The sequence below is a fragment of the Apodemus sylvaticus genome, chromosome 18 (genome assembly GCF_947179515.1).
Source record: "Apodemus sylvaticus chromosome 18, mApoSyl1.1, whole genome shotgun sequence".
NCBI lineage: Eukaryota > Metazoa > Chordata > Mammalia > Rodentia > Muridae > Apodemus > Apodemus sylvaticus.
Window position 1 is genome coordinate 66,882,646 of NC_067489.1, and position 72,089 is coordinate 66,954,734.

Genomic DNA, 72,089 nt, shown 5'->3' on the forward strand with positions numbered 1-72,089 from the left:
TTTTTCCTAGTATGTGTGTGTGTGTGTGTGTGTGTGTGTGTGTGTTGGCTATATAGCACAGGCTTTTCTCAAAATCGCAGTAATTTTTCTGCCTCTGTGTCCTACTTGCTGGGATTAAAGGAATGCAAAACCAAACTTCAAAAATAAGCATTATGGTGTCAGGTGTTTCTTCCCTCCTCCTCTTACTCCTCCTCTTACTCCTCCTTTCCCTCCTCCTCTTTCTCCCCTTCCTTCTCTTCCTCCTCCTCTTCTTCCTCCTCTTCCTTCTCCTCCTCCTCTTCTTCCTTCTCCTCCTCCTCTTCTTCTTTCTCCTCCTCTCCCTTCCCCCCTTTTCTTCATCTTAAGAGATAGTATTCCACTTGTATATTATGTATATGGGTGATTTGTGCCTGTTTATGTGACTGCTTCATTCTTGCCTGGTGAATTTATACCTGCCTTGGGAGGCAAACTGAAACTGGAGTTAGAGATAGATGTGTGTGTACTGGGAATGAAACCTGGGTACTCTTAAAGAATTTCCAGTGTTTTTAACTGCTCATGTATTTTCCATCCCAAGGTTTCTATTCTTTATAATATTTCCTTTCCAAGTCAGCCTAGGTCATTAGAGGGGTCAGACTCCCATTGTGTTTTAAAGAGTTCAATGCATCTGCAAGTCAGAGAACCAGCCTAAGGCAGGACAAAACTCCCTAACTGGCTATTTAATGCAATGTGATCAGTCCTGGATCCATACACACACAACCAACAAAAACAACACAAGAGACTCAGGTGGTTGTAGTCATATATTAAGAGCCTTCTTACTCATACATAACAAGGAAGAATTTGGGAATGAATGAATGAGTGGAGGGAGGACAAGGAAGGGTGTATGAGATGCAATATATTTCAGTGAACAATATAAAAAAGTAATATATATATATATATATATATATGTAATGCAATATATAAAAGTAAACTTTAAACTAAAAAAAAGGGGGGGGAGGGGCTAGAGAGATGGCTCAGCAGATAATAGCTCTGGGTGTTGTCCAGAGTACCCAGATGCCATTTTGATAACATGTAAGGTAGCTAACTGTGTACAGTGACGCCAGTCGTTGGTATCTTCCGCCCTCTTCTGGACTCTGTCAGTACTGCATACAGACACAAGTAGGCGGATACCCATGTCTCTAAAATAAAAATGAAGGGTAGAAAAAGAAGTGTATACTGGGATTAAACCTGGGTCCTCGAGAAGAGAAGCCACTTCTCTAAACCGTTGAGCCGTCTCTCCAGTGCCTTGACGTGCTATTTCTTTTTTTATTAATTTTTTTATTTTTTTGTTTTTTTGAGGCAGGGTTTCTCTGTATAGCCCTGGCTGTCCTGGAACTCACTCTGTAGACCAGGCTGGCCTCGAACTCAGAAATCTGCCTGCCTCTGCCTTCCAAGTGCTGGAATTAAAGGTGTGCACCACCACTGCCCGGAGATGTGCTATTTCAATGCTGCTGATACCAATTAATTTCTAAAACCTCTCCCTATCCATTTAAGAAGAAAAATATTCACCATACTCTTTGGTGATAGCTCAATCCTGAGACAGCAGCCGTGGTTAGTTAAAATGAAGTCTTTCTGGTCCTGCATAGAAGCAGCCATGACCTTCCTCTGAGACAGCCTGCTCAGAGGCAAAAGGAGCCTTTTTTTTTTTTTTCTGAGCATAGAATATCTCAGCGTAGCTGTTCATCTAAGTACAGTGTCTACTGTGCTAATTGGTGGCTTACCCTTGATGTTTGCTGTATTTGTGCTCTCATGTGTAATGGTGAGAATTGTTGCACTGATACATCTGCCTTTAAGAGCATACGTCATGATTAACAGGTAGTGAGCTACATTCACAACCTCATTTACTTGTGGGGAACCTGCCTGACTCCATTTTGAAGGCAGCAGCCATTATGCTGTCTTTTTCAGAATACACCATTTACTATACGAGCTGATTTGCTGTATTTCTCTCTCTCTCTCTCTCTCTCTCTCTCTCTCTCTCTCTCTCTCTCTCTCTCTCTCTCTCGTTTTTTCTTTTTTTTGAGACAGGGTTGCACTGTGTAGCCCTGGCTGTCCTGGACTCACTCTGTAGACCAGGCTGGCCTTGGACTCAGAAATTTGCCTGCCTCTGCCTCCCAGAGTGCTGGGATCACAGGCATGCGCCACCACGCCCGGCATATTTCTGTCTCTTTCCTGGAGCCTGATCTGCCTGACCCATGACCTTTACATATTTTTGAGAACACCCTGAACATCTCTGACCTTCCTTAACTGCACGGTGACCACATTTTTGTTCATTTGGTTGATTTTTTTTCCTGTATTTTCTTGTTGCTTCATTGTCTGTTTTCTGTAAACCTGCTTAGCAAAAACTTGTGATTTTACCACTTAAAAGAGGCACTAGAAGTGGATTCAGGGCGGACTTCTGTAACGGGACTTGGGAGCCAGTTGCTGTCGAGCGCTTAGGTGGTCAAGTTTGTCTCAAAATTGTGGCAGTAGACCTATTCTCCCTGGGTTCAATTAACCTTTGAGTTTCAGTTATGACCTTGAGGTATAAGATGAACATGCCAGAGACACTTCGTTCTGTCTTTCTAAATAAATTGTATGTTTCTGCTTAACTCTGGGCTAAGAATGCCACGAAATCAGGCATAACTCTATGTGAATGTGTCCACACTCCCTAAAGAAAATCCCCATCCTTCCTGGATATTTATTTATTTATTTATTTATTTATTTGTAAAATGATTTCTGTGCTTGCTTCAGGTAAGAAATATCTCTACTTGGTTGATTTCAGCCCTGAGTTTGATGATTTCCTGCCTTCTACTCCTCTTGGGTGTATTAGCTTCTTTCTCTTCTAAAGCTTTCAGGTGTGTTGCCAAGCTGCTAGTGTATGCTCTCTCCAGCTTCTTTTTGGAGGCACTCAGAGCTATGAGTTTTCCTCTTAGCACTGCTTTCATTGTGTCCCATAAATTTTGGTATGATGTGTTTTCATTTTCATTAAAATTTTAAAAGTCTTTAATTTCTTTCTTTATTGGTTCCTTGACCAAGCTATCATTAAGTATAGCATTGTTCAGCTTCCATGTGTATGTGTGTTTTCTGTTGTTTTTGTTTGAACTTAAGACCAGCCTTAGGACGTAGAGATCTGATAGGGTGCATGGAATCATTTCAATCTCCTTATATCTGCTGAGGTCTGTTTTTTGACCAAGTATATGGTCGATTTTGGAGAAGGTACCATGAAGCTCTGAGAAGGTATATTATTTTGCTTTAGAATGGACTGTTCTATAAATATCTGTTATATCCATTTGATCCATACTTCAGTTAGTTTCACTGTGTCTCTGTTTAGTTTGTGTTTCCTTGATCTGTCCATTGTTAAGAGTGGGGTATTAAAGTCTTCCACCATTATTGTGTTGGGTGCAATGTGTGCTTTGAGCTTTAGTATACTTTCTTTTATGAATGTGGGTGCCCTTGCATTTGGAGCATAGATGTTCAGAATTGAGAGTTCATCTTTGTAGATTTTTCCTTCGATGAGTATGAAGTGTCCCTCCTTATCTTTTTTTTACAACTTTTGGTTGAAAGTCATTTTTATCTGATACCAGAATGGTCACTCCAGCTTGTTTCTTGAGACCATTTGCTTGGAAAATTGTTTTCCAACCTTTGACTCTGAGGTAGTGACTGTCTTTGTCACTAAGGTGGGTTTCTTCTATGCAGCAAAATGTTGGGTTCTGTTTATGTAACCAGTCTGTTAGTCTATATCTTTTTATTGGGGAATTGAGACCATTGATATAAAGAGTTATTAAGGAAAAGTGATTGTTGCTTTCTGCTATTTTCATTGTTAAAGGTAGAATTCTGTTTGTGTGGCTATCTTCTTTTGAGGTTCTTGAAAGAAGATTACTTTATTGCTTTTTCTAGGGTGTAGTTTCCCACCTTGTGTTGGTATTTTCCACCCATTATCCTAGAGCTGGATTTGTGGAAAGATAATGTATAAATTTGGTTTTGTCATGGAATGTCTTCTTTTATCCATCTATGGTAATTGATAGTTTTGATGGGTATAGTAGCCTGGGCTGACATTTATGTTCTCTTAGGGTCTATATGACATCTGCCCAGGATCTTATAGCTTTCATAGTTTCTGTTGAGAAGTCTGGTGTAATTCTGATAGGTCTGCCTTTATATGTTATTTGACCTTTTCCCCTTACTGCTTTTAATATTCTTTCTTTGTTTAGTGCATTTGGTGTTTTGATTATTATGTGTCAGGAGGAGTTTCTGTTCTGGTCCAGTATGTTTGGAGTTCTCTAGACTTCTTGTATGTTCATGGACATCTCTTTCTTTAGGTTAGGGAAGTTTTCTTCTATAATTTTGTTGAAGATATTTGCTAGCCCTTCAAGTTGTAAATCCTTGCTCTCTTCTATGCCTTATGTTTGGTCTTCTCATTATGTCCTGGATTTCCTGAATGTTTTGGGTTGCCAGCTTTTTGCATTTTGCATTTTGCATTTTCTTTGACTGTTGAGTCAATGTTTTCTATGGTATCTTCAGCACCTGAGATTCTTCTATCTCATGTATTCTGTTGTTGATGCTTGCAACTATGACTCCTGAATTCTTTCCAAAGTTTTCTATCTCCAGAGTTGTCTCCCTTTGTGATTTCTTAGTTGTTTCAACTTCCATTTTTGGATACTGGATAGTTTTGTTTAGTTCCTTCACTTGTTTGTGTTTTCCTGAAATTCTTTATGGGATTTTTGTGTTTCCTTTTTAAGAGCTTCTACCTGTTGACCCATGTTCTCCTGTGTTTCTTTACAGGATTTTTTGTGTTTCCTCTTTAAGGGCTTCTACCTGTTGACTCATGTTTTCCTGTATTTCTTTAAGGGATTTATTTGTGTCCTACTTGAAGTCCTCTATCAGCATCATGAGATTTGATTTTAAATCCAGCTCTTGCTTTTCTGGTGTGTTGGTGTATCCAGGATTTGCTGTTGTTGTGGGAGAACTGAGTTCTGATGGTGCCATGTTGCCTTGGTTTCTGTTGATAATGATCTTGTGCTTGCCTTTTGCCATCTAGTTATCTCTGGTGTTAGCTGGTCTTGCTGTCTCTGAGTGTGGCTTATCTGTCCTGCAAGCCTGTGCATCTGTACTTCTGGGATTCCCATTTTCTCTGTGTACACAGGTATGTAGGCACTCTTGTGAGACCAGCTCTCCTGTGCTCCAAGGCCTCTCCACACTCCAAGTGCCCTGAGTGTGGCTGGTTCTCAAATGCCCTGAGTGCCGCTGATTCTCTAGGAAGTATCAGGACATAGTGTCTTCACTGTGGCAGAACTGGAAAGATTCTGCCACAGCAGAAAGGGCAGGCGGTGGTGGGGGTGGGGGAGAAGGAACAGAAGGGAGTGGCATTCTGGAGGGCAGGGGTTTTGGTGGTTGCTGGGTAGGAAATCCAGCCAGATCCCCTCTCCCCTCCCCATCAGCAGCTCTGGGCCTCCAGAGGTGGGAGGAGGTTCTTACCAAATGCCCTGAGTGTGGCTGGTTCTCTAGGAAGTATCAGGAGATGACGTCTTCATTGTGGCAGACCTGGCAAGAATTTACCACAGCAGAAAGGGCAGGCAGCAGCAGCTGTGCTCTATTCTTATCCATCAAATGGTAAACCCCAGGCTCACAGAGATAAATGGGTTTTCATTTATGAGCACACGGCCAGGAGAAACAGCAAGTGTTTGGAGGACAACGCTGGGGAGGTAGGCTCACAGAGATAAATGGGGTATAATTAAGTATAACTGCTCACCTTACCCATCTAATCATTCTAATAACTCACTAAATGAAGTTTAAAGGAAACCAGTTAAACCAACCACTGTCACACTGGCCTATAGTGATGATATTTAGGAAGTAGATGCAGGAGTTTCAGGATTTCATAGTCATCTAAGGCGAGAATTGTCATGGGGTTATGGTGGGATATCTTGTGTATTATAATGTTGTTATGTATTGTAATGAGAAATTCTGTACCCGAAGGTGTAGGCTGATGAGGGAAATCTCACATTTACAAGTTTTGTTGTGCAAATCTTGTCTCTTAATTTCAAACTGTTGGTTAAATAAAATTGGGTACAATAACTAGAGGGATTAGAGGTAGGTGGGTTTTGAGTTACCTGGATGGTGTTGGAGAAGTGTGAGGAAGAGAGAAGAGACCAGGAGGAGAGAGAACGGAAGGTCCATGACAGGAGAGGTACCATGAGCACACGGCCAGGAGAAACAGCAAGTGTTTGGAGGACAACGCTGGGGAGGTAGTAAGGCCAGCAGTTAAAATTATAGATTAGGGTTACCTCCCATATTGACAAAACTAGTTGGGGATAAGTTTAAATTGGTTGTATTTCTAGGAGGCCCACAGACCCAAGGGAAACTATAACAAATGTCCATAGTCTTCCCTGTATCTCTAGATTTTCAGGATCATGGTTCTTCCAAGTGTTATGCCCAGACCACAAGAGGCCACCAGGGACCTAACTCATATGCAAATGCAGTGTTTATTCAAGCTTGAGCTCAGCCCCTCAGCCTTTTCAATGCAATGGGTGTCTTTATTAGCACTTCTTACTTTTCACATGCTTAAGAAGAAGGAGTAGCTTAATATGGCTGGTTAGGCTAGCCAGGCCAGAGCCTGTGGTCCTAATACCATTAACAAAAAGGCTACCATCGAATGCAGCTTTCTTGACTTAAAGCCCACTATCTTCCAACCATTGAACAATATTGTTTTTCTCTTCCATCGAGTCTGTAATCCCATTCTCCATCATCCACATGCGTGGAGAGCCCTTGATGTTGCTTCTAGGATATTGGCAAGAATATTTACACTGGGATAGGAAGATAAGAGAATATGCTCAGATAGTAATATTTACATTTGGGCTAACACAAAGCTCAAGGTGACACAGCTGAGGAATGGGTGACATTCATTTTATTTTGGCCATCCTGATAATCCCCTAGACACAGTGACCATGAGGCTTTGTTTATTGCCCTGTTTGATATCTTTGTCTTCAATCTAGGAACTGACTCTACTCTTTGGATGTATCTAGAATGGCATAAATGGGAAAAAATAAAGGTGCTTCAGCCTCAGCACTGCCTAGAGTCATGTTATAATGTTGTCTAATTGTGTTTTCTTTCTTTAATCCTCCCTCCCTCCCTTGAGACTGTTGACTGAGCTGGCTTGGTCACACATGTTCCTGTAGGATCTATACATCTCACAGGTTAAATGTGCACTTGCATTCTCACTGCCCTCCCTTTTTTTCTTTTTTTAAAAAAAGCTCTTTAATTAGTTTAGCATGGATATAGGAGAAGATGATGCCCATGGCCTATGCTGATAGGTTAAACGTAGCAAAGGAAAAGAAGAACGATTTCCATGGTCTCAAACAGTGACATTTGAGTCCATGTGACTTCTCCATGAATTGTAACTGGAAGCCAAGCATTGTCATCCAGGGGTTTTAGCTTCTCTGTCTCCAAACACAAGAGTTGCTTGACCTCATTTTATTCCATTTGAATATGCTGTGGGCAGAGATCAGAAGAATCTGTGACCCTCTATGTTGGCTGGAATTTAAAAGTTTTGGAAACAAATTTGTTAAAATGGTTCATCCTAATAAGAACCTTGGTAGCTTTTTCTGATACCTTTCCTCAGAACAGTAGTGGTGATCAGCACCATCTAAGACAGTCAGACTTAACCACATCAAGACACTGCACATGCCCAGTTTTTTCTCAGTTCCCATTTCTTAGCATATCACTGTTCTCAAATTTTTGCTATGAGTGCTTTGGGTTTTACTACTTACATGAGTGGTCCTGTTAATCCATTGGTATTGACTCGGTAAATATACTTAGATATTATTATCTTTGTATCCTAGTTAGCTTTAGGTTACATAGCCTAATGTATGGGATGACCAACTGAGTACAAGTAATGGAGGTCACAGGCATCATCAGTGGCGAATAGACTCCATGAAATATCAGGATAGAAGTTATATTGTAATAATGAAATACACTATTACGTTATTCACACTGTAATAATGAAGTCAGTGAAAATAGCCCTCTTAGGCTCACGATTTGAATGCTTGGCTCCCAATTAGTTTAAGTGATGGGAAACCTGAGGAGATCGAAGTGTCACTGTGCGAAGAGCTCTGTCAGTACAATGGGTTTTGAGATTTCAAGAGCACAGCTACAGAGTCCCTTCTCTTTTACACACTGCCTTCAGATCTGCATGTAAACTTTTAGAACCATGTTTGCTTATAGCCATCTCCCTGCCATTGTGATAATCGGCTAATCCTCTGGAAGTGTAAGAATGCACGTGTAAAAAGCCTTCTGTTATAAATGTTGCCTTTTCAATGGTGTCTCCTCACATCAGTAAAACAGTAACTTGGACAAGCCATTTGTGTAATATTTAGTGAAGAAATCTGTCACTATTCTGTGCATGTCCTGAGAAACTGACTGAGGCTGAATTGAATTGTAATGAGCAAACATCTTTGACAAAATATTGAATCAGTGATTGTGCTCAATAGTTTTATATCAAGTTCACAGAAGCTAAATTCATCTGAGACGAGGTATACTTAATTAAGAAACTGCTTCTGTACTGGCTATTCATGGTTGTCAACTTGACTACATCTGGAATGAACTACAATCCAGAAATGGAGGGTACATCTCTGGTCCATGTCTTGAGGCTAGAAGACACATGCTTCTGACCCAGAACTTGACATAGAGATCTTGAGACATAGTGGCTATGAAAAGCTTAGGCTCAGGCAAGGTAGTATACACCATTAATCCCAGAAGACTGAGGCAAGCAGATCTCTGAGTTCAAGGCTATCCTGGGATAAAGTATGTTCCAGAGCTAGAATGATGGTATACACCTTTAATCTGTGCCACACTTTCTGCTGGAGGCCATCATAAGGAAAACTCACTCATCTTAGCATGCTTGCACTTCACAGCACATCTGTTGGATCCTATTTCTTTAGAAGTCCAGCTTATAGAGAAGACCAGGTGAAACGACTAGCCTTGTGAGACTGAGCAGCCACGAGAACTCCCCACTTACAACCATTCATTGTTGGGTTAGTTGGGTAAGTTGTAGAGACTGTAAGTCTTGACAATAAATAGAGGCATCCCAGAAGTTCTATGATTATAGAGAACCTAATCTACAATCTACAAACCTGTATGTAGAAACTAATACAGCTTTTTTGAGAATGAATTTTTTAATCATTTTTTATTAAAAAAGGAAGTAAAAACATTTTATGATAAAATTGAAGATTTACATGGAAAATATTTCTGACAAAATTGAAGAAATATATAGAAAAACATGTTAAAATTGACAATTTTCATGGAAAATTAAAGAGTAAAATGGTAGACATTAAAAACATTGCTAAATTAATTGAAAAAGGAAGTAGAAACATTTTATGATAGAATTGAATATTTACATAGAAAATATTTCTGATAAAATTGTAGAACAATATAGAATAATGTTAAAATTGAAGATTTCCATGGAAAATTACAGATAAAATGGTAGGTATAAAAATATTTCTGAGTTGATTGAAAGTGGAATTAAAAACATTTTCTGATAAAATTGAAGATCTATATGGAAAATATTTCTGATAAAATTCAAGAAATATATAGAAAAACACATTAAAATTGACTATTTCATGGAAAATTATACAGATAAAATGGTAGGAATAAAATTGTTGATTAATAAAAGTTGATTGAAAGTGGAATTATAAACATTTTCTGATAAAATTGAAGATTTACATGGAAAGTATCTCTGATAAAATAGAAGAAACATAAAAAAATGTTAAAATTGAAGATTATCATGGAAAATAATATAGATAAAATGGTTGCCATAAAACATTACTAAATTAATTGAAAGAAGAATTAACAAACATTTTCTGATAAAATTGAAGATTTAAATGAAAAATATTTCTGCTAGTCTATGTCTTTTTATTGGGGAATTGAGTCTATTGATGTTAAGAAATATTAAGGAATAGCGATTGTTGCTTCCTGTTATTTTTGATGTTATTTTTATGTTTGTGTGGTTACTTTCTTTTGGGTTTGTTGGAAGAAGATTACTTTCTTGCTTTTTCTAGGGTATAGTTTCCCTCCTTGTGTTGGTGTTTTCCATCTATTATCCTTTGTAGGGCTGTATTTGGGGAAAGATATTGTATAAATTTGTTTTTGTCATGTAATATCTTGGTTTCTCCATTTATGGTGATTGAGAGTTTTGCTTGGTATGGTAGTCTGGGATGACATTTGTGTTCTCTTAGGGTCTGTATGAGATCTGCCCAGGATCTTATAGCTTTCATTGTCTCAGGTGAGAAGTCTGGTGTAATTCTGATAGGTCTGCCTTTATAAATTACTTGACCCTTTTCCCTTACTGCTTTTAGTATTCTTTCTTTGTTTAGTGTATTTTGTGTTTTGATTATTATGTGACAAGAGGACTTTCTGTTCAGGTGCAGTCTGTTTGGAGTTTTGTAGGCTTCTTATATGTTCATGGGCTAGAAGGGAAGATTCCTGTCCCAGCAGCTCCACTGATCATATGCCCTGTGCGCTCCTAGCAGTTCCCTTCCAGACAGAAAGTGGAGATCTCACCTCTGCATTCAGAAGTGAAAGCACTGCTGAAAGATGACTCTCTCCTGGCAGGCTGTGCACAGAAGGCTGTGGAGCTGCCTGGCTCCTTGGTGCAAATGTTCCTAATACAGCTTCTATAAGAGGTGGCTTTAAGCAAGCCTACGGTTAGTAGGCTTTTCTTAATTAGTGATTGATAAGGGAGGGAGGACTCAGCCCCTTGTGGAAAGTATAGTCCTTGGGTTGTTTGTCCTAGGGTGTATAAAAATCAGGCTGAGCAAGTCACGGAGAGCAGGCCAGAAAGTAACATTCTTCCATTGCCTTTGTGTCAGCTCCTGCCTCCAGTCTCTGTTGTGTTTTGAGTTCTTATTTGTTGGTGAATGGTGCCGTGGAAATTTAAGCCAAATGAAAGTTTTCCTCCCAACTTGCTTTTCGGTCCTGGAGTTTCATTGCAGCCATGAAAACCCTATTTAAGATGGTGATAGAGTTACTGCTGGTCATTCACACAGGTCTTTAGTGAAAAAGAGGAACAAGAGGGTAGAAAAAAAGAAAAAGGAAAAGAAGGGAAGAAAGAGAGGGTGAACCATGGTTTAGAGAGGGAAACAAGTTATTTTACAAGTAATGAGAAAAAAACCATCAACTCTGTCTTTTCTGGCCCGTTAAATAGGATATGGCTTTGCAAGTGAAATGATTATTAACAGATATACAGAAACTCCCAAACAGATCAGCATTATGGAGTCTACATCAGAGAAACACTATCAAAATTTACTAATCTTAGAAAAGAATAGATAATCTATATGTGGTGGCTTATGCTTTTTAATATCAGAAATGAGGTTTATTTAATTGGCAGTCACATTCTATGACAGAGGTAGTAACAATTCAAGTATGCTGATTCCACTAAAAAGAAGATAGCTTTCCATCATTAGGATAGCATAGCAGAGATGGGATAGGATTGGCATAGGAAAGGTGCTGTAAGGCACCTTAGACCCCTGTATAAGGGACTAGAAATTCTTATTAGCCTGTATAAAAGACACACATCCAGCTAGTTCATCTATAAGTAGTAAGCCTAGATTGGGTAGGTTTCGGAACTATTTCAACTTAGTTCCCAGCCACATGTCCCTTGCTAGTTGCTGTTTCTCATGGTCACATGCTCACGGTCCATTTCCTCTCACGGTAGCTTCCTCTCCTCTCCATGTGCTCTTCTTCACTGTCTCTACCCACAATTCCCACCCAGGTAGTGGAAAACCTGCCTACCTCGATCTTCTGCCCAATCAGAGGCTTTAACTTAGTGTGTGGGGAGTAGTGGCATACCATCACTTGGTGTATGTGAGGATCTTTTTGTTGGGGGCATCCAAATCTTGTCAAGTAGTATTTAGCATTTTTATATATAGCAGTACCAGACCAACCAACCAACCAACCACATTTCCCCTTTTTTTCTCAATAAAAGGCTCTTTGTTTTCTAATAATAAACAACATGAAGTAGGAACATTTATAAAAAAACAATTATGAAAATTATTTGGTAAGAGTTACATTCAAATAGTGCAGTCTGTTTATATTTTGCAATTTTTGGATAAAATATACTATCATTGATTCTATCTTGTTGAGTTTAGAGTTCTGTAATCATTTTTTGTTCCATTTTAAGGATTTAAATCCTCTAATTTTTATAACTTATAATTACCAACCTTAAAATATATGTTTATAATTTCCTTAAACATTCATAATTTGTATTTACCACCCTAAAAACATCTCTTAAAATCTTAAAACATTTTCCAAGACCTTTTTCATTAATTTAATTATGTAAATTAGTTGTGAGATTATGACTATCTTGCCTTGCACCCCATCTGATACATGATACTATCTGATAAATACTATCTGAGTGTGCAGGAAATGGAAGGAAGCAGCTTTCAAAAATTATAAAAATGATAGAGACAGCTGATTGCCTGCACAGTCCCCAATATTCTCTAAAACATAGCATTATCTTCAGCCTTCTGGCCAATAATATCTGACAGAGCTTCTTTGAAGAAGGAATTATGAAGGACTTACTTATCCTATATTCATAGATTGACAGTCAACTTCACTGTGTCTGTCCTTTCTGGACAGCATTTTGCCTCCAGATGAAGTCAGGGCATTTTCTTGCCCGGTAGCTAGCTTGCCACAATTGAATATGGGTTACTGATGTTCACCAACGCCTTTAAAGTGGAATAAGGTGCTAAAAGGAGGTGATATATCTTAATGTCAAAAGGGCCATAAATTAATAAAAAAATATTAAATGTCCTATTCTGATAATCTCTGAGGTTTTGGAAGAGCATCTACCCATTCAAAGCATATCTGAACAAGTAAATGTTTTCTGCCTCCAGTTACCTACTGTATGCTTCACCTAGGATAGATATTTCTGTGATAATCCAGACTTGTATTTCACAGTGACCCTGAGTTTTACTCTCTATTTATTTACACTTCTCAGCCATCTCTATCAGTTTTCAATAGTACCTTTTAGGACTAGTATTAAACCTTGCATTTTCAAGTGAGGCACAAGGGAGAACTCCCATGTAAGAGTTGCAACATATACAAATTATATTGTAACAAAATTAACCTTAAATTTTGTATCCAAATTCAAAGATTTGTACCAATGAAAACTGTAAGCCTGTGTCAATATATAACACTCTGTACCAATGTAACTCAATATAACCTCACTTTTGCATTAAAATACAAATATTCCTACCATTGCAAGATTATGACTATAAAATGTTTTGTTGGTTTAAGTGTAGATTCAATAATCTACTTCTTTTTGTCTAATATTCTTATAATACTTCTATATCTTCCATTTTCTTTTCAATTCCTTTCCCATTACCTAAGAAGGAAATTAGGATAGAGAAAATGAAATGAAAGAGAAAAAAGAAATCCCTTAATATAACCTCCTTATTTTATCACCCTCTCCCATTTTTCCAAGACCATAATTGTTTATAACTATCCCCCTTAAATGATGACAAACATCCAAGAGACATTAAATGACCAAAACTCTTACAACCAATCTCTTGGGAATGGGGCAAAAGTTTTATTTTGGTGGCCCAAGGAAAATGAGGAAATGGCTGTCTTTAGAAAGCCAGATGTATACTTGTTGTCTAGTGTCTGTGTAGGACTCAACTGCAGTCCTGCTTGGATCAGTGTGTAAGATGGACAAAGCAAGGTCATTTGGGATCAGAAGCCCACCTTGAAGCCATTTTGAGAGAAAGTCTCTCAAGGAAACAGTATCGAAGCAGTCTGAGGCAGGGTCAGGTGTCCCAGCCTCCTCAAGTGTTCATCCTGTCAGTGCTACTTCCTTGATTATTATTTTCTGTGAACATAATTTCTCACAAGTAATACATACTGCTGTACCAACAATGTATGGAATGTGCAAGGCACACAGTTTAGCCCGAAATGAACTTCCACTCTCCATTTGACCTCCTGAAAATTAGTTTGATTATAATTAAACTGTAATATAAATTTTTATCTATGGCAGTTGAAAGAATGGAATGTTTTAATGAGTTAGGAGGACTCTGTATTCAATAAGAGTTGTTAGTTGGTTGTACACAGACATTTACGTCTCAGCTGGTCCCAGAGGTGTTACCATGTACAGGGATCAGCACAAACATTACTTATCTTGTTGATCTTGTCAAATTCCCTCTTCTTGTCTGTAGCCAAGTTCTTCACAGGGTCTTTACTGGTCAATTCTTATTTACAATAATTTGGGTGGAAGATATAGCTTTTTCTTTTTTGTTAGAAGAAGTGCAAGGTCTCCTCTCCACCATAGCACACTTTCTTTCTTCCATTTTGGAATTAGGACTTCTATAGGTTGATTTAATTCAACAGTCCTTTCTAAAATCCAGTGTATCTTAGCAATTGTGCTATTTGTCTCTGACCTTTAAAAGCATTTAAAGTCAGAAAGGCACCTTTAAATCATCTTTGGTAGATATCATAGCACTCTTCTGTTTTACAAACATTTCTTTGAATGTCTTATTAGATGTTTTTATAATGGCTTGCCCTTTATCAATAACATTTTGTATGACATAATATCTAAAATGTTATATTCTACTGGATATATATGCCTGAGGATAATCAGTTTTAATCTGAAAAAGCATCTCCAAGATAGCTATTATCTCTAATAAATGAATCTTACTCAGACCTCAAAGCAAAAGGTCATTGGAACCCCAAACATGTATCAACTGTCTGATGTAGCAACATGTGTATATATTTCAATTCTCTGAACTCTACAAAATGAAGCACACAATCCAATGTGTGGCATTGCTTCAAGTTGTCATCAATAAGCAGCATCTGGATCCTTACCTCAGTATATTGTACTTGTATGGACTGCCACTCTAATTTCTCAAGTCCCTGTGGCATCTTCCCGTCTGGAACTATGGTGTTTTTTATGTTATTGTAAGTTCCAGATTGGATTCCTCTGATGGTTGACTATTTTGATTTAAAGATTTTTTTTCAGTCTCTGTTTTGTGAATTCAAATCTAATATCTAATTTCTCAGTCTCTTCTTTCTCCAAGTCCTTCTCATTTTGATCTCTTCCAAAGAGGTCACATAAAACTATAATCATTGAAAAAAACACCATTTGTTTGCTGATGAGGATACAGAATCAAGATGCCCGGTGACATTGTGCTTCCCTCCATCCCAAATGTAGAGAGCATTTCCCCTTCATAATCTCAAAACTTCTCCCTAAAGACGCTATTTTCTTACATTTAAATTAAATATTTCTTTCTATGATTTTTAAAACGTAGCTTGCCGTGTCTTTATTGTTCTTTAACTCAATGCCTTATCCGTCTGGACTCCTGGGATTCTTTACTTTGTCCCTGTGCTGCGTTTGCCCCGCCCCAGGTTTTCACAGCTGGCTCAGGGTTCGGCTTTTTGCCAGCCCCGGCCAGGCCTCTCCAACCTGCCTGGTTTCTGTACTGATTTAGGCCTTGTTTTCAGGCATCACCCACGGGACTCTGGCCTGTGTGCTCTGCTTTGCTTGGCCGGGCCAGCCCCTCTCACTGTGCACCAGGATGGGGACTCGTGGGCCAGGTCACCGTGCTGTTTTCCTCAGCGCTGGCTGGGAGAACCACAGCGAATGTCTCTCTCAGCAGCCTCAGGAATGCAAAGCCTTCCTGAGCACTGCAGTCAAGCCAGTCCCAAGTAATGGGAGCTTCAGACCACTGCCCTAATTTAAAATCTCCCAGAAGCCTTGTGTTTGTGGAGTGGAACTCTACCTAGCATACCATCTGTGTTTGGCAGAGTGCTGAGCCCTGCTTGGCCATTTGGAAGGGATGCTGTGACTTGGTTTTCTTCCCCTGGAAGAGAGCCACTAGGGCCTTGGCCTCCACCAGCAGTCATGATTGCTGGGAGTTAGGCTTGTTTTTATTGGAAAAAAATATATAATTTATTTCATGTTCCTCCTGTAGGAAATATTCTCCCTGCCAAGGTTAATGACTCCAGGATAATCAAAGACAGCAAGGATGCATCTAATGTCTTAGCAAAAAATGGTGAGTGCTGGGACCTTTAGGACACCATTTAAGGAACTCTGAGAACATGTATTCAAAAATATATTATTTCTCAACTACACAAAATATAAGAATGCAATATAAATTATATAAGGAGCTTCACAGACTTGGAAAAGCAGAGGCAGCTGCACTGTGAGCCCACTTGTCAGGTAACTACAAAGGACGTAAGGATAACATTTAACTTTAACTGGGCTGGCTACAGGTTCAGAGGTCCAGTCCATTATCATCAAGGTGGGGACATAGCAACATCCAGGTACTCATAGTGCAGAGGAGCTGAGAGATTTACATCTGCAGGCTGCCAACAGAATACTGTCTTCCAGGCCGCTAGGATGAGGGTCTTAAAGCCTGGACCTATAGTGGCAGACCTACTCCAACAAGGTCATACCTTCTAATAGTGCCACTCCCTGGCTTACCACATACAAACCATAACAATCTGGAAGCATAAAACACCACAAAGTCACATTACTCTAACCAGTAGCCCCACATCTCTGATAAGGTTTCCTGTCTAGTTCCATTTTATTTATTTATTTCTGTCTGTTTATTTGTATAAATATTCTGGCCAAATCAACTCGAGGGAGAAAGGGTCTGTTTGCATTGTGATTCCAAGTTATCATTTCAGAGATGTACAGGGAGGAACTCAAGCATTTCCTCACATAACACCCACAGTCAGGAACAAAAGGAAATGAATGACTGCATGGTGGCGCACGACTTTAATCCCAGCTCCCAGAAGACTGAGATCTCTGTGAGTGCAAGGTTGATCTCCTAACTGAATTCTAGGCCAGCCTGGCCCTGTCTCAAAACCAAAACAAAGCCACCTAATAAACAACAACAAAAGCTATTAAGGACTGTCATTAATGTTAAAATTATCGATGTCTTAAACATGAGAGGAAACTCATAGAATACAATCTATAAAACAGAAGGCAGCTTGAGCAAGCAAGAAATTCAGGAGCCCATTTTTTGCCTCTGAGGCCTTTTTATTACAAATGGCATGGAGGACATCCTTTAAGATATGCACCTGTCTTTTGATTATTGTACATGACTAATGCTTTCTGTTTGCTACAGGAAATTCATGCAATCTAAACACAGTCTGAGTAAGCCAGAATGAAGCTTTTTCTTGTTTATTGGGTCAGAGAGTTAACTATTTTAGCTCACATTCACTCGTCTGATACAAACTCCTTATTCGTTTATAGAATGAACCTTAAAATTGTATGAACACTCATCCAATCACATGATGTTCACTGTTTTGGTGAACAGTGACAATTCTTGGGACATTTTAAGGTATTAATCTCAACTTGTTAAACATATCATTTTTTAAATTTAATATTTTGGCTATTTTCTGTAGTTTGTTAATTTATTTTATTTCAAAATGTATACCTGTGTTTGTATGCCATAGAGTATGTGTGGAAATCAGAGAACATCATACATGTGTCTTCTGTTGTTCTTCAACCTTATTTCTGCACTGCTGGAGACAAGATCGTGAGGTTAAATATAGCAGCTTTCTTTATCTGAGATCGTAAATTTCTGAGATCAATGCATTTTAAAAAAAATCTTTCCTCTAGCATATACTGATACTACCAGTAACTTTACTAGCCAGTATCTTTAATTTGTTAGGCTTGTTTGAGGCTGGCTAACAGGATTTCTGTGTTTCCATGGGGTCTCATGGCTGTAAATGAACATGAAATACACACTTTTTCCAAAGTTCTTTAAACAGTTCACAGAATACTATCAAGAGACTCTTTAGAAACGCTAAGCCATACAGCTGTGGTTGCCCAGTGAAGCCTGTAAAAAATAATATTTTACAGACAGAGGTGAGAAAATGTCTCCTGGGAAGAACAGAACTCCCTCTTGCATTCAGAAGCTGAAAATCTCAACTGGCAATTCTGATTACTCTCCTCTTTCCTTATAGCCAGGACATGATATAACCAAGCAAATATAGATATGTAAGAAGCCATCTTATTGAAAGGATAGAAAATAATACAGCCTAATTCTAATGACCCCAAGAAATCAGTAGTTTAAAATGCTATCTCGCTTTGTTAGAAACTAGGTAAAAGGTCACATTCCAGAGCCCGCCCTTTGTTTAGACCTAGCAGAAAGGCCTTGAATAGGTGATCCTGGCCCCATAGGGTAACTGAAAATGGGCTAAGCTTATCTTGCTTCTGTAAACTTACGCCATTACCCCTAAGCAGGAGTTCACGCAGCTGTAGACATTATAGGAAACTAATTGGTCCACTGAGCGCGGGCTCTGATAATTTAAACTGATTGGCCTAAAAACTATGGAGTGGTACAAATCAATTGGCTCACATTTTGTGGGCTCTCCATGCTACGAAATGATTGGTTTGTGATTCGAGGGTTTTGTCGTAAATTTATAAAAGCTGTCTCAATTGGCTCCCATTTTGAGGGCTCTCCATGCTAAGAAATGATTGGTTTGTGATTCGCGGGCTGTCGCAATTTGGCACTCGGGGTCCATAGTCCTCTGACCCTGCGTGGTGCACGGCTATGGAACCCAGAATTCTCGAATAAAGAAATCCTCATGCTATTGCATTGAGACTGTTTCTCTCGAGTGATTTGGGTGTCGCCTTCCAGGGTGTGGGGTGCTGGGGCACCCTCGGTTTTTGGGGTCTTACACTTATAGCAAAAAAAAAATTCTGTTACATTTACCTCCCAACAGGATATATTTTGATATGGTTCCAATTATGATAGAAAAAAACATTCTTAGCAGGCTGCAGAGGCATTCCAAAAATTTCAGTCACAAGTTCTTTTTTATTTTTCTAGTCATTGCCTTTCAGGGCAGGTGGATCCTGGAACAATGGGCCCTGACTAAGGATATTTTCATCTGAAAAATCTTACGGGGTCCCTGCCTGTACAAATGAATATTGGGCAAGGTAGAAAGAATTTACATTTGAGTTGGTATCTACTTCCATAGCTACCTTCCCCACAAGTTAATCCAGTTCTGCCTTTACTCTTGATTTTGCTTGTTATGCAGACAATCTCTACTCAGGCCCACCTGAATAGCAATGGAAGTTTATGAGGAACTGCCTTTTGTGTTACAGGCCCCATCCAGGGAGTCTTTGGGCAAAACAACCTTCTTAGCTTATCCGGGTGTGATTCAGGATACAGTTTATACTTAATACTCAGGAAGACTCAATTTAGACTCAGAGAGACAGTAGATACTTTTTACTCAGAGAGGCAATAGATACTTTTTATGGAGAGAGACATTCGGAGGAGGAGTGAGTGAGTTAGTTCAGGCTGGGCCTAAGGGCTAACAGCCGGTTAATTTACCAGGCTGGCCCAAAAAGCTGTAGTCAGTTATCCAGGTTGGAGGCTAGAGGCTGCTACCAGAGCTAATCTCCGGAGCTGCTCGCCCGGGGCCTACGGTGGCCCCAGGCATGGCACAGACAAAAATGCAATGGACAGACTAGGCAGAAGTACTCTTGAAAGACAGCGCGAGCCAGACAGGTTCCCAAGCTCTACAATGCCGCCATTTTAGCCTGGAGGCTAGGCACCGGAACCCTCCTTCTTCAGTTTCTGGGCCTGTGGACATTGAGACCAAGATGAAGAAGCAGTTTAGCCACATGTGCCCTGGATTTTGGGTAAACACCCTGTATTGCCCGAGAAAGCCTAGCTAATCTTTTACAGATGTATGTGATGCTTAATTTGAGATGTTAACTTGACTGGACTTTGGGAGATACCTGAAAAATACATTCAGATTTCAAACCACCTCTGTGGTTATGTTAGTTTGTCATTTCCCAGTGGACCTGTATCTTCCTGGACCAAAGAATCCTGGTTGTATCGTGGCAGATTACAGCCTGCAACACCATACAGTTGGCAAATCAGTTGTAGAAATGGTCAAGCACATTAGAAACTCATCCTAGAGCCAAGGATGGCCAGTGATTAATATTATTTGATGATGTCTTTGACCCGTCCAGGACCCTTCCCGGGTCCCGAAGGGGCACTACCTGAGGGTCAAAAATGGGGGGGGGGGGGTAGAGAAAAGGGAAGCCAAGCACACTAACAAAATCAGAGTCAGTCTGGGTTGTGTCAAGGCTTCTTTCAATGTCGGGGAGGTAAGTGGGTTTTAAGGCTTACAGAGAAGAAATTAACCTTCACACCAGACAAAGGAGGGAAGGGCAGAGACACCCCTAGCGATGGAAGCAGGAAGCGAGGAGGTCATCTGGTCATCTGGAGTTAACGCTGGCAGGAACATTCCGCGGTTAGGGCAGGAACATCTTGTGGTATTCTCAGAAATCTTCTCGCACTGACAGTTCATGGGGAAGTCTCTAGTTAATTGTTCTCATATTTTAGCAGCCACCACCTTAGGCCTATGAGTAAGCATAAGTCCGTATAGCTCAGGATGGCTTCCCACATGTCTTGAGGACTCAAATTTGAATACAACTACATGTCAGTATATCAGAAATGCCTAATATTCCACCTCCTGTGATCTGATATTTTCTTTGGGATTTTTCACACATAGATCACACAGTGAGAAAGGAGAAAATGAGAGAAGGGGTAGGGGAAGGGAGGGGGCAGGTAGAGGGGAGGAAAGATGGAGAGATTAAAAACAAAATAGAAGAAATTCATTCTAGAGCATGGACTGAAATCTCTGAACCTGTAGCCAAAATCAATTCACCTTCAGTTAATAGACAACCTGCTCTTTTCATAGAGATAACACAGTCGTGAAGGATCCTGGAAAGGCTAGCTAGAGTATCAGCAAAATGATCATGTTTCTTTCAACTGAAACTTAAAGAATAACTAAATTCTTACCTACTACTATTATGCAAGTGAACAATATCACACTAAGTCTTAATAAATATCACAAAAACAACCCAAATCAACTCACATTAATGAACATGTCCAGATTATAATAGAATAGTTTTCAAAATTTTACATAAGTCTTTAAACAGAGCCATCATTGAATCACAGAGTGAAAGTATACTATCAGACTTAATGACTGTCATTGTTTTGGTGAACAGTGACAATTCTTGGAACATTTTAATGTATTAATCGCAACTTGTTAAACATTTTTTTATTTAATATTTTGGCTCTTTTCTGTGGTTTGTTAATTTCTTTTATTTCAGAATGTGTTTGTATGCCATGGAGTATGTGTGGAAATCAGAGAACATCATACAAGTGTCTGTTTTCTCTTTCTTCCACATAAATGCTAGTGGTGAAATGCATGGACTCAAACTTGGTAGTGAGTATCTTGAGTTAGTATGTGACTTTGGTGCCTGTAGGTATTTCCTTGAGTGATGGTGTGTGGATATTCATGTGCTATAGTCCAAGTGTAGAAATCAGAGAATAATGTGTGGGAGTCAGGTGGGTCTCTCAGGAATTGGCTTCAGGTCATAAGGCTTAGTTCGTGCTGTCTCACAGGCACACATTGTGATTCTGAGATTCTGTTTATGAGGGTTTCCTAACCACAAGTGTTTGTGTTTAGTCTTCAAAATAAAGTAACACACATAAGGGTATGACTATCATCTTGGTTTGCAAGTTGGACTTATTATTCAGACTGTCCATGGGCTTATATACTTGGATCATGATACTCTTTGAGATTTTAAAAGGAGATACACCTTTTACTGGTGGAATGTTACTACAAGTATTATTTGCAGACCAGTGAAAAGGCTTACTGAGAAAACTGCCTGTTGGGTACAAATCTGACAACATGAGCTTGGGATTCAGAACCCATGTAAAGAGAAGGTTCCACAAAGCTGCCATCCAGTCTCTGCATATATGTCTCTGTCTACAAATCCACAGCCATATCACTCAGGCAAACTGCAGAGGCATTTATTTAAAAAGTAAACCTAGGACATTAAGGCATCAGCCTTCCATTCTTATTAAAGAGGGCATTTCTCCTGAAAGTGGGACAGTCAGCCTCAGACAAGGACAAACTCCATAACTTGGCTATCCAGTGCAATGTGATCAGCCCAGAAACCATATACACATGGCAAAAAACAAGAAAATACTCAGCAGGTTGTAGTCATATATTAAGTAAGAGCTTACTCACTTACACATAACAAGGAGGAATTTGGGACAAGATGGAAGGAGGACAAGGAAGAATGTGTGAGGTGTAATATATTTTAATCAACCAGTATAAAAGGGAATTTTAAATAAAAATGTAGGGCTGGAAAGATAGATGCTTCAGCAGGTAAGAGCACTGGGTGTTTTTCTGAGGACACGGGTTCCAGTTCCAGGACACCTATGCTGGTATCTTCTTCCAGGACTCCAGTTGCTGGTATCTTCTGTCCTCTTCTGGCCTCTTTGGGTTCTGGACAGACTCATGCAAGCAAACATAACTAACATAAAAATAAAAGGTGGAAAGAAAAGAAAAAGGAAAAAAATCTTTTTGTTGATGTCACGGTCTTGAGAGAGACAGCAGCCATGGTTAGTTAAAATGAAGTCTTTCTGGTCCTGCATAGAAGCAGCCATGACCTTCCTCTGAGACAGCCTGCTCAGAGGCAAAAGCAGCCATTTTTCTGAGCATAGAATATCTTAGCGTAGCTGCTCATCTGAGTATAATGTCTACTGTGCTAATTAGTGGCTTACCCTTCATGTTTGCTGTATTTGTGCTCTCATGTGTTATGTGTGAGAATTATTGCATAATTGTGGTAGTGGCCTTATTCTCTCCTGGCTAGATTAACACATGATTTTCATTTAAGACCTATATGGTACAAGATGAACATGCCAGAGACATTTCCTTCTATCTTTTAAGATAATTTATATATGTTCCTGCATGAGTTTGAGCTAAGAAGGCCCCTAAATGTCTCTGCTTTTAGATTGTGATCATGTTCAAAAGTGGATTTGTTAACTGGGCATGCACGGGAGTGGGCAGAACTCTGCACGAATGTGTCCAGACTCCCTAAGAAGAATCCCCATGCCTGCTTTTTTGAGAAACAGCATTGCTTTAGAAATGACTCCCATGCCTGCTACAGGTAAGAAATTTTTCTCAACATTTCTGTTATGGCTGTTGTGATAATAATTTTTGATAATCAAATTGAATACATCTGGAATTAACTAAAACCAAAAATGTGGAACACATGTGAAGGATTTTAATGGAAGCCTTTGAAGTGGAAAGACACTTCTGGATCTTTCGAGGTGACAATATCCACCTTTAATCTGGCCACACTTTCTGGTAGCAGCCTACTTTCGCAAGTTCATTCCTCTCGTGGCATTAGAGCCCATATCTTTAAAATTGTGGGGTACACTGAAGGCCAGCTGAGAAGCAGGCTCATGGACTGAACTACTGAAAATTTCAACTTCAGTTGGTAGACAGCCCTTCTTGGACTTGCTTGACCACAGCCTGTGAGCCATTCTAATAAATCCCCTTTCTACATATGTAGAGAGAGATCCGTTTTATCACTTCTGTTCATCTAGAGAATCGTAACTAATACAGATGTGTTCTTTCCGCCTTAACTCAGGAACATGCTGGTTAAGAATATTCATACATGGTGCTTCCATGAACCAATTCTTCCTAAGTATTAAAGTGACCGTGGAGACTATACTTTTCATTATTACTAATTTATCAAGAGACAGATCTGCATTTCATGAAGAAAACTCCTATAGGAATGGAGCACTGTCCAGCCTTCTGTGGGAGATATACCTATTGTGTTTCTGATCTGGTTCCAGCTTTTCTCTCAGGATTGTCTGAAGTACCCTTATCTCCCAGGTTAAATGTAACTGCAGTTCACCTGGCCTCAGCATCAAGCAACGGAGAACAATCATTTTGATTCCTAAAAATCTCTACTTAATTGTTAATATTATGGCTGTCTTCCACCAGTGGGAAAGTCACTTCACTATACATTGTGTAATGAGATGCACATGCCAGCCACCCAGTGTCCAGGAGCAAAACGGGGCAGTGCTTACCGAGTACAGGAAGACAGAGGGTGAATAACCAGTTGGAGGCAGAGGCAAGGGCATCTACAGATCTGGGAAAGGTCTGCACTTGGGGTTGAAGGTGCTGTGTCCCTTCTGCATTCTCTAAGCAAAAGGCAGAGGTTCTTGTCACTCAAGCCTCACTAGCCAATCAGACCCTCGAGGCAGACCACAGTCTGAAGGGGAGGCGGGCTCTTCCGGGGGACTTTCTGTGGTCTCTATTCTGAAGCTTCAGAAAAAATGGTGTATAGAACTGAACCAAGATTTCACAACTGAGGAATCTTGAATGGCTGAGATACACCTAAAGAAATGTTCAAAGTCCTTAGTTGTCAGAGAAATGCAAATCAAAAAGACCCTGAGAGTCCACCTTACACCAATCATAATGGCTAAGATCAAAACCACAGGTGACAACACTTGTTGGAGAGGATGTGGAGAAAGAAAAACACTCCTCCATTGCTGGTGGGATTGCAAACTTGTACAATCACTCTGGAAATCAATCTGGAGGTTCCTCATAAAATTCGAAATAGATCTACCTGAAGACCCAACTATACCACTCTTGGGAATATACCCAAAAGATGCCCCACCATGCTGCAGGGGCATGTGTTCCACTGTGTTCATAGGGGCTTCATTTGTGATAGACAGAACCTGGAAAGAACACAGATGTCTCATGACTGAAGAATGGATACCAAAAATGTGGTTCATTTACACAATGGAATTCTACTCAGCTATTAAGAATGAGGACATCCTGAGTTTTGCAGGCAAATGGATGGAACTAGAAAATATCATCCTGGGTGAGGTAACTCAGACCCAAAATGACATGCATGGTATGTACTCACTAATACGTGGGTATTAGCAAAAGAACAAGTACAGAATACCCAAGATATAGTCCACAGAATTAAAAATGGTCAAAATGGACACCTCAGTCCCACTTGGGAGGGAGAAGAAAGCAACTCAAGTGGGGAGGGAGTGAGTGACTTGGGGAAAATGGAGGGGTGGGAGGGAATGGAGGGAAGAGGGGAACCTCATCTGGAATTGGGTGAGGGAAAAAGACTGGAGCCCTGAGGGCCAGCAGAAAGAGTAAAAACAGGCAACCTCTAAGACGCAAGGAAGACCTTCCAGAATGCACCAAAAACCTGGGAGGTGAGAGACTCACAGGACTAAAAAGGGAGGGACTTTATATGAAATGCCCAACAGTAGGGAGAGGGAATTTACAGTGCCCACCTCCAGCAAGAAAGACAGGGCATCAAATGAGGGAAAGGGGAATCATCCCACAGTTACAACTCTGATCCATAATTGTTCCTGTCTGAAAGAATTACAGGGATGGAAATGGACAGGAGCCTGAAAAAAAGAAGGTCCAGCAACAGGCCCAAAGTGAGATCCCGCTCAAGAGAAGGTCCCAAGGCCTGACACTATTACTGAGGCTATGGAGCACTCACAAAAAGGGACCTAGCATAACTGCCCTCCGGAAGATTCAACAAGCAGCTGAGTCAGATATAGATATTTGCACCCAACCAATGGACAGAAGCAGCTGACCCCTGTTGTTGAATTGGGGAAGGCTAAAAGAAGTTGAGAAGGGCAATCCTGTAGGAGGACCAGCAGTCTCAATTAATCTGGACTCCCCTCCACCCCCACCCCCACCCCCACCCGAGATCTCTCAGACACTGGACCACCAAACAGGCAGCATACATCAACTCATATGAGGCCCCCAACACACATACAGCAGAGGACTGCCCAGTCTGTGTTCATTCAGAGATGATGCACCTAACCCTCAAGAGACTGGAGGCCCCAGGGAGTTTAGAGGTCAGATGAGATGGGGGGAGGGCATCCCTGTGGAGACAAGGGAGTGGCGAGGAGGTATGGGATGTGGAACAGTTGGAGGGTGGACAGAGGTTGGGGAATAAAATATGGAGTGTAAAAAATTAATTAATATAAAAATTAAAAAGGTACAAATAATTGAAAAAAATCTTAGCAATATTGACCTGGAAACCAAGTAGGCCCTTCCTTAGTAGAGGGAACGCCATTAATAAGATATCCTTGTGTCTTTGTGTAGATATGTGCATGTGCATGCCACTTACCAAGAAAGGTGGACTCTTGTATCTTCTTGTGGCAGGTATCACAGGAAGTTGTCAAAAAAATTGACCTTGCTCATAGAAATGAACTTGTTTAACTGCTTTGTCATGCTTCTAGCCGTGTCATTATTTTCAAGATGTTATATACCATCATGATGTCAGAAAATAGGAAAGAACTCATAAAAGAGACAAATGCTATTCGTGACAATAATTTGGTAAAGAAGTTAAGTATCACAGTTGTCTTCAGTTTCATGAAAAAGAACTTCATCTCTTTTCACAGCTTCGAAGGAAGTAATTATTTACTATGTTTATTCAAGTGTCATGGTGGAGCTCACCAATTGTGATTTATATATATTGAATTAGGTATTGAAGTATGCTGTATGTGTGGTCAATCCATTTGCAGAAGTTTATTTGGTGGTTCCTATATTCCTTCTGTGGCTTCTGCTTATCTTTTTATTTCAGTTTCATGTGGTAATAGGTATTTTTCTGCTGAAATGTATAGAATGGGGTACCCACCATCTAAGTGGCCCATTGTTTACTTATGTCAGCAGTGTGTGATCATAGTTTTCACATCAGGGTGTCTATGAAAGGGAGGTAATTTGTTGTTTCCGGTTTTGGTTTTCATAGTTACACAAATTTCCCTGAGATGGTTTTTATCCAACTTTGTTTGGGTGTCAGCAACAAGTCAGGTCTACATTGGAACTTACAGTTCTCATGTATCAACCTCCTGAGAACATGTCCAAGGATGGAAGATATGCCCCCAATATGTTCTGTTTTGTCAACATGGCTTTATGTATGTATGTATGTATGTATGTATGTATGTATATATGTATGTATGTATGTATGTAGTTCACATTATGTCCTGATCATAGCCTCCCTCCTCTTATTCTTCCCAGTCCCACCTTACAAATTTCTCACTCCACTGGCCTTCTCTTAAAAGTAGAAGGGACCCCTTGGGTATCACCCCACCCTAGGGCATCTAGTCCCAGCAGGTTTAGGCACAAACTCTCCCACAGAGGCCCAATCAGGCAGTTCAAGTAGGTGGAAAGAGGATCCAGTAGCAGGGAACAGGCTGAGAGAGCCCCTGTCCCTCTTCTTAAGGGAACCACATAAACACCAAGGCATACATTGGCTACAAATGTATAGGAGATCTTGGTCCAGCTCCTGCATGTTCCCTGGTTAGTGACGCAGGCTCTGTGAGCCTCCATGGTCCCAGGTTAGATGACTCTGGGACTTTTTTAACCTCTCCAACTTACTGATTTCTATCCTTCACTCTACTGTGAGACTCTCAGGGCTCTACCAGATGTTTGGCTGTAGGTCTGCATCTGCCTCTATCTGCTGTTGGATGAAGCCTCTCAGAAGACAGTTACGTTTGTTTTTTCTGTTTGTAAGCATAGCAGGGTATCATTAATAGTGGTTAATGATACCATTACTGGTATCACGGGGGTGTCATTAATAGTGGGTAATGATACAGGGGTTAGCTCTCTTACATGGAATGGGTCTCAAGTTGGGGCAACTGTTGGTTGCCTCCTCACTCAGTCTCTACTCCATCTTTATTCCTGCACATCTTGCAGGCCAGGCAACTTTTCAGTTGGAAGTTTTGTAGGTGGTTTGATGTTCCCCATCCCTCCTCTGGAAATCCTGCCTGGCTATAGGAGGTGGTCATTTCAGTCTCTATATCTGCCTAGGAGTCTAAGCTAGGGTCACCCCCATACACTCCCCTTAACCTCTCCTATCCCAGGCCTCTGGGTGCTTCCCAGAGATGCCCTGCTGTGATCTCCGTTCTCACCCCACTTCTACCCACACCTTCCCTGTTCCTGTCCTCCTCTCCTCTCTTACCCAGTTCCTGCTTTCCATCCAGCTCAGATGACTGTTTAGTTTCTCCTTCTAAGGTAGATTCACATATCCAATTTATTTTAGAATGGGGTACCCACCATCTAAGTGGCCCATTGTTTACTTATGTCAGCAGTGTGTGATCATAGTTTCCACATCAGGGTGTCTTTTATTTTAGCCAATTTCATTGGCTTTGTGGACTGTAGCATACTTATCCTGAACTTTACGTCTAATGTCCAGTTAAAAGTGAGTACACACCATACGTGTCTTTCAGGGTCTAGGTTACCTCACTCAGAATGATTTTTCTCAAGTTTCATCCATTTCATTCAAGAATCTTTGGTTTTAAGAACTGAATATAATTCCATTGTGTAGAGATACCACATATTTTCTTTATCCATTCTTCAGTTGAGGGATATCTAGGTTGTTTCTAGTGTCAGGCTACTATGAATAAAGCTGCTGTGAATATAGTTGAGCAATTGTTCCTGTGGTATAGTGGGTTATCTTTTGGATATATGCTCAGGAGTGGTATAACTGGGTCCTGTGGTAGAGCTATTCTTATTTTTCTAAGAAACTGCCAAATTGATTTGCTGTACAAAGTTTGGTTGCACATGTTTACACTCCCACCAGCAGTGTTACCCTGGCTACACATATTCCCCATAATGTGCTGTTACTTGAGTTTTTGATCTAAGCCATTCTGATGGGTGTAAGAAGGGAATCACAGGGTCGTTTTGATTTTCATTTCCCTGATGACTAAGGACCTTGACCATTTCCTTCTTTCTTTCTTTCTTTCTTCCTTCCTTCCTTTCTTTCTTTCTTTCTTTCTTTCTTTCTTTCTTTCTTTCTTTCTTTCTTTCCTTTGTTTCTTTCTTTCTTTCTTCCTTCCTTCCTTTCTCTCTCTCTCTCTCTCTCTCTCTCTCTCTCTCTCTCTCTCTCTCTCTCTCTCTCTCTCTTTCTTTCTTAAAATTTTCTATAGTCTTTGTCTATATTCCAAATGATTTCCCCCTTCCCGGTTCCCCCCTCCCCATAAGTCCCACAAGCCCTCTTCCCTCCACCCATTCCCCAATCAACCCCCTCCCACTTCTCTGTCCTGGTATTCCCCTACATTGCTGCATCAAGCCTTTCCAGGACCAGGGACCTCTCCCTCCTTCCTCCTGGGAATCATTTGATACATTTGATAATCATTGAGTTGCGTCTTAGTTATTCAGAGTTTCTGGGCTAATATCCACTTATCAGTGACTGCATTCCACGTGTGTTCCTCTGTGAATGGGTTACCTCACTTAGGATGATATTTTCCAGTTCCACCCATTTTCCTAAGAATTTCATGAATTCATTGTTTTCCATTGCTGAGTAGTATTCCATTGTGTAAAAATACCACATTTTCTGTATCCATTCCTCCATTGAGAGACATCTGGGTTCTTTCCAGCTTCTAGCTATTATAAATAAGGCTGCTATGAACATAGTGGAGCATGTATCCTTATTACATGCTGGGGAATCCTCTGGATATATGCCCAGGAGTGGTATATCGGGGTCCTCCAGTAGTATCATGCCCAGTTTTCTAAGGAACCAACTACCAGACTGATTTCCAAAGTGGTTGTACCAGCTTGGAACCCCACCAGCAGTGGAGGAGTGTTCCTCTTTCTCCTCATCCTTGCCAGCACCTGTTTTTTCTTAAGTTTTTGATCTTAGACATTCTGACTGGTGTGAGATCTCAGGATTGTTTTGATTTGCATTTCCCTGATGGCTAAGGAAGTTGAACATTTCTTTAGGTGCTTCTCAGTCATTCAATATTCCTCAGGTGAACATTCTTTATTTAGCTCTGTACCCCATTTTTAATGGGGTTATTTGGCTCTCTGGAGTCTACTTTCTTGAGTTCTTTGTATATTTTGGATATAAGCCCTCTGTTGTATGTAGGGTTGGTAAAGATCTTTTCCCAATTTGTTGGTTGCCTTTTTGTCCTTTTGACACTGTCCTTTGCCTTACAGAAACTTTGTAATTTTATGAGGTCCTATTTGTTAATTCTTGATCTTAGAGCATAAGCTATTTTTTTTTTTTGGGTTGGGAGACTTTCAATGACCACTTCTGTTTCTTTAGGGCTTATGGAACTGTTTAGATGGACTATCTTACCTGATTAAATTTTGGTAGTCGGTACCTGTCTAGGAAATTGTCCATTTTATCCAGATTTTCCAGTTGTGTTGAGTATAGGCTTTTGTAGTAAGATCTGATATTTTTTTTAAATTTCCTCAGTTTCTGTTGTTATTTCTCCCTTTTCATTTCTGATTTTGTCAATTTGGATACTGTCTCTGTGCCCTCTGGTTAGTCTGGCTAAAGGTTTATCTATCTTGTTGATTTTCTCAAAAAACCAGCTCCTGGTTTTGTTGATTCTTTGTATAGTTCTTTTTGTTTCAACTTGGTTGATTTCAGCCCTGAGTTTGATGATTTCCTGCCTTCTACTCTTCTTGGGTGTATTAGCTTCTTTCTTGTCTAAAGGTTTCAGGTGTGCTGTTAAGTTGCTAGTGTATGCTCTCTCCAGCTTCTTTTTGGATGCACTCAAAGCTATGAGTTTTCCTCTTAGCACTGCTTTCACTGAGTCCCATATATTTGGGTATGTTGTGCTTTCATTTTCATTAAATTCTAAAAAGTCTTTGATTTCTTTCCTTATTTATTCCTTGACCAAGGTGTCATTGAGTAGAGCTTTGGTCAGCTTCCATGTGTATGTGGGCTTTCTGTTGTTTTTGTTGCCATTGAAGATCGCCCTTACTCCATAGTGATCTGATAGGAGGCATGGAATTAGTTTGATCTTCTTATATCTGTTGAGGTCTGTCTTGTGACCAAGTATATGGTCAGTTTTGGAGAAGTTGCCATGAGGTGCTGAGAAAAAGGTATATTCTTTTGATTTAGGATGAAATGTTCTTTAAATATCTATTAAATCCATTTGGTCCAAAACTTCTGTTAGTTTCACTGTGTCTCTGTTTAGTTTGTGTTTCCTTGATCTGTCCATTGAGGAGAGTGGGGTGTTGAAGTCACCCACAATCATTGTGTGGGGTATGGTGTGTGCTTTAAGCTTTAGTAAAGTTTCTTTTATGAATGAGGGTGCCCTTGTATTTGGAGTATAAATGTTCAAACGTGAGAGTTCTTCCTGGTAGAATTTTCCTTTGATGAGGATAAAGTGTCCTTCTGTGTCTTTTTGTATGACTTTTGGTTGAAAGTTATTTTATTGGATAATAGAATGGCTACTCCAGCTTGCTTCCTGGGACCATTTGCTTGGAAAACTGTTTTCCAGCCTTTTACTCTGAGGTAGTGTTTGTCTTTGACACTGACATGCCTTTCCTGCATGTAGCAAAATGTTGGGTCTTGTTTACGAATCCAATCTGTTAGTCTATGTCTTTTTACTGGGGAATTAAGTCCATTGATGTTAAGTGATATTAAGGAATAGTGATTGATGCTTCCTGCTATTTTTGATGTAATTTTTATGTTTGTCTGGTTATCTTCTTTTGGGTTTATTGAAAGATTAATTTCTTGCTTTTTCTAGTGTGTGTTTCCCTCCTTTTGTTGATGTTTTCCATTCATTATCCTTTGAAGGGCTGGATTTGTGGAGAGATAGTGTGTAAATTTGTTTTTGTCATGAAATACCTTGGTTTCTCCATCTGTGGTAATTGAGAGATTTGCTTGATATAGCAATCTGGGTTGGCATTTGTGTTCCCTTAAGGTTTGCATGACATCAGCCCAGGCTCTTCTGGCTTTCATAGTCTCTGGTGAGGAGTCCAGTGTAATTCTGATAGGTCTACCTTTATATGTTACTTGACCTTTCCCCCTTACTGCTTTTAATATTCGTTCTTCGTTTAGTATATTTCGCGTTTTAATTATTATGTGACAGGATGAATTTCTTTTCTGGTCAAATCTATTTGGAGTTCTGTAGGCTTCTTGTATGTTCACGGGCACCTCTTTAGGTTAGGTTCTTTAGGTTCTTTAGGTTAGGGAAGTTTTCTTCTATAATTTTGTTGAAGACATTTACTGGCCCTTTAAGCTGGAAATCTTCACTCTCTTCTATACCTATAATCCTTAGGTTTGGTCTTCTCACTGTGTCCTGGATTTCCTGCATGTTTTGGGTCAGGAGCTTTTTGCATTTTTCATTTTCTTTGACTGTTATATCAATGCTTTCTATGGTATCTTCTGCATCTGAGATTCTTTCTTCTATCTCTTGTATTCTGTTTTTGATGCTTGGATCCATGACTCCTGACTTCTTTCCTAGGTTTTCTATGCCTCGAGTTGTTTCCCTTTGTGATTTCATTATTGTTTCTACCTCCTTCTTTAGATCCAAGATGGCTTTGTTTTAATCCCTTCACCTGTTTTCTTGTGTTTTTCCTTAGTTCTTCAAGGGCTTCTCCCTTTTTACTTGTGTTCTCCTGTATTTCTATAAGGGAGTTATTTATGTCCTTTTTGAAGCCCTCCATGATGCCCTCACTCAGCATCATGACCTGTGATTTTAAATCCCAATCTTGCTTTCCTGGTGTGTTGGGGGTATCCAGGACTTGCTCTTGTGGGAAAATTGGTCTCGGATCGTGCCATATTGCCTTGATTACTGTTAGCAATGTTCCTACATTTGCCTTTTGCCATCTGGTTATCTCTGGTGTTAGTTGGTCCTGCTCTCACTGGCTGGTGCTTGCCCCTCCTGTGTGCCTGCAGACCTATCTCAGCAACCCTGGGTGACCTGCTTTCCTCTGGCACAAATTGCTGTGGTACTGCCGAGTTCCTGGGTACAGGTGGAGTTCTGGTGGGGTGTGTCCCAAGTGATCCTCTACTCTGGTGATCCCTGCCTACCAATCTGTTACACAGTCACAGGAGCAAAGATGGAGGCCAAGACCCACTCTCTTGTAGTTGTATTTGGGTATGTAGCCTGCATCAACTCTAGATGCAGGCTGTGCTGGCTGTCTCATCCATGCAGCTGGGTCTATAGCTGGCTTCCTGAGCCACTTGGAGGTGGCGTGCTGTGACAGGGGATGTTCCCAATCCAGAGGCAGAGACTGGAAGGCTCCTATCAGAGGCCTCCAGACAGGGTCTTCCAATCTTCAGGGCTGGTGTCACCTGTGCAGGCTTCCTCCTCTGCGCTGGCTGCTGAGTGGATATCTCTCTTCCAGCACCACTTGGAGATGGCATGCTGTGGCAGAGGATCCTATGTTATTTTTCTATACTAGATGTTTCAAATCAAATTAAGACAAATATAACAACTGGCTATTACACTCAGTCATTTGAGATGTTTTTTTAACAATTTAATATTTGTCATATTACTGAGCTTCCTTATAATCCTCAAAGACAAGGTATTGTGGAACAGGCTAATGGAAGTTTAAAACAATATTTTTATAAATAAAAGAGAGGAGAATCATAACTCTGTGTACCACAAACATTTTAAAATTTCAATGCTAAAGGAACTCTCTGAGTGTGGGGAAGAGGACATGTTTGTGGTTTTTCTGCAGGATGCCAAAGGAACATGCTAGCTGCCAGAGTATGCTAATTCTGGGACAAAGAATGATGCTGAGTATAATCATTGAAAATGGCCGCGGTTCTTCCCACATTTGGATACTTCCTACTAATGCTGACACTATAGACATCTGCAGACTCAGCATCCCTCTTTGCATGGAGATTTTATTTAGCTAAAATTAGACAAATTATAAACAGACTAAAGGGGAGAGACTGGCTACTGCTGATTGCCCCCCTTCAGGGTGTCAAAAGGCCATATATTTAAATTTTACAGATTCCAAGTGTAGACCAGGTAGAATGTGGCTTGCCCTTTGTTTTCTTTAAGACCAGTCCTATTCACCATGTTCTAACAACTAGATAGAAGAGAATGTAGGGTGCCCCTGGGGTCGCTGAAAAATACATATAGCCATTCCTTGGAGAAAAGAAGATCTTATCAGCCAATACCATTATAATCGAGATAAGTTCTTTAAGACATCCACAGGATTTACTTGATTAGACAACAGGTTGACTCTGGCATTCAAAACCATACAGGTACATTAGCATCAACTTGATTTGGCTGATAGAGGCCTGGCTGAGCTCTGTGGTGACATCACCCCCACGGGGGATACATAGAAACTCAGTGCTATGCACACTGGTTTGGTATGGTGCAGACTCAGTGTGGGCACCTGCAGGGGGTGTAAGGCAAAGCACTGCAGGGGGAGGACACAACTGTCTGCCTCTGAGTCCCTCGTGAAGCAAACCTGATTTGCATAGGGGTTGGTGTCCATCCTTGGATCACTTCACTCTAGGGGGGGGGGTCTCCCACCAAGTTAGGTGCTGCCCCTCCTCTCCAAATTACACCAAGAGCTGCCTAAGATGTGGGAAGAACAATCCTCTGATCCCCATGAGAGGAATCAGGTCAGTATTTCCTCCCTCTGGTTAATGCCCATTCCTGCATCAATGAGACCTGTAGATGTCCACTTTCTCGCCGGCCTCACAAAAATTAGATAAAAGGGGAGGATACGCCACAAGCCAAACTGACCTTTACTTCATGTTTAGATTCCATTCTAAAGAGAGGCTTAGGTTTTGACTTCTCCTCAGCTACAGTCCTTGGAGAAATCAGGTGGTTGATGGTCACTGTGCCCTGCCAGAAGAAGAAACATCTTACAGCTGCCATAGATTCACCTTGACAGAATGCCTGAGCTTCATGGAAAATCCCACTTACCTTACTTCTTCCCCTGCCTGTCTGAATTCCCTGAGAAAATACAGTTTGGGGGGCCTTGAACAACTTGTCTTGGCCTCGTTCTTCACGTCTCCTGTCCTTTCCATTCTCGTCCTTCTTTCTTAGGGTCCCCCATTGAAAACCCCCACAGGCCCGGGCAACGCATACTAATGGAAAGGAAACGCTTTAGTTAAAAAGTTAAGAGGTTTCCCCAAGGCCTTTGTCAAGGCAGCTCTGGGTTCTAACCTACTTCTGTGTGATCCCAGAGTATCTCTGTCTTCTTCATTATGCAACACCCCTGCTATGGATCATTTGTGAGGGAAGCCAAGGTAGGAGCTAAATCAGTGGGGGAATCTGGAAGTGAGCAGTAAAACACACCACAGGGAAATGGTTCTTAAATATTTCCTCTCTATAACTGGAGCTGCTCTGACATGCTATTTTAAGCTACCTGACGTAGATCCTGTACTGATCTCAGATCCTATGGAAGACCTTTATGTTCTATTGCCTCACACTCCTCAGCATCTTTTATTTTTTTTTAATTATTTAATTACATCCCAAATGTTGCTGCTCCTCCAGGTCCCCCATCTTAGACTTTTGCCCCCTCCCCTTTACCTCTAAGACGGTGCACCCCCCCCTTCTGGCTTCCCCCCTTCCCTGCGGCATCAAGTCTCTACACTGAAGCTAGACAAGGCAGTCCTCTACTACACATGTGGTGGTGGTCACAGACCAGCCCATGTATGTATGTTCTTTGGATATTAACTTAGACTCCAGGAGACCCCAGGGATCTGGATTAGTTGACACTGTTGGTCTTCCTATGGGACTGCCATCCGCTTCAACTTCTTCAATCCTTTCCCTAACTCTTCCATAGGGGTCCCTGATCTCACTACAATGGTTGGCTATAAGTATCTGCATCTGTCTCAGTCAACTGCTAGAAGAGGACAACCATGCTAGGATCCTATCTGCCACCACAAGGCATGGTTCCCTCCCATGGGATGAATCCCAAGTTGGGTTCGTTACTGGTTGGCCATTCCTTCAGTCTGCTCTATTTTTGTCCCTGCAATTCCTTCAGACAGGAACAATTCTGAGTCAAAAGTTTTGAAGGTAGGTTGGTGTCCTCATCCCTCCAATAAAGGCTCTAACTACTGGAGGTGGTCTCTTCAGGTTCCATCTCCCCACTGGGTACTGAACTCAGATTCTCTGGGAAAGCAATGTGTTCCATTGCCTCAGACTCCTCAGCGCCCTTTCTTACGCCTCTCAGAATCATCTGCCCAGTGGTATCACTGTACACCATGGGCTGATTCCATTCACACCCATCATTACTGAAGAAAAGATTCCACAGATTAAGATAAATACAAATCTTGGGGAGGCACTTTCTCAAAGAAGGCTCACTTTCCACATGATTCTAGCTTGAGTTAAGAAAATAACTAACAGCCGGGCGGTGGTGGTAATCCCAGCATTCTGGGAGGCAGAGGCAGGGGGATTTCTGAGTTTGAGGCCAGCCTGGTCTACAGAATGAATTCCAGGACAGCCAGGGCTACACAGAGAAACCCTGTCTCGGAAAAAAAAGAAAAAAGAAAAAAAGAAAAAAACCAAATCCAAAAAACCAAACAATAAAATAAAATAAAATAAAATAAAATAAAATAAAAAAGAAAGAAAGATAGATAGATAGATAGATAGATAGATAGATAGATAGATAGAAAAAATAAAATAAAATAAAATAACCAGCACAGGACACAGCACACATTCACACAAATAAAGTTACTTAAATCAGCATTTTGCTACTAATGCTTTATGTTGGTCAAATACCATTAAATATATGTTGAAACTTGTACTAGATTGATTAGAATACAACTCTTTCCCAGAAGTGTTCTTAGTATTAAAAAAATTGACTGAGATTTGTTTCCTAGCTCGCTACAGTTTATGTAGTGGGATGAATTTGTATGATTGTCAAAAATATTTGGGTTAAATTTCCTATTTCCATCAAAAATTACTAGAGATACAGTCACCACATCCACTTCTATCCACAATGTGTTACTCTCTATAATAAATGGTTATCTTAGGTCTTATCTGAAACTAGCTGTGCACATAAATAGATAGATAGATAGATAGATAGATAGATAGATAGATAGATAGATAGATCTCTGGCTGCTAAAAAACAAAGCAGTACCTTGTATCCACTTTACAAATTCTGAACTCATTTTGTATGTTAGAACTGTAGGGATACTTACTTAGGTCTGCCAGTTCAGACAAGCAAAGGTGAGACACCCAATTTTATGTGATTCCAGGTGACCTGTAGCGGCTGCTCCAAATGAAATGGCAGCAATTTTCACAGAATGATTAAGACATATGGGGACCCAGCACCAAGTTGTGGTTGAAATGCGTTAGAGAATATTGTAGACTCCGTAGAATCCTCAGGGATACTCTCAGGGAATCTTCTAATTGTAAGAACCTCTACCTTCCCTGTCTGTTGAATTGTTTCTTTCAGATTTCCATGAGAACATCCCTTAAAGTTTGCAAAAACAAAAAAACTCCATTGGCTGTAACCCTAACAATTAAAAAAAAAAAGTTGGAGATATCCCAGGATGAAGATTGGGCTTGCTCCAAAGAACCCAACAACACTAAGTTTGGGTATATTTGCCTTTGTTTTCATTGAATTCTAGAAAGTCCTTAATTTTTTTCTTCCTTAACCCAATCTACCAACTAAATGCAATTTCCATAAAAATCCTAACACAAAAGGCTACTCGGCTTTACCTCCAGGCGAGTGTCTGCCCAGGGAATCTTTAGATCTGCGAATGAAAGACACACACATCAGCTTATTTTTAATATGCTGTCTAGCTCAATGGCTGGGCACTTCTAATCCTCTGCCTGCTACCCTAAGCCCAATCAGGGAAATGGCCAGGGGCCACTTACCAAATTCTCACATGACTGTTTGGCTTTATCTCCTGAGGTTCCTACATCCATCCGTATCTCTTCCCCCAAGTCATGGCAATTCTCTTCTGCTCCCCACTGCATCCAATCAAGAAACTCTAAGGGTTCCACCCCATCTCCCTTTGCCCATCCATTGGTGTTGGCATCTTTATTGATTGATCAAAAACAAATTTGGGACAAGAACCTTTAGCATTTAGACACACAGGGCATTAGGAACAATCTCCAAGCCACAATTTTTTTTCTTTACAAACCTTAAAAGAGAAATTTCAATTTCATGTAAAAAAAACCCCAAGAGCTAAAACAATCCTGTACAATAAGTGAACTTCTGGAGGTATTACCACCCCAGATTTCAAGATTACAGATTTCTGTAAACTGAGCAGTGGTGGTGCATGCTTTTAATCCAGTACTTGGAAGGCAGAAGCAGGCAGATTTCTGAGTTCAAGGCCAGCTTGGTCTACATAGTGAGTTCCAGGACAGCCAGGGCTACACAGAGAAACCCTGTCTTGAAAAACCAAGAAAAAAAAAAGATTACAGATTTCTGATTACAGAGCCATAGTAATAAAAACTGCATGGTATTGGCATAAAAACTGATGTGTTGATCAATGGAATTTAGTTGAAAATCCAGGATAAATGCACCATACTTAAGGACACTTGATTTTTGACAAAGAAGCCAAAACTATACAATGGAAAAAAGAAAGCAGCTTCAACAAATGGTGCTGGTTGTATTGGATGTCTGCATGTAGAAGAATGCAAATAGATCCATATTTATCAGCCTACACAAAACTCAAGTCCAAGTGATGAAATGCCTGAACATAAAACCAGATACTCTAAATTTAATAAAAGAGAAAGTGAGAAGGAGGCTTAAACACATTGGTACAGGAGACGACTTCCTGAACAGAACACCAACAGGTTAGGCATTATATCAACAATCAATAAATGAATGTGCCCCATAAAATTGAGAAGCAAAGGTTACCATCAATATGACAAAATCACAATGAACCAAATGGGAAAATAACTTTACCAACTCTATGTCTGGCAGAGGGCTAATATCCAAAATATATAAAAAACTCAAAAAATTTAACAAACAATTCGATTAAAAATGGGATACAGAAAACAGAGAATTCTCAACAGAGGAATTCTGTATGGCCAAGAAGCATTTAAAGAAAGGTTCAGCTTCCTCAGTCTTCAAATTAAAATGACTCTGAGATTCCATCTCACACCTATCAGAATAGCTAAGATCAAAAAAATCAAGTGACAACACATGCTGGCAAGGATGTAGAGTAAGGGGAATATTTCTCCACTGACGGTAGAACTGCAAACCTGCACAACTACCCTGGAAATCAATTTGGTGTTTTTTCAAAAAACTGAATAGTTCTCCCTCTAGGTCAAGCTATACCACTCCTGGGCATATACCCAAGAGATGTTCCTCCGTACCATAAGAACACTTGCTCAACCCTATTTGAAGGAGCTCTATTCATCATAGGCAGAATCTGGAAACACCCCAGATGTCGCTCAACTGAAGAGCAGGTGAAGAAAATGCGGTATATTTAGCCAATGGAATACTGCTCAGCTGTTACAAACAAGAAAGCATTTTCTTAATTGAGATTACCTCCTCTCGGATGAATTCAGCTCACATGAAGCTGACATGAAAATATTTAGTACAATCACTTTAACATTACATTGCTAAAACATGTTGACAAAATGTGACACACTGGGCACATCTTCTATCCTTGGACTTATTCTCGGGAGGCTGATGCATGGGAACCATGAGTTCCACTGTAGACCTAACTTATTGCTGACACCTAAACAAAGTTGCATAAAAACATCAAGGGAGTGTGGGCAAATGTGACAAAACCAGTGACAACAAACTACCCCCCTTTCATATACAACCTGACTTGAAAATTATGATCACACACTGCCTGACATTTAAGTAAATAATGGAGATGGTGGGCACCCCATTCTATACATTTCAGCATAAAAATACCCAGCATCAAGTGAAACTTCAATTATAGATGAGCAGAAGCCACAGAAGGAATATAGGAACCACCAAATAAACTTCAGCAACTTGATTTGTCACACATATAGCAAAATACAAACCACGAGTGATGGTCTCTACCATCATACTTGAATAACATGGTAATTAATTTACTTCCTTCAAGGCTATGAAAGACAGATGAAACAAGGTTTTTCTTTAAACTGAGGACAACCTGTTGACATGAAACTGTTTACATGAATAGGGTTTTTTTTTTCTCTTGTATGGGTTCTTTCCAGTTTCCTACATCAGGCTGATGTATAAAGGTTTTAAAATATTTACTGGGCTAGAGTCTGGCTGAGCAGTTAAGACAAATTCATTTCTAGGAGCATGATCAAGCTTTTGATGACTTCCTGTAATTCCTGCTACAGGAAGGTATAATAGCCAAACCTTGGTAACTGGCACACACATAAACATACATACATAAAGACACACTGAAATCACATCATGAAAATTAAAACAAATCATTGAACAAACATAAATTTTTTGTTTATTTGTTTTTTTTTTTTGAGACATAATTTTTACTCGATTGCTTTACTGACATAAGGGTTTATTTCTGTAACCCAGATGTTGAGGCATCTAAAGGCTTAACTACACGGTTTTTCTTCCTCATAAATTAGTTCATCTAACAAAAAGCAAGCATGTAGGCTTGAATTCAAAGAATCAACCCTTCTCAGTTTGTGGTATCATTTGGGAATATTCAGTAAATGCCACCCTGCTGGAGGAAATATTGGGGCGTTTCTACCTGCCCCAATTCCTGAACAACAACTTAGACACTTATTATTTATAAGTAAATGCCTAGGCCTTAAGCTAGGCTTGTTCCCACTAGCTCAAAACATATAATCTCATTTGTAGTAGATGAGATTTTGCCCCATAGCTGATTACCTCTCCTCAGCTTCATACCTCCAGGTTCCTCTGCTTCTTGGTGGTGAATGTACATGTGCCTGACTCTATCCCAGAATTGTTCTCTTCCTGTCAGATAGCCTACCTTCTATTCTATCCCTTGCTATAGGTTGTTTATTGTAACAACCTGTCAGGAGGTGCCTTGGACAGGCAAGAAAGGACAGAGACACATCTTTACATGGGATATATAAAGATTATCCCTATATCTCTCCCTGTTAATCCAATAAAGGGTCTTTCTCTAACAACCTAAAAAGCTATATGCAATAAGAACAATTATGAAAACTATCAGTGAGAATTACATTCACAATGCCCCATCCATATGTATTTGGCAACCCTGGAGAAAGTACTCTACTATTTATCTACTGTCTACTATCTTGGTGAAGCCAAACGTCTGTACCTATTTCACTTTCAATCACAAATTATATTTGTCAACCTTTATCTTTTTAGACCTTAAAACATTTTTTTAATCTTAAACAACTTACGCTGAATTGTGAGATTATAATTATCTAGTCTTCAACCCCATAAGAGATCTGAGAAGGAATGAACATTCTCTGAGGATACATGAAGTGCAGAGCAAGCAGCTTTCAAAACTATAGAGATGACAGAATGAGGTTACGGCTACCAGACAGTCATCCAAGGTTCCTCTGCAACGTTGAGACATCTTCTTCAGCCTTCTGCCCAAAATATCTGACAGACTTTTCTGTGAGCCAGCAATATTGACGCACTGCCTACTTATTTTGGTAAAGTTTACCACTCAATTTCTCTGCAACCCATTTGTCCAGTTTGGACAGTACACTGTCAGCAGCTGAAGCAAGGGCAGTCTTTTGCCCAGGAGCAGCTTGCCATATGGAATCAAATGCCATATGGAGGTTTTTCATTGCTTATCACATTCTTTGAAGTAGAAAAGGGGTGCTGCCAAGAGATGACATGTCTCCCTGTCAACAATTCTTTACTTCAGAAATGTTAGTATTTCTTGTTGCCTCTACATTCAGTTTCTTTCTTTCTTTAGCATTTAGTATGAAGCCAAAGGCTTGAAGAGATTGTTGACAATTGCCAGATTTTTTAATCCACAATAACTGTTGTGTAACTTGAATTTAAGTGTGTAGCCTAAAGACCTTAGTAAATACTTTATATTTTACCCCAGCTAGATACACACACACACACACACACACACACACACACACACACACAAATTCTGTTTGGTGTTATCCTTTAGGAAGTGAACAGAGACACATGATGAGTTTTGTTTAATGGAACACTGTACCAGAAAGCTAAAGACCTGCAGCAGATGTAAATTTCACCTCTTGTTATAATTTTTTAAGGTTATAAAATTGTCAGAATGCATATGAATCAAGTTTTAATACATTGGGTGGGTAGATGAGGCTGCCCACTACACCATTTCTTTCTTTGGATTCTCAGGCATGGATCAGACAGTGTAAGAACTCTGTAACATTTAACATTGAAAAAAACAGTAAACTATGGAAACAATACTTTATGTTCATGGATTCACTTCAGTGTGAGTACTTTCATGTCCTCAAAGACAACTGTGATGTGCAAAGGCTTTAACAGGTTGATTACATTCATCAGGTTACTCTCCAGTATGTGTTCCTTTGTATTTGAAGACAACTGGGATGGTCAAAGGCTTTACACTACAATGATTATATTTGTATCATTTCCCTTTAGTGTGTTCTTTTATGAATTTGCAGATGATTGTGACATCATAGGGTTTCTCTCCAATATGAATTCTTTCAAGAATATGAAGACTACTGTGACATGCAAAGGCTTTACCACATTAACTGCATTAGTGTTTCTCTGCAGTATGAATATGAAGACTACTGTGATATGAAAAAAATTTTCTACATTGACTATATTCATAGGGTTTCTCCACAGTATGAATTCTTTCATGATGTTGAAGACTACTGTTATATGCAAAGGCTTTACCACACTAATTAAGATTCATAGGGTTTCTCCACAGTATGAATTCCTTCATGATGTTGAAGAATACTGTTATATGCAAAGACTTTACCACAATGATTAAGATTCATAGGGTTTCTCTTCAGTATGTGTTTGTTCATGTTTTCGAAGATATCTAGGATGTGCAAAGGCTTTACCACATTGATTACATTCATAGGGTTTCTCTTCTGTATGGACTATTTCATGCTTTTTAAGACTACTGCCATATGCAAAAGCTTTACCACACTGACTACATTCATAGGGTTTCTCTCCAGTATGGATTCTTCCATGAACTTGAAGATGAATCTGTTGTGCAAAGGCTTTACCACATTGTTTACATTTATAGGGTTTTTCTCCAATATGTGTTCTTTCATGTTTCTGAAGATAACTCTGGTGTGCAAAGGCTTTAGCACATTGACTACATTCATAGGGTTTCTCTGTAGTATGTATTATTTCATGTATTTGAAGACTACTGCTATATGCAAAGGCTCGACCGCATTGATTACATTCATAGGGTTTCTCTCCAGTATGCACTCGTCCATGAACTTTAAGATGACTGTGATATGCAAAGGCTTTACCACATTGATTACATACATAGGGCTTCTCTCCAGTATGTGTTCTTTTATGTAGTTGCAGAAGAGTCTGTTTTGAAAAAGCTTTACCACATTGATTACATTCATAAGGTTTCTCTCCAGTATGTGTTCTTTCATGGTTTTGGAGATAACTGTGATGTGCAAAGGCTTTACCACATTGATTACATTCATAGGGTTTCTCTCCAGTATGAGTTCTTTCATGTTTCTGGAGATAACTGGGATATGAAAAGGCTTTACTACATTGATTACATTCATAGGGTTTCTCTTCAGTATGTGTTTGTTCATGTTTCTGGAGATATCTGGGATATGCAAAAACTTTACCACATTGACTACATTCATAGGGTTTCTCTCCAGTATGGACTATTTCATGCTTTTTAAGACTACTGCTGTATGCAAAGACTTTACCACACTGATTACATTCATAGGGTTTCTCTCCAGTATGGATTCTTCCATGAACTTGAAGATGAATCTGTTGTGCAAAGGCTTTACCACATTGTTTACATTTATAGGGTTTCTCTCCGGTATGTGTTCTTTCATGTTTCTGAAGATAACTCTGGTGTGCAAAGGCTTTAGCACATTGACTACATTCATAGGGTTTCTCTGTAGTATGTATTATTTCATGTATTTGAAGGCTACTGCTATATGCAAAGGCTCTACCGCATTGATTACATTCATAGGGTTTCTCTCCAGTATGCGCTCGTCCATGAACTTTAAGATGACTGTGATATGCAAAAGCTTTACCACATTGACTACATACATAGGGTTTCTCTCCAGTATGGATTCTTCCATGAACTTGAAGATGAATCTGTTGTGCAAAAGCTTTACCACATTGATTACATTCATAGGGTTTCTCTCCAGTATGCGTTCCTTCATGTTTTTGGAGATAACTGTGGTGGGCAAAGGCTTTACTACATTGATTACATTCATAGGGTTTCTCTCCAGTATGTGTTCGTTCATGTTTCTGGAGATATCTGGGATGTGCAAAGGCTTTATCACATTGATTACATTCATAGGGTTTCTTTCCAGTATGGACTATTTCATGGTTTTTAAGACTACTGCTGTATGCAAAGGCTCTACCACACTGATTACATTCATAGGGTTTCTCTCCAGTATGGATTCTTTCATGAACTTGAAGATGAATCTGTTGTGCAAAGGCTTTACCACACTATTTACATTCATAAGGTTTCGCTCCAGTATGCGTTCCTTCATGTTTTTGTAGATAACTGTGGTGTGCAAAGGCTTTACCACACTGATTACATTCATAGGGTTTCTCTTCGGTATGAGTTTTTTCATGTTTCTGGAGATAACTGGGATGTGCGAAGGATTTACCACATTGATTACATTCATGGGGTTTCTCTCCAGTATGAATTCTTTCATGATTTTGAAGACCACTGCTCTGTGCAAAGGTTTTACTACATAGATTACATTCATAGGGTTTTTCTCCAGTATGTATTTTTTTATGTTTTCTGAGATATCTGGGCAGTGCAAAGGCTTTACCACATTGATTACATTCATAAGGTTTCTCTCCAGTATGTGTTCTTTTATGTCTTTGGAAATTACTACATTTTAAAAACACTTTATCACATTGAACACATTTGTAGGGTTTCTGTACAATATATGTTCTTTTATGTTTTTGGAGAGAACTCTGATGTGCAAAGTCTGTACCACTTAGCTCAGATTCATAGGTTATATCTCTAGTATGATCTTTTTCATGTTTTTGAAGACTGTTGCAACAGGCAAACACTTTACAGCATTGCTTACATTCAAAGAATTTCTGTCCATGATATGTCCTTGTATGTTTTTGGAGATGACTCTGTTGTGAAAAGGCTTTACCACATTCATTACATTCATAAAGTCTCTCTTCAATATGATTTTTTTCGTGATTTTGAAGAGTACTGTGATTATTACACTGATGACATTCACAGGATTCCTCTCCAGCACAAATTCTTTCATGACTTTGAAGATGACTGTGACATGATTTACCACATTGAATATATTCATAGGGTTTATCACCATGATGACTTCCTTCTTGTCTGCAAAGATAGATGGCATGTATAACATTTTACCATACTGAATACACCAATGAATCTTTTAATTTCTATGATTTAATTTTACAATTTAGTTTAATTACAGAAAGGAATCAGATCTTAAGGTTTTATCACATTTTTTATAGTCATGAGGTTCCTCTTCATTATGAGTTCATTTATGTGTTTGAAGATACCTGGGACGGTTAGAGTTTGTACTACATAGTTCACACTTTTTCTATTTGAGTACTTTCCTATCTTTGAAGACAATTGGAAAGACTCAGATGTACTACAGTCATTGCACTCATAACATTTTCCTATACTGAGAGTCAAACTACATTTGCAAAGTGAACCAGGACAAATAAAAGAGTTTCTATACTCCTCCTCCTCCTCATCAGGCTTTTATGCACTGAGTTTGGGAAAGAATTCCCAATGAAGTTGGAAACACCATTAACTGTAAACTTACATCACATTCACAAAATCTACTCAAAGTGGTACTACTAAATATCTTCTAATTCTTCTGGGAGAAAAAGGGCACATTGCATCTTTCCATGTCCATTATGCACCTGTGGCTTATATCGAATGCAACATATGATAAGTGTATTAAAGCAAGAATAACAAAAGGCTTCTACATTGAATTCATACAAGTTTAAATCTATTGCTTATCATAATGATGTAATATAAGGATGGAGTTTTCTCCACAGCAACCTTCAACTCTCATGAACTTTGGTAAATCACCATAAATATATAAGCAATGAGAACTTTACTATAAACTATTTGCTTATTAGATGGTTTTGGATCATCTAGTCTATGTGTATGCCCTTTGTGATACCTCGTGGTATCAAACTAAATAGATTTGGCAGTTCTACAAAGTAATTCTTCTGGGGCTATGATTCAAATGGTGATAGCTTCTAAGGCTTTGCTTCCTTGACTTGTTTCTTAAAGAAATGCCTTAAAAACATGGATCAGCTACCTGACACTAAAGCATATGATGTCATGAGAATTTTCTGTTCATCGAGATGCAAAAGCCTGTGCTTTATGCTGTTCTTTTCCTTAAAATTTCCAGGGCACCTTAAAATTTCTTCAGAGGCACATTTGTATCAGTTTACACATGAAACTTACCTTCCATGTATTCTAGAATTTTGACAATGTTCTTCAATATTGTGTTCGTCCCATTTGTATCCTAAAACATATTACCAGAAAATATATCATATATTTGAAATTATACAAAAGTTAAGTTACTGTCATCAGTGAACCTTAAGACATACCAGAAATATTCACTACATTCTCCACTGTCTCAATTGAAACAGAAGAGAAGAAAAACTTTTCCTCATATCTTAATAACTGAGAGAAAATTCAGTCTTACCTATAGCAGTGAGGTTCCTGTAGGTCTCCAGGATAACATCTTTGTAGAGCCTCTTCTGAGAAAGATCCAACAAGACCCATTCTTCCTGAGTGAAGTTTATGTGTACATCATCATAGGTCACTGTATCCTAAAATATCCCACACACATACAACAGAAAGCATAATACTGACAACAATGTAATTGTACACTTTTTTACCAATATATTCATCTAATTCTGGTGCTTTTCACAAGTGTCACAAGTCAAACTATGAGATTACTAAGATCTAACTAAAGGAGAATGCATGTTTACACAGATAGAGATGGGATGATGAAAATTTTAGCACTGTCTACTTATATCATAAATCTAAAAAAAAACTGAGCAGGATAGATGGCTCAGGAGTTAAGAGTATTTGCTGGTCTTATAAAGGAAACCAGTTCAACTGTCAGTATTTACATTGAGCTATCCATACCCCAAGTTCAGAGGTTATGAGACCATCTTCTGAATACTGTAAATGCCAAACACACAACATGTTGTGTTTATCCATGCATTCAAGCCAAACACTCATATTTATTAAAACAATTGAAACACATAAAAGATAAGAAAAATGTCATGTACCTTCAATCCAATGACTTAGGAGGCTCAGATGATATTAATACCATGAATATATATCACTCTGTGAGAGAGACTATACCCTCTGCCCAAGTTCAAAATTTAAGATATAGGTGAAGTGCAACACAATAGCATATGCTTGGCACCTACAAAAATGGCTTATCAATGAAAAACCAATGATTCTTCTTATGCTATTTAGCAATACAGTGCATGATCATGTTCCAGGCATGGCACCATGTAATAGCTGGTTGATCAGGTTCAACTACAAGAAAGTAGGCACAGTGAATTGCTAATGGGGGGAGGTTATAGACATTCTAATCTCAACCCCAATGGGAACTTCCACCAGCAAGGTTCTGCCTACCAAAGACTGTATGTACACTCCAAAGAAAGCAACCAATGAGAGACAAGTGTTCAAATATATAATTCTACTTGGGAAGCTTTTCATCCAATATACTACTACTGACCCAGGTCACTATGTGCTTTTGATCATCAAAATATACACATGTGTTTAACAAGGATCCTAATAAGAACCTCAACACTGAACAAATGTTTGGTCTCTTCTGACAGACAGATAGACAGAAACTTTTTGACTATGACATCTTCTAAAATTAGGAAACCAGTTATATATTTTGAAAATACAATTACACATTATACATTTCCATTTGAAAACAGAAGATTTGACAAAGGCAATACTGAAACCCAGCAAGGCAAACCCCAAATCCTATAGCTCTGCCTCCGTCACATGGGGCTAAAGTTTTAAAAGGCTTACATGGCTCTATCCCTGAAGCGTCTCATCTCTGTTGCCTCTGCATCTGCTTGCCTCTCTCTCTCCCCTATCCCTCCTTCCCTCTCTCTCTCCCCACTTCTCTTCCTTCCTCTCTCCCTCTCCACCTCTCTCTCTCCCTCTTGCTACTTCCACTCACCATGTCAGCTCTGCATGGCAGAAATCTTACAGATTAGGTATCTCAATGTCTTATGGTCTGAAGATGCAAACCAGGCTTCATAACCACAGCTTCCTGCAATGAGCTTACACTCTTCTCACTGAGGTTCTGACTCGGACAAACAAGTGAGTGCCACCATGCTGAACTGAGACCACAGAGAAGAAATCCATGACCTTTAAATTTTGCAGCTTTCTTGTTTCCAGAACCAGAACAATAGAGGTGATCTTGTCAAGTTTGGCTTTGAGATTGGGAATAACTCTGCCACACTTGGACCATAGCTGTAGCAGGTTCTGAATGAAGTTGCTTCCTGGGACTAGAAAGCACTTTGCCAGTTCCTTTAGCAGAATGGAGTCTTACCATTAGAGTACCATTAAGCTTCCAATTCAATGCAAAGAGTCTTCTCTTTAATGGAGCTATTTTCCTTGAATATTCCCGCCTTTGTTTTAGCACTTGAATACCATTTGAAACTACCTAGTAGTATTTTTCTCTACAAACCACAGACTTATATCTTTATATCCCGCGTGTGTTCCTTTTGCTGCAGACCTGCATGATTATAACTATACATCATCAGCAATAACTATACACCAAAATCAACATTTTATCTAAGAAAACAGTCTTCTTTTTTAAATTCTATCATACTCAATTGCACAGGACAGAGGCACAATAAGAGAGTTTGAAGGCAAATATCACACAAAAGACCTCTTGTTTAATTTTTCATGGAATCTATTTGCCACTGAAATCCTATGACTTCAAACTCCTGATCTGTACTACTCTAGAAACTCCCTTTTCCTAGGTTTTACCAAAATAACAGATGAACCTCTGCACACAGCTTCTGATGGCTTTTGCCTTCTAAAGTACTAGTATCCTCCATACTACTCCAAAACACAACATTCCCATATACTTCGCAGCAACAAAATCACTTATGGGGTAGGAATTTTTGTTCTAATTTGCTTTTCTGATGCGATGATTAAATCCTGTACCCAAAAGCAACTCAGGTAATGAATACTTTTGTTTGGCTGATACTGCCAGATCACAATCCACCACTGTGGAAGTTTAGGATGTAAATTCAAGGTAGAAACTGAAGGCAAAACCCAGGAGGGAAACGTTGTTTCCTGGTCATCTCTAGTCCTTGTTCACTGCCTCATGCTCACCTAGCACTCTTATCCAGCCCAGTCATAGCTGCATAGGGGTATTGACACCTATTGAGAGCTTTTGGTGCCACTTCTAGGAATATAGCATTTGTCACTGGGCTCAGACAAGTAAGTAGGCTCAGATAAGAATGTCAGAAACAGTGACCATGGGGCTTTGTTTACTATTTTGCTGAATTATTACCTTATGTGATCTCTTTTCTTACCACTTTGCTTGATTACTATCTTGTGTGATCTCCTTGTTTACTACTTTGCTTGATTACTTTGTCTTTGATCTAAGAACTGACCAGGTTTTTTTGGATATGCCTAGAATGATATAAAAGCAGGCTGGAGAGGAATAAAGCTGTTTCAGCCTCAGTATGGGCTGGAGTCATGTTATAATTTTGTCTAATTGTTTTTCTTCCTCTTCAATCCTCACTCCTTCTTTTAAGACCCTGTTGACTGACTAAGCTGGCTTGGTCAGACACCTTAAGTGGAACACCCTTCCCACACCAATCATCAATCAACAAAATGCCTCCAAGACATAGCAACCAGCCATTCTCATCTGGACATGCCCTCAACTGATATCTCCTGAGATGACTCTATGTTATATCTTATAAGTAGTTGAAGCTAACCAGGACACCGAGATAATTATATATAGATATAATTAAATATATATTTATTATTATATGATAAATATTTAATAAATTATTATATAATTATTTATATAATTATAAATTTTTATATATTTATATTTAATCATATAATTATTATATATTTTACATATATTTATAATATATTTATTATAATTAATGTATAATTATTATATATTTATATATTATTATATAATTATTATTTTATTATATATTATATATAATTATACCTAATTAAATAATTATTACATATATAATTTAAAACTTTATACATCTAAGATCAATGTGATAACCATATCACTTAAATATTTGTGGAAATAAATATTTAATAAATACATTTCATCAGCAGGTTCTCTATCTGCCTCAATGGTTTGTGTTCCTGAATGAAAGACACACACACAGCCTTTATATTTTAATATGCCTTAGGCAGCACAATAGCTGGACACCACTGCTCAATCTCCACTGGCTCCAGTTCTATCTTGGCTGCTCTGGACCTAGAGGGCTGGCCAACTGGGTGTGGCGCTCCTGGCTCCTTCACATGGCGCTATGTCTCTCTGTCTTTCACTGTTCTCGAGCACAGAGCATGGCGTCTCCTCTCCTCCACACTCTCCCAGAATGGAGGCTCTCTGTTCTCCTCTCTCCTCCTCCAGGTCCCAAGACTGAGAATCCTAAACCTGCCTAAGTCTCTTCGCCCCAGCTCTTGGCTACTGACATTTTTATTTACCAATCAGAATTAACTGAGGGTTGGGGCCTGCAATGTCTTACATGCAAACTCTCTGGTACAAAAAATTTGGGGGATCCAAATTAACATAAGAATGCAAGCAGCATTAGCCCAAATCAACTAAAATTATTAAACACCCAAACAATAACAACAACTGGAAAACACAGATACGTCAAAAAAAAATTGCAGCCTCAAAGATCAAAAACGAAAATGGTTTCTCCATAGAAAAATCCCCAAACAAAAATTCAAGGAACTCATAACACAAAATAGTAAAGTTTCAAAATACAAACATAGGTGAAGGCCCATCATTTTCTATTATATTAGATATATAATTTGTAAAATCACATAACATAGATGACAACATTGGTAAACGGAGACACGAAGAGATACCAACAAACATCATACCATCCCTTAAACAAAAACTACAAGATTAGAATCAAAATGAAAGCAACCACTTGTTAGCAGTTACACTGTGCACTCCAGGTCTCTCCATCGCCAATGACGGGGAATGGGTTGGGCAAGGAAGTGCCCCACCAACATTAGAGGTGTTTGCTTGGAGCATTCTGATGTTCCAACACTGTAGAAAATAGTTTTAACTGCTAAAAATATGTTTCTCTTCTGATAAAGGGAAGAGTCAGATTTTTAAAGAAATGTCATTGGTATTGTACACCTAAAGCAAATTGTTTTGCTCTAATTGCTTTTAAGTCATAAAGACTATGAACAAGTTTATCAACATTTTCATATGCATATTTGTGTGTGTGGTAGAATGTGCACAGGTGGCACATCAGAGAAAGAGTGTGACACCCCTTGGAGCTGGAGTAGCAGGTAGTTATTAGCTTCCCAATTTGGATGCTGAGATCTGAACTGAGGTCATCCCCAACGAGAATAAGTGCTGAAAAACTTACCCAGACCCCCATATACTATTCTAGCCATATTCTAGCCAATAAACTAAATGTCTTTCAAAAGTTAACAACAATAACAAACCTAAATTAAGAAAGAAGTAAATAAACAATCCTTGGTTACATCTTATTAATGACATCATGATTAAGATGTAGGGTATGGTGAATTTATCACATAAATTGAATACAATAGAAAGAAATTCCAAAAATCTTGTAGTAAGAAAGCTGATTTCACCGTCACATGCAAAGCAGAAAGCATAATGCTCAATATGCTTATAGAGAAATAGTACACATATTGACACAATCCGATTTCTATACTCATGACAGAGATGCAACAATCAAAAATTATACAATATTTGTAAAAGAATAAAGGGATGGAGAGAAAAAGCCACGAACAAAAGTAGAAAAATATAGTCAAGTTTTAATTAAAAGACCTAAGGAATCTCATGCAGGAAAAATGACATTGATCAATATTACTCAACTTCTGATGATTTTATGTTAAATAAAGGTTGGCCATCCCCACGAAGACTTCCCCAGCTCTCTTGTATCCCCCAGGCAGGTATCTGCCTAACCACAGTCTTCAGCTGCTAGAAAACCAGGCAGGCAACACACCCTGTCTCCATACCTCCGCCCTGCTCCACCAAGTCAGGACCCTTAACTTGCTGAACCTGAAGGCTGAAATGTCCAGACTCTAACACAGGTGGAGACGCCCTGCTGGACTAGAGGCCACACAGGCCTCCAGAACTCCTGTCCCACTTTGGGTCAAAACCTCCTGCTCAAATATAGACCACATAGGTCAGAGAACAAGAGAAGAAAAAGATAAAACACCTAACACAGACTAACCCATAAATAAGCACCTAAATTAATAATCACCAGAAACCCAGATGCCTAAACCTCAGTGTAACAATACAATTAACAACAGCCAGAGAAATATGTCACCAGCTATTGTTGGATGTGATTTTAAAAACGCACACTTTCTCCTTTGCCCAGTGCTGTGCTCCCAGCCTAGCTCAGAGATCATGCTCCCACCAGCCTGCCACCTCTTTTCTCCCAGTTAGCCACCTTGCCTTCTCTCTTTCTCCTGCCCTCCTTAGCTCCAGGGAAGAAAAACATTAGACCGCTTTATTATTTTAAAACTTGTCAGATAACACAATTGCTAGGGGGAGGAGCTGATACTAAAATCTGGTTCCCTAATAGGTTCTTGATTGGTCAATAAGGAAGGTGGAAGCCAATTGGGTGGAGGGAAAAGTGGGACTTCCAGGTCCCCGGAGGAAGAAAAAAGATGCAGGAAAAGAGGAGGTCTTTTTGGCCAGGCTTTGGAAGGGGAGGCACGCAACAGATGGGGCACAACATGGAAGATGAGAGTCCACTATTAATTTGGGAATTCTAGGATGGATCACACACAGTGATGTAAGTCTAGAAAGAGGGGAAATCGGTTTCTCAGTGAGCAGAGCGAGCGAGTCATGTGGTGGCTCCAGCAGACAGGAAACTTAAAGGAACACAGGGGCAGCCTGAGCTCACAGATGCTGGGATCCTCTACTGTGAAGAGACAAGATGGCTGCTCTGGGGCAGAGAGACAGTAAACGCTGCCTGCTTCCTACAAACAGGTAATCGTAGGATGGAATTCTAAAGTTTTGTTTAACTGTTTTAAAAGATAGAAGAGATTACAGATTTTGAGAGAACAGATGCAAGCATCATCAAGAGCACACAAAAGACCAAAGAGAGATTTTGTGTGTTAAAGAATAGTGCATTGGCCAAGAAACTAAATTAATTCCCGACAAAAAACATCCAGAAAATCTGGGACACCATGAAAAGTCTAAACCTAAGAATAATAGGAGGAGAGGAAGGAGAATACCGACTCAATGGCCCAGAAAATATTTTAAACAAAATCGTGGAAGAAAATTTTCGTGACCAAAGAAAGAGAAGCCTATAAATGTATAAGAAGCATATAGAACTCAAATAGATTGATTGAACCAGAAAAGAATGTTTCCTCACCACATGATAATCAAAACACTAATACACAGAACAAAGGAATATTGAGAGCTTCAAGGGGAAGAGACCGAGTAACATGAGCACATACCTATAAGAATTAAACCTGACTTCTCAGTTGAGACTCTATAGCACAAACGGGCTTGGACAGATGTACTACAGATTAATGAGACCATAAATGCCAGCCAAGGTTACTATACCAAGCAAAACTTTCAATCAAGCATTTTAATGGAGCCAAAAAGATATTCCCCAATAATGTCAGCTTTAAACAATATCTATCTACAAATCCAGTCCTACAGAAGGTGTTAGGAGAACTCCAAACCAACAAAGCTAACCACATCCAATGAAAACACAGGAAATAAATAATCTCACATCAGCAAAAACAGAATGAGGAAAGCACACACACACACACACACACACACACACACACACCACAGCTACCACTACCAACAATAAAACAACAGGAATTAACAACCATTTGTTAAACCATAGATATCTCTCAACATAGGTGGCCTCAATTCCCCAGTAAAGACTAGCAGAATGAATGTGAAAGCAGGATCCTTCCTTCTGCTGCACACAAGAAACACCCTTCAACATTAAAGATAGACATCAGCTAAGACTAAGGGATTGGCCTAGAACCCAGGAATCTACCTGCCTCGGCCTCCAGAGTTCTGGGATTAAAAGTATGAGTCACCACCAAGATTTTAGGTTTTTGTTGTTGTTTTTTTTAACTGTATATGTGTATTTCTCTGTGGCTATGGGTTGCATGTGTGTGTGTGTGTGTGTGTGCATTCATGTGTACCCAGTGAGGTAAGAACAGATTATCAGTCCTCTGAAGGTGGAATTGCAAGCAGTTGTGAGTCACATGATATGGGTCCTGGGAACTGAACTCTGGTCCTTTGGAAGATCATTAAAGTTCGTAACCACTAAGCAATCTCTCCAGGCCTGGGATTCTAATCAAGTTGCTGAATGATAACCTAATGATGGCTTTTACACCAGTTTCTAAACTATTTGTAAAATTTGTAAGACAAACCTGAAAGTGGAATGCAACATTCTGAACTTCTAGAAACCAGACCTTCAGGGTTGCAATCTGCCTACCCACCACACACCAAGAGATTCAATGCCCGTGTGTGCACACAGGATGGTGATTTTACAAGCAAGGCATCGTCCCATAACTAGGGCTACAGAGCCTCCTTCTCCACAGGGAATCAACACTCTGGGAGGCTCAGAGGCTAAGGGCCATGCCCAGGTTGGCATATGAGCTAACAGAGCCACAGTCTGGTTCACAGTCCATCCCAAGCTCACAGCTCTGACACCTGTTAGCCTGCTTCCCATGATCTGGAAAGAGTAGGCCCCAGACTCACCGATGTGTGGATGGTATTCCCAACACAGCTCCCCATGGTAACACCAAAGGAGAATACCGGAAGGAACCCACAAGCTAATGTCCACTGGTGTTTCTGACTGGCAGGCCTTCTCAGAAGCTCTCATGAGCTCGGACCACCCAGCTAGGTAGCAGGACAGTAGTATCTGCCCCACTAGGTGAGTACAGACCAAATGATTTAGACAATATAGACCTTCCCGGTTCTATCCTTTCACCCTAGAGGCTGACAGGGGCCCAGTCTGGAAAATTTGTATTTTAGTAGAAAAATCTTCTAGTCTCCCAGAGTTCTTCCTGTTACTCTTCCAAGACATGTGGATCCTTGTGTGCACTTTCCATTTCGTACTCAGTGTGCAGTGGAGCCATTCTTGGCCACACAGCTGGGAAGTTCTGCAGACACACTTAGGTCAAATCCAAACATTAACAAGGATTCAACGAAAATGAGGCCAAGAATCCTTTGGATTCACATAGTGAAACTGACCATCTTACCAAAAGCACTCTACAGATTCATTACAAGTCCCACCAAAATTTCAACACAATTCTTTACAGATCTTGAAAGAACAATTCTCAACCTCATATGGAAAAAACAAAAAACCAAGAAAAGCCGAAACAATCCTGTACAATGAAAGAACTTCTGGAGTTATCACCGTCTCTGACTTCAAGTTGTACTACACATCAATGGTCCAGGAAACACGGGGAGATCACTCCCCACAGAGACTGAGACTCACCTCTTGCTGAGGATGCACTTCATCGTGTTGCTGCAACACAGCAAGAGCTGCTGCAGACTGTCAGGGATACTTTAGTAGAGATGAGTAAAGAGAATTAGAAAGACTTTTTAACAAAAGCCTGGAACTGTCTTATCCTTGGCCTTGGGAGGGTTTGCTCTTCAATGCCCCTAGAGGCATGGACACCCTAGACTTGATAGGCTATTACAGTCTGTACCCAAGGCCAGACCGAGTGTGTAGGTCTTGCTACAATCAAACAATTTAAATCAATTTGCTAGCTTGGATATTGTCTTCTTTTCTTTTCTTTCTTTCTTTTTTTGTTTCAAGGTTTTAATTAGTTCTTTTGTTCTTGTCATTGATGGCTGTTTTGCTAAAGCTATACACTGTATATAATTGCTGCATGTGAGCCCTAGTCCAATGAAATGACTATTTCCATGAATAAAAAAGAAAAAAAAACCTCAGTAATGAGACAGCCCTTTAAGAATTTAGGAATTTTTATTTTAATCAGGTGGAGAACAAAGTAATTGCCCTGTGGTGGTTCAGACTAGGATCAAGATCACCTGTAGCAACTTAAGTGACAGAGCCTCAGAAACATTTTTTATAAGGCCAGAGGCAGGCCTGATCTAGAATGAAAATGCCTTCCCCTGGAGCAATAACTGCATGAACTTAAGGCATCAATATGGGGCAAATTCTTGAAGACTAGCATGCACCCAGCTCTGCAGAATGCTCAGAGAGGAGCCAGCCTAGAACAGATTTTGTATTCTATGCATGCTTTGAACAATTGAAATGGGAACAGGAGACTGCAAGTCTAACCACTGAGGCAGATGGAAGAAAATATCTTTACACAGCAAAGATATTTTGAGGACTATTCATCAAGTACACCAGTGTCCTGGAACAACAGATCATTCTATGGCGACAGGGTCCGGTTGTAGGAGAGGAGAGATACTGTGAACGTGAAAGGAAGCAGAGGTAAAAGCTGGGGTCGGGACGGCTTGCCCAGGCTATGCACAAGTCAAGCAACCCCCTTAAGAGGAAGAACATCTTGTATACGACTTCCAGGAGGAAAATGGAAGGAGATGGGGACTGCTTCTATGAAGACAACAGAAACAATCATCAATGGTACAAACACAGAAGGAGGCTAGTCAATCAGGGCTGCTACATAAGGGGAACACGGGGTATCTCAAGAACTTTACTCACCAAGCCCACAGTGGCCATGGGACTGATTGATAACCATAGCCTATTGTGGTGGGAAGAGTTGGGTTCTCAGAACAGAAGAAACCCTACTCTAAGGCGCTGGCCCCAGACCGTGACCAACGCTCTCAAGAACATTCGTATTTTTGGAGACGGTGCTTCATTTGTACTCTGTACCTCAGAGCCATAGGGAAAGCTCCCAAGGCTGTCACTGGATCGCCAAGCACGTTCCTGGGATGAGAAGGAGCTATGCTATGTTCCTTCTCCATATATGAGAACCTCGAGGAACGCCTTGCTTGATGAGGCTAGCCCTTAATACAACAGTGTTTTTGTTCTTCAAGTAGCTGTCACACAAGGTCTTCTTGCCCATCTGACAGAACTATGCGTGTCTCAAGAAAACTGAACCTTTATGTCACACTAGGGTTAATGTTGGTTGTGACACTGTATTGTCCCTTTGAGCAGCTTGTTAGGCACATGTCCTTTAATATAGGCATTGGACTAGTGGTGGGTTATGAATCAGTGCTGTCTCCTTTATTATGATTGGAGCCAGATGTCTAGGCAATCCTGATGAACAAACATGTATCCTAGCACCTCATGTCTAACAAGCCTGGTAGCATACTATGTGTTTGGGGGGTGTTACAGAGGTAGCCCTCCCTTAGCTAAATTCTTCTTTGTGTGACTTACTATCTCCTAAGCATTGGTAAATCCTTTACATCACCAATTCTACTCTTCAACATCACAGCTTAGTGGAGTGCTACCCAACACATGAGATTCCATTCACAACACCCACAAAATTAACTCCAAATGGGTCGCATTCCTAAAAGTTCAATAGGAAGGGCACAAATTCTGAAGATGCTGGAGAAACTAGGATTTTCCTGAAGTGTCAACCAGCCAGCCTCTGATGCAGCTGAGTACAGCTCGGCCGCCCCTACACAGCGCCCCTGTTCCCAAGGCTCTGCACAGACGCAGCCCACAGAGCGAAGTCATTCAGAGGCCTCCACAGGGGGCCTCGCAGTGCCAAATGCCACAAAGGACCTCACCGCGCCGCGTCTGGCCACTAGCTCCCACTCAGCCCCAGGGAGGGCCCACGACACGGGGTCCCGACGCTCAGTAGCCCATGCTTCCCCAGACAGCTGCTCCTGGCTCACCATAGCTCCGCTTCCGTCTCAGCTCTCAGCAGAGGCACAGAGGCGCCAGCACCAACCCGACTTCAGAACCGAGCCAGGAGCACTGCGCCCGGAAAAGCCCGCCTCGCCTTCGGACTGTCAGTCCGCCTGGAGGTCCTGATTGGCTAGAGACGCCTGAGTGACAAGAGCTCCTCCCTTAAGGTCAGAGTTTGCAGAAGGGACGCCGCACAGGGTTTCCTGGCACTGGGTTCACTCCAGGCACAGATTTTCCCCGATCTACAGAGATTTCTTTCAATAGCACTTGTTTCCTGCCTCCATTAGCTGACCCTCCTGTCTTCCTCCAGGAGCTAGGTTCTTCCCTTCTTCCTCCTGGACCCAAGAAAGCTAGTTTGTTCAGCACACTACACAATGTGCAGTGGAGTGACTCTCCTGTCCCACGGGTAGAAGGGAGCCCATAGTATTAACAATTAAGTTGTATTTTTACGAAACAAAACCTTTGTTCTGTGGCTTCTCGCAGAGGCCAGGTGAACTTCAGCTACAGTTGACCTGGGAGGCAAGGGTACTTCAGACACTCCTGAGAGAAAAGCTGGAACCAGGTCAGAAACACAATGATAGATGTTTCTCCTACCAGAAGGCTGGATTGTGGTCCATTCCTGAAATTCAGTTCAATCTCTTGGATCATAGTGAAAAGTATAGTCTCCTGGGTGACTTGAGTATTTAGAGAGAATGTCTTTTATGGACATTATTGTTACCTAGCGTTCTTCCTGAGTGTTAACATGAAGAAAACACACCTGTATTAATCACAGTTCTCTAGGTGAACAGAACTGATAAAATGGAATCTCTATGTGTTTAGAAAGGGGATGTACTAGAATGACTCACAGGTCGTGGTCCAGCTAGTCTAACAAGGTGAGTCTACCAACTAAAATTTGAAGAATCTCGTAGTTCAGTACAGAGTTCAACACAGAGGCCCATGTCTCAGTAAACAGCACAATGTCAAAGAAGTAGGCGCTAAAGAAAAAGAATTAACTTGCTAGCCAGAGACAGGTAACCAGGCAAAGAAAGAGAGCTTCCTTCTTCAGTGTCTTTTATACGTGTTGGCTAACACCAGAAGGTGTGAACGAATCAAAGTTAGGTCTTGTCACTTCAAACTGAAGAAAGGTCTTCCCACTTCAAACGTTTCAATTAAGAAAAAGCCCTGGTTGACTTCTGGGGAGCCTCCCCCTCCCCAGGTCTCAGACAAATCCAAGGGGTGACCTTAGGTGAGACTCACAGCAATGGGGATATGAAACCTGAGACCAGGCAGGAACCCCACTGAACACCCGTAGGGACACCCATCCAGCCACCCGTAGGGACACCCATCCAGCCACAAAACTTTTAACCCAAAATTTATCCCGTCTGCAAAAAAATTGCCGAGATGGGAAATGGAGCAGAGACCAAGGGAATGGCCAATCAATTATATGCCCAACTTGAGACCCATCCAATGGGCAAGCTCAGGTCCATGACACTAGTTATGACACTACGTTGTGCTTGCAGACAGGTCCTAGCACAAGTGTCCTCTGAGAGGTGTGACCCAGCAGCTGACTAAAGCAGATGCAGAGATCCACAGCCAAACACTGGATCAAGTTCAAGAACTCTCATGGAAGGGCTAGGGGAAGAATTGGGGGTCCCAATGGGTAAGGAACTCCTTGGAAGACCAACAAAGTCAACTAACCTGGGCCCGTGTGGGCTCACAGAGACTGAACCACCAACCACAGAGCATGTGCCAGCTGGACCGAGGCACCCAACATATATGTAGCATCTGTGAAGCTCGGTCTTCATGTGGTTTCCCCAACAACTGGAGTGGAAACTATTGCTGAAGCTGTTGCCTGTGTGTGGAATATGCTCCCCTAACTGGGCTGCCTTGTTTGGCCTCATTGGGAGATGCTGAGTTGCCAGGGTACTAGAATATCTTTCAGAAAAGAAATGGGGGGGAGGGGATAATGGGGAGGGACTGTGGGGGGACTTACACAGACAGAGGCTGCAACTGGGATGTAAAGTGAATGAAAAATTAAATAAAAATAATAAATTAGACACAACAATAGATATTACAAAATCAAAAGAAAAAAAGAAAAGAAAAACCCCTCACAGGCATTCTCAACTGTGTAGAATTCCAGATGGACGCATTTTGACCACCAAGTTTAGCTGAGTCAGGTTTCTTACCTGAAATAGACAAGTACAGCATGAAATCATTTACAAATCGATGTTTTTTTTCTCAAAGCAAGGAGATTTGCTTCAGGAGTTTAGACAAATTCTCGCAGCACTCTGCCCACTCCCACGCATGCTCAGTTAACAAGTCCATTTTTAAACATGGTCATAATGTAAAAGCAGCGACATGTGGGGGCATTGTTAGGTCAAGTACTGCAGGATCATGTATAAATCATACAAATGATAGAAAAAAATGTCTCTGGCATGTTCCTTTTATACCATAAGATCTTCGTTGAAAATCAAGTATTAACCCCACCAGGCAACAATGAGCCCACTATCACAATTTTGAGACAAATATGAAGCAAGATGATTTTACTGGGGTATGGACAAAAGTTGGCAAGCTATTGCCTCCCAATTGGGATTTAAGAGAGTAGCCCCAAATTTATTTCTTGGGCTCCTTTTAAGGAGTAAAATCACAAATAGTTGCAAAGCACTTCTACAAAAGTGAGAAAAATGGGGCCGTAAAGAAATACAAAAAAATCTAAAAAACAAAACAAACAAACATAAAAACAGCACATGGGCCTTCCGGTTTCCATCTGGCCCAGAGCTGATCCTCTGCTACAGGAATCCATACCCAAATAGCACCTGGAGAGAGCTAGCCTCCCAGGAGTGCAGAAAAGCCCATGAGTGTAGGCAAGACCACCACTTCTGCTCAGAGGAACCCACCTGGAACCATACGAACACAGAAACCGTGGAACAGCCTGGGACAGGAGCCTTCCAGTTTCCGTCTGTGCCCAAAGCTGATCCTGTGCCAAGCTCTACATACACAAATACCACCAGAGAGAGCTGGTCTCCCAGGAAAGCCTACACACCTGCAACCACAGGTAAGATTACCATTTATGTTCAAATTCCTGGCCAAAGAGGGACCTTCCCAAAGTCACCAGGACACAGGAACGAAGGAACAGCTGAGGACAGGATTCTTCTGGTTTCTGACTGTACCCCAGAGCTGACCCTGTACCACAGCTCTTCCTACACAAATTCCTACCAGAAAGAACTGGTCTCTGAGCGGTATTGACACAGAGGCTTGCAGGAGGGACAAGCCACAGTCGGAGACAGCAAGAACAGCTAACACCAGAAATAACCAGGTGGTGAGAGGTAAGAGCAAGAACATAAAGCAACAGAAACCAAGGCTACTTGGCATCATCAGAACCCAGTTCTCCCACCACAGCAAGCCCTGGTTACCCCAACACACCAGAAAAGCAAGAATCTGGTTTAAAATCACATTGCATGATGAAGATAGAGGACATTAAGAAGGGCATAAATAACTCCCTTAAAGAAATACAAGAGAACACAGGCAAACAGGTAGAAACCCTTAAAGAGAAAACACAAAAATCCTTTAAAGAATTACAATAAAGCAAAACCAAACAGGTGAAGGAATTGAACAAAACCATCCAGGATCTAAAAATGAAAATAGAAACAAAGAAATCACAAAGGGGGACAACCCTGGAGATAGAAAACCTAGGAAAGAATTCAGGAGACATAGATACAAGCATCACCAACAGAATACAAGAGATAGAAGAGAGAATCTGAGGTGCAAAAGGTACTATAGGAAACATTGACACAAAGGTCAAAGAAAATGCAAAATGCAAAAATCTCCTAACCCAAAATATACAGGAAATCCAGGACACAATGAGAAGACCAAACCTAAGGATAATAGATATAAAGAGAGTGAAGACTCACAACTTAAAGGGCTAGTAAAGTAAATATCTTCAACAAAGTTATAGAAGAAAACTTCCATAAACTAAAGAAAGACAATACCATAAACATACAAGAAGCCTACAGAATTTCAAATAGATTGAACCAGAAAAGAAATTCCTCTGGTCACATAATAGTCAAAACACCAAATGCACAAAACAAAGAAAGAATATTGAAAGCAGTAAGGGGAAAAGGCCAAATAACATATAAAGGCAAACTTATCAGAATTACACCAGACTTCTAACCAAAAATTAAAAAAGCCAGAAGATCCTGTGCAGATCTCACACAGACTCTCAGAGAACACAAATGCCAGCCCAGACCACTATACCCAGCAAAATTCTCAATTACCATAGATGGAGAAACAAAGATATTCCATGACAAAACCAAATTTACACAATCTTTTCACAAATCTAGCCCCACAAAGGATAATAGATGGAAAATGTCAACACAAGGACGGAAACTACACCCTAGAAAAAGTAAGAAAGTAACCTTATTCCAATAAAACCAAAAGAAGATAGCCACACAAACATAAAAATAACATAAAAATAACAGGAAGAAACAATCACTATTTCTTAATATCTCTTAACATCAAAGGACTCAATTCCCCAATAAAAAGACATAGATTAACAGACTGGCTACTTAAACAGGATCCAGCATTTTGCTGCATACAGGAAACACACTTCAGTGTCAAAGACAAACACTACCTCAGAGTAAAGGGCTGGAAAACAATTTTTCTAAGCAAATGATTCCAAGAAAAAAATCTGGAGTAGCCATTCAAATATCGGATAAAATTGATCTTCTATCAAAAGTCCTCAAAAAAGATAAGGAAGTACACTTCATACTCATCAAGGGAAAAACCTACCAAGAAGAACTCTCAATTTTAAACATCTATGATCCAAATACAAGGGCACACACATTCATACAAGAAACTTTACTAACGCTCAAAGCACACATTGTACCTCACACAATAATAATGAGAGACTTCAGCACCCCACTCTCATCAGTGGACAGGTCATGGAAGCACAAACTAAATACAGACACAGTGAAACTAACAGAAGTCATGAAACTAATGGATTTAACAGATATCTATAGAACAGTTCATCCTAAATCAAAAGAATATACCTTCTTCTCAGCACCTCATGGTACTGTCTCCAAAACTTACCATATAATTAGTCACAAATCAGACCTCAACAGATATAAGAAGAGTGAAATAATCCCATGCCTCCTAACAGATCACTAAGGATTAAGACTGGACTTCAATAGCAACAAAAACAACAGAAAGCCCACATACACATGGAAGCTGAACAACAGTCTACTCAATGATAACTTAGTCAAAGAAGAAATAAAGAAATTAAAGACTTATGGGACACAGTGAAGGAGTGCTAAAAGCAAAACTCATAGCTCTGAGTGCTTCCAAAAAGAAACTGGTGAAAGTATACATTAGGAGCTTAACAGAACACCTAGAAGCTCTAGAAGAAAAAGAAGCATATACACACAGAGGAGTAGATGGCAAGAAATAATCAATCAGGGTTGAGATCAACCAAGGAGAAACAAAAAGAACTATACAAAGAATGAACAAAACAAGGAACTGGTTCTTTGAGAAATTCAACAAACTAGATAAACTCTGAGCCAGACTAAACAGAGGGCACAGAGACTGTATCCAAATTAACTAAAGCAGAAATGAAATAGGAGATACAACAACAGAAACTGAGGAAATTCAAAAATTATCAGATCCTACTACAAAAGTCTATACTCAACACAAGTCAAAAATCTGGATGAAATGGACAATTTTTCTAGACAGATACCAAATACCAAAGGTAAATCAGGATCAGATAAACCATCTAAACAGCCCCATAACCCCTAAAGAAATAGAAGCAGTCATTAAAAGTCTCCTATCCAAAAAAAACCCAGGACCAGATGAGCTTAGTGCATAATTCTATCAGACCTTCAAAGAAGAACTAATACCAATACTCTTCAAACAATTCCACAAACTAGAAACAGAAGGAACAGTACCCAATTCATTCTATGAAGCCATAGTTAAGCTGACACCAAGACCACAGAAAGACCAAAGATAGAGAACTTCAGACCGATTTCCCTTCTGAATGTTGATACAAAAATACTCAATAAAATCCTCACAAACTGAATACAAGAACACATTGAAATGATCATGCACCATGATAAAGTAGGCTTCATCCCAGGGATGCAGGGATGGTTCAATATGCAGAAATCCATCAGTGTAATCAACTACCTAAACAAACTCAAAGAAGAAAATCACATGATCATTTCTTTAGATGCTGAAAAATCATTTGACAAAATTCAGCATCCTTCCATGTTAAAACTTTTGGAAAGATCAGGAATTCAAGGCCCATATCTATACATAGTAAAAGCAATATACAGCAAACCATTATTCAACATCAAACTAAATGGAGAGAAACTTGAAGAAATCCCACTAAAATCAGAGACTAGACAGGGCTGTCCACTCTCTCCCTATCTATTAAATATAGTACTTGAAGTCCCAACTAGAGCAATTATACAATAAAAGGAGGTCATAAGGATACAATTTGTAAAGGAAGAAGTCAAAATATCACTATTTGCAGATGATATGATCGTATACTTGAGTGATCCCAAAAACTGCTCCATAGAATTCCTAGAGCTGATAAACAACTTCAGCAAAGTGGTCAGATATAAAATTAACTCAAGAAAATCAGTAGCCTTCCTCTACTCAAAGGATAAACAGGCTGAGAAAGAAATTAGGGAAATGACACCCTTCACAATAGCCACAATCAATATAAAGTGTCTTGGTGTGACTCTACCCAAACAAGTGAAAGATCTGTATGACAGGAACTTCAAGTCTCTGAAGAAAGAAATTGAAGAAGATGTCAGAAGATGGAAAGATCTCCCATGCTCATGGACTGGAAGAATAAATATAGTAAAAATGGTCATCTTGCCAAAAGCAATCTACAGATTCAATTCAATCTCCATCAAAATTCCAACTCAATTCTTCATAGAGTTAGAAAGAGCAATTCTCAAATTCATCTGGAATAACAAAAAACCCAGGATAGTGAAAAAATATTCTCAATAATAAAAGAACTTCTGGGGTAATCAGCATCCTGGACCTCAAGCTGTACTACAGAGCAATTGTGTTAAAAACTGCAAGGTATTGGTACAATGACAGGCAGGTAGATCAGCAGAATAGAACTGAAGACCCAGAAATGAACCAATACACCTATGGTCACTTGATCTTTGAGAAAGGAGCTAAAACCATCTAGTGGAAAAAAAGACAACATTTTCAACAAATGGTCCTGGTTCAATTGGCGATCAATTTGTAGAAGAATGCAAATTGATCCTTTCTTATCTCCCTATACAAAGTTCAAGTCCAAGCAGATCGAGGACCTCCATATAAAACCAGATTCACTGAATCTAACAGAAGAGAAAGTGGGGAAGAGCCCGGAACACATGGGCACGGGGGAAATTTCCCAAACAGAACCCCAATAGCTTATGCTCTAAGATCAAGAACCGACAAATGAGACCTCATAAAATTACAAAGCAAAGGACACTGTCGATTTGACAAAACGGCAACCAGCAGACTGGAAAAAGTCTTTACCAATCCTACATGCAATAGAGGGCTAATATCCTATATATACAAAGAAGTCAAGAAGTTAGACTTCAGAGAACCAAATAACCCTATTAAAAAATGTGAAATAGAGCCAAACAGAATTCTCAGCTGAGGAAACTTGAACAGCTGAGAGTCACCTATAGAAATGCTCAACATTCCTTTCTTCAGGGAAATGCAAATCAAAACAACTCTGAGATTCCACCTCACACCAGTCAGAATAGCTAAGATAAAAAACTCAGGTGACAGCAGATGCTGGCAAAGGTGTGGAGAAAGAGGAACACTCCTCCACTGCTGGCGGGATTTCAAGCTAGTACAACCACTCTGGAAATCACTCTGGTAGTTCCTTAGAAAACTGGACATAGTACTACCTGAGGACCCAGCTATACCACTCCTAGGCAGAATCCCAGAAGATTCTCCAATATGTAACCAAGACACATACTCCACTATCTTCATAGCAGCCTTATTTATAATAGCCAGAAGCTAGGGGGAAAAAACCCAGATGTCCTTCAACAGAGGAATGAACCCAGAAAATATGGTACATTTACACAATGGAGTACTACTCATCTATAATAACAATGACTTGATAAAATTCTTAGGCAAATGAATGGAACTAGAAAATATCCTGAGAGAGGTAACCCAAACACAAAAGAACACACATGGTATGCTCTCACTGATAAGTGGATATTAGCCCAGAAGCTTAGAACACCCAAAACACAATTCACAGACCACATGAAGCTCAAGAAGAAGAAAGATCAAAGTGTGGGTGCTTTGGTTCATCATAAAAATGGGAACAAAATACTCACAGTAACAAATATGGAAACAAAGTGGAGAGCAGAGACTGAAGGAAAGGCCATCCAGAGACTCCCACCCAGGGATTCATCCCAGTACAGTCAACAAACTCTGATACTGTTGTGGATGCTAAGAAAGGCTTGTTGAAAGGAGCCTGATATAGCTGTCTCATGAGAGGCCCTGCCGGAGCCTGACACATACAGAGTTGGATGCTAGCAGCCTACCATTGCACTGAGTATGAGGTCCCCAATGGAGGAGTTTGACAAAGGATTGAATGGGTTTACAACTCCATAGGAAGAACAATATCAACCAACCAGATTCCCCAGACTCCCAGGGACTAAGCTACCAACCACGAGGCACACATGGTTCCTGCCTCATATGTAGCAGGAATCATATGTGTCAGGCATCAATGGGCGGTGAGGTCCCAGGTCCTATGAAGATTTGATAGATGCCCCAGTAGAGGGGAATCGTGGGAGGAGAGTCGGAAGTGGGTGGGTGGAGGAATATCCTCAGAGAAGCATGGGGTCGGGGGAGCATACAGAGGGGTTCCAGGAGGGGGGGGGGAAACAGGGTAAGGGGATAATACTTGAAATTCAAATATATATGTATATATATATATACATACATATATATATATGGAGACCACATGCTGTGGTCTCCATATGATTAGGGAAGGCACTTAGGGAGGGTCAGGATGTTTTCAAAAACCAATCAAAATCATGGGTTGGTACAGGTCAGGCTCCAGGAAACTCATTTAAAAGCAGCAGCTTCGCTCTTACAATAAAGGGAAAGTTATTTTTAAAAATACAAATACTACTGCCTTCAAAATGGAGTCAAGCAGATTCCTCACAAGTAAAGGACACTGTGAACGTAGATTATTTGTAGTCAATTTGTTATTAGTTAATCATGATGTATGATCTAAAAGATAGATGTATCAACGCCATAATTCTCACAAATAGGAAGGACAAATAGCACAAATACAGGAAAAGTCACCTGTTAGCCAAGCATTTTAACACGTTATTAGTCCCAGGAGTTGGGAAGCAAAGGCAGTCTGATATTCACGAATTTAAGGACACTCTGGTCTGAACTAAAACAGACACCTACTCAATCTTGAAACCAGCCTCTAAAAGAAAAAAACAGAAAAGAAAAGAAAAGCCTGAGGACCTGGCCTGCGGCAGAACCCAGGCTGCTGTCAGAGACAGCCGTGTGGCCCAAGCCCAAGCTGGTAAATAAAGAATCGGCTCCTTGGTGGTCTTTGGGGGTTCACGAACACGGTCTGGCACATTTTGAGTTGGCTGGGAACTCCAAGGCCACCAGGATCCAACCTGCAGAGTCTTAATACCTGTAAAGTCCTCTGAGTCTGAGTGTGTCTGTCCATGCATTTATGTAGTCTGTCTGTCTATGTGCCTTTGTGATATTGCAATAATTCTGTTCTGAAAAATTCTGTAATTCTGTTCTGAAGAAGCCTAAAAATATATATTTCCTGGCAAGAAATGTTGAAAGCCAATGCAGAATCCCACTGCAGAGGATGCACTGGTATGTCATAGCCTCAAGCCCCTGGAATAGGGAATGCTCCCGGCGGCGTTAATTTCTGGGAAGGAAAGAGCGGTGAAACCTGCTAGTAGATGTGGAACCCTGCTACAGGCTGTCCTTTTTATCTTCTCTGCTGGCTAGCTGCTCTGTGTGTGTCGCTTTAAGGAACTGCTGTTCATTCTGCTTTCTGTTTCTTGTTAAGGGGTAAATTGGACTATGACAGACTGACGACATTGACTAGAAGACCCACCCTCCTGATTTAACCCCCCACACCCCCGGACTGGCCCCGTGCTTTACGGGTATCCGCGGCTATGGCGCATAGCCAGCGGGGCCTCAGTCACTCGGATAGCGGAGCCTTCAGGCCACCACGGCGCCCCAGGCAGGGGCCGACAGATAGCCCGGGAACTGGGACCCGAGGCGGACCGGCGAGCCGAGCAGGTGCTGCTCCACTGCACACTTGCAGAGCTGCAGGGCCCAGTTACTCCGTACCCGCCAAAACTGCAGTGGCTCCGCCCGCCCACCACCCACACCCACGGACCTGGGGGACCCAAACTTCCTTCTCAGCGCCGCCCTCCAGGCCTTTCCCGATGGCCGCAGAGCACAGGGAACCTGACCCGGCCCTGTGGCCGGCCTGGGTGCATCTCCCTTCCCCTCCACAAAGCACACAGCACACACTGGCGTCTAGGGCCTCCGGGGGAAAACTAGCTGAGATTTCCCTGAGTGGGGAAATGAGTGCCCAGAGAGCAGGGCTCCATGCCTGGACTGGGCAGGAGAGGCCCCAAGTGGGCAGATGTCTCCCTCACTGAAGCTGGTCACTCATTTTGCTCAGTAAAATTTGCCTACTCTTTCTACCAAGAGAAGTGTTTGCTTCCTGTCTGAGCAGATATAGTCTCTGAGTTGTGAGGAGAGGGTCTCCACTGACCCCGTCCTGCCACACTCGGCCCACTGAGAAGCAACAACCACTCCCTTCCACGTGTCTTAGGGCACTCAGTGCAGCCCACCTACCCAGACAAAATACTATGTTAGGGTGGGAGGCAACCCAGGAGAGCTTCGGACTAAATTCTTCCAGGCTCTGCCCACCCCCACGCCCAATGATTAAAATATAGATAAGATTGGACTTTAGAGCCCAAGTCTGTTGTCCAGCCCTTGCATGCAGCTGGGCTGATTGATGTCAACCAACCTCATCACTGTTGGCCTTGGCCAATAGTGCCCTTTTTACTCCAACTCCCCCATTTCTGACAACCCTCCAGATTTAACTAGTCTCTTAGAAACAGTCCCTGTTCACCCGCCAGCCCACTAGAGATGATTGCAAAGAGCTCTTGTAGGTTCTCTTCACCACAGACAGAGGCCAGGAAACGGGTTCCTGGTCCTAGAGGGGAATCTGCCCAGATTGGAACTTCAACATTGCTAAAGGTAAGAAGAGACTCTACGTCTTACCTTCAGGCTCTGATCGGCAGGTCTCAAAGCAGCTGTGAGACAGCCACTACTTTGGCCAAAGATAAGCAAAAACAGTCTTAGCTCTAGCCTTTATTGACCAGGCGGCTCCAAGTATCAGGGAACGCAAAAGGATTCAAGGACTAAGAGCAAAGAGTCTAAAAGATAATGGAGAAAAGGTGTTTAGCAAAGATAGAAAAACTGAGAGAGAGAGAAAGAGAGAGAGAGAGAGGGAGAGAGAGAGAAGGAAAGAAAGAGAGAAGGAAAGAGAGAGAGAGAGAAAGAAAGAAAGAAAGAAAGAAAGAAAGAAAGAAAGAAAGAAAGAAAGAAAGAAAGAAAGAAAGAAAGAAAGATAGAAAGAAAGAAAAAGAGAGAGAAGGAAAGCAAGAGAGAAAGAAAGAAAGAGAGAGAGAAGGAAAGAAAGAAAGAAAGAAAGAAAGAAAGAAAGAAAGAAAGAAAGAAAGAAAGAAAGGAAGGAAGGAAGGAAGGAAGGAAGGAAGAAAGAAAGAAAGACCAGTAAAAGAGCAGAAGAAATAGACTCGCTGTCGTACTAAATAGATAAGGGGTATAGGAATATGTTCTGTGAGGGTGTAGTGAGGTGTGGGAGAAGCAGGTGCCTCAGTGGGCTCATGCGGAGCATCCTTTCCCTCTGAGGTACCAGAGTATCTCAGTATAGAGTATAGACATAACAGTATAGTATAGAATAGAGTTTATTTAGGGCATGACAGGGGGAGTTAAGAGAGGCAGAGAAAGGCAGAGAGAGGGAGAGAGTAGAGAAGTAGAGGCCGGACATGATCACGTGGTGGGGGAATGGGGAGAGGGGGGAGAGAGGCAAGAGAGAGAAGAGGGAGAAAGCAACCCCTTTTATAGTGGGATCAGGCCAAGTAACTGTGGGGGAGAAGCACACCTGGATGTTGCCAGGTAACTGTTGGGTGGAGTCCAGACAGAATTCCATCACTCCCCCATTTTGGTTTAGTTAAAAAAAGAAGAACTTAGAAAGAGGCAATGCAGAAGCAGGAATAGGGTCGTCGTCGTCGTGATATCTGGCTGCTTCATGCTGACATTGGGGTGATGTGTTTCTGGGGAGCCTAGAGGGGTGGGTATGGAGGATGTTTGTCCATTCTTAGGAGAATTGGCTGCATCCTTGCTGTCCAGGGTGGAGCCATCTGGGGATAGGTCAGAATGAACAGGTCCAGGAGAAGGGTCTGTGACAGGCGATTATAAAAGAGACAATAACACAAGTTAACAACATGAGCAGTCTTTAAGATGAGCCTTTTGTGGAGCAGAAGGAACGAAAATAAAAAGTAGGAACGTTGGATCGATAGTTTTGTTAGAGTTGGGCAAATTTATAGGGACTCAGGTAATGTTAGGACAGTGACATAGCATAAAGAAGAAATATGATGCATTTAATGAATGGAAACAGAGTCTAGGTAAGGAGATAACAGATGACATCTGTGAAAGTTTTTTCCTAGCTGTCAATGTAGTCAGAAGTCTAAGAAATAAACAAAAACAAAAATCTAGCAGTTATATTATTTAAAAAATAACCGAGTCCACTAGCCAACAGTTTCTATGGTCTCTATGGTTTCAATGGCAACTTGGGCACAGACAGTCTGGCTTTCAGGCGCCAAAGATGCAGGGCTTTTTCCTCTGTGGAATGGATACGCATGACATGAGAAATGGCTTACCTTTATTTTAGCAAAGTCTTTTGACTCAGAGTACCGGGTTTTGTCCACTACATTCTTCAGTGACTATCATATCACAATTCAGGCAGTGTCTTGTAGCAGTGTCCACATCTTCTCAGACCTCATGGGAGAAACTGTTAGAGGCTTTGGGAAATCTGTCTAATTATTGATAAACTCAATAATTAACAAACTTCTGACAGGATTGAGGGCTATGGTTGTAACTGAATAGAATTTAATAGCATAGTCAAGACAGGATAGGAATGAGAATCTTAAGTAACTTTGACAGGTTGTGTAGGCAGAAAAAAGTATATTGTATTAGAAAACAGACATATGGTTAGGACCAGAATAAGAAAGCTGGCATAAAGATCACAGGGACAGAAAATAAATTTGTCCAGGCAGGTTCAGGTCTGTGGCGTAAACTGAGCATGCAGGCGTGAGAATAGGCCGGGGGTGTGGGAGCATGGATAGGTAAGTATTTGGGCCTTTTTTCATTTACCATACTGCTGGCGGTATGTGCAAAGGTGTCTTAAAATATATGTTTGAAGACAATTTAGCTCCCATTGGATGATGGGGATGTTACTGAACTATTGGGGACCCCATGCTCAGTCCAATGGTTGGCTGCAAGCCTCTCTCTCTGTATTTGTCAGGCTCTGGCAGAGCCTCTCAGGAGACAGCTCTATCAGGCTCCTATCAGCAAGCACTTCTTGGCATCAGCAATAGTGTCTAGATTTGGTAACTGTATATTGGATGAATCGCCAGGGGAGACAGTCTCTGGATGGCCTTTCCTTCTGTCTCTGTTCTACCCTTTGTCTCCATATTTTCTCCCGTGAGTATTTTGTTCCCCCTTCTAAGAAGGACTGAAGAAGCATCCACACTTTGGTCTTCCTTCTTCTTGAGCTTCATGTCATCTGTGAATTGTGTCTTGGGTAGTCCAAACTTTTGGGCTAATATCCACTTATCAGTGAGAGCATACAATGTGTGTTCTTTTGTGATTGGGTTACCTCAATCAGGATGACATTTTCTAGTTCCATCCATTTGCCTAAGAATTTCATCAAGCCATTGTTTTTAATAGCCAAGTAATACTCCATTGTGTAAATGTACCACATTTTCTTTATTCATTCCTCTGTTGAGGGACATCTGGGAGATTCTACCTCATACCAGTCAGAATAGCTGATATCAAAAACTCAGGTGACAGCAGATGCTGGTGAGGATGTGGAGAAAGAGGAACACTCTTCCATTGTTGGTAGGATTGCAAGCTGGTACAACCACTCTGGAAATCAGTCTGGTGGTTCCTCAGAAAATTGGACATATAGTATTACCTGAGGACCCAGGTATACCATTCCTGGGCATATACCCAAAAGATGCTCCAACATATAACAAAGACACATGCTCTACTATGTTCATAGAAGCCTTATTTTTCATAGCCAGAAGCTGGAAAGAACCCAGATGTCTTTCAACAGAGGAATGGAT

General features: G+C 40.5%; 1 long non-coding RNA gene and 1 pseudogene across 1 annotated transcript; both read right to left on the reverse strand.

Annotated features, from left to right (window-relative positions):
• Positions 1-22,101: 22,101 nt before the first annotated feature.
• LOC127668942 (uncharacterized) lies at positions 22,102-24,268 on the reverse strand. The gene is made up of 2 exons (XR_007974238.1): positions 23,901-24,268; positions 22,102-22,333 (listed from the first exon to the last, which is right to left on the reverse strand). It is a non-coding gene; the product is annotated as an uncharacterized LOC127668942 (long non-coding RNA).
• A 16,086-nt stretch (positions 24,269-40,354) lies between these two features.
• LOC127668930 (zinc finger protein 431-like) lies at positions 40,355-57,727 on the reverse strand (annotated as a pseudogene).
• Positions 57,728-72,089: the final 14,362 nt, after the last annotated feature.